This window comes from Lolium perenne, chromosome 7 (genome assembly GCF_019359855.2).
Source record: "Lolium perenne isolate Kyuss_39 chromosome 7, Kyuss_2.0, whole genome shotgun sequence".
Lineage (NCBI taxonomy): Eukaryota > Viridiplantae > Streptophyta > Magnoliopsida > Poales > Poaceae > Lolium > Lolium perenne.
The window spans coordinates 172,686,141-172,756,823 of NC_067250.2; the positions used below are offsets into that span (position 1 = coordinate 172,686,141).

At 43.5% G+C, this 70,683-nt stretch overlaps 5 protein-coding genes, 1 long non-coding RNA gene and 1 pseudogene across 6 annotated transcripts; 3 read left to right on the top strand and 4 right to left on the bottom strand.

Annotated features, from left to right (window-relative positions):
* Positions 1-9,967: 9,967 nt before the first annotated feature.
* On the top strand, positions 9,968-16,241 carry LOC127301076 (uncharacterized). Its single transcript, XM_051331290.2, has 12 exons — positions 9,968-10,355; positions 11,279-11,786; positions 12,510-12,660; positions 13,022-13,129; positions 13,229-13,605; positions 13,681-13,745; positions 14,420-14,486; positions 14,573-14,646; positions 14,758-14,827; positions 14,998-15,167; positions 15,235-15,307; positions 15,823-16,241. Exons 1-12 carry the CDS (start codon positions 10,182-10,184, stop codon positions 15,981-15,983), a joined length of 1,998 nt encoding a protein of 665 aa, XP_051187250.1. The 5' UTR covers positions 9,968-10,181; the 3' UTR covers positions 15,984-16,241.
* Positions 16,242-25,732: 9,491 nt separating this feature from the next.
* LOC127301078 (diacylglycerol kinase 4) lies at positions 25,733-34,864 on the top strand. The gene is made up of 12 exons (XM_051331292.2): positions 25,733-26,392; positions 29,512-29,634; positions 30,009-30,146; positions 30,228-30,313; positions 31,076-31,175; positions 31,270-31,345; positions 31,999-32,081; positions 32,666-32,736; positions 33,161-33,238; positions 33,441-33,528; positions 33,601-33,717; positions 34,175-34,864. The coding sequence occupies exons 1-12, from the start codon at positions 25,934-25,936 to the stop codon at positions 34,337-34,339; spliced, it is 1,584 nt and encodes a 527-aa protein (XP_051187252.1). The 5' UTR covers positions 25,733-25,933; the 3' UTR covers positions 34,340-34,864.
* Positions 26,455-28,343, top strand: LOC127301077 (pentatricopeptide repeat-containing protein At5g66520). The gene has a single exon (XM_051331291.2). It carries the CDS (start codon positions 26,498-26,500, stop codon positions 28,265-28,267), a length of 1,770 nt encoding a protein of 589 aa, XP_051187251.1. The 5' UTR covers positions 26,455-26,497; the 3' UTR covers positions 28,268-28,343.
* A 953-nt stretch (positions 34,865-35,817) lies between the features above and the next one.
* Positions 35,818-39,280, bottom strand: LOC127301079 (uncharacterized). The gene is made up of 8 exons (XM_051331293.2): positions 38,899-39,280; positions 38,750-38,825; positions 38,093-38,225; positions 37,901-38,009; positions 36,875-36,966; positions 36,667-36,736; positions 36,497-36,579; positions 35,818-36,327 (listed from the first exon to the last, which is right to left on the bottom strand). The coding sequence occupies exons 1-8, from the start codon at positions 39,211-39,213 to the stop codon at positions 36,243-36,245; spliced, it is 963 nt and encodes a 320-aa protein (XP_051187253.1). The 5' UTR covers positions 39,214-39,280; the 3' UTR covers positions 35,818-36,242.
* A 3,151-nt stretch (positions 39,281-42,431) lies between these two features.
* On the bottom strand, positions 42,432-49,613 carry LOC127301080 (uncharacterized). The gene is made up of 12 exons (XM_051331294.2): positions 49,406-49,613; positions 49,206-49,292; positions 48,978-49,111; positions 45,099-45,157; positions 44,971-45,025; positions 44,814-44,861; positions 44,134-44,170; positions 43,531-43,574; positions 43,359-43,454; positions 43,217-43,264; positions 43,006-43,125; positions 42,432-42,863 (listed from the first exon to the last, which is right to left on the bottom strand). Exons 1-12 carry the CDS (start codon positions 49,452-49,454, stop codon positions 42,783-42,785), a joined length of 858 nt encoding a protein of 285 aa, XP_051187254.1. The 5' UTR covers positions 49,455-49,613; the 3' UTR covers positions 42,432-42,782.
* Positions 47,267-47,925, bottom strand: LOC139833077 (protein MONOCULM 1-like; annotated as a pseudogene).
* A 17,369-nt stretch (positions 49,614-66,982) lies between the features above and the next one.
* On the bottom strand, positions 66,983-68,044 carry LOC127298077 (uncharacterized). The gene is made up of 4 exons (XR_007849593.1): positions 67,827-68,044; positions 67,675-67,736; positions 67,258-67,579; positions 66,983-67,155 (listed from the first exon to the last, which is right to left on the bottom strand). It is a non-coding gene; the product is annotated as an uncharacterized lncRNA (long non-coding RNA).
* Between the last annotated feature and the right edge of the window lie 2,639 nt (positions 68,045-70,683).

The window sequence follows — 70,683 nt, forward strand, 5'->3', positions numbered from 1 at the left end:
GGCTAGGCCTACAAGGATGGCTAGACGACATCGATCATGGTTGGGGGCAGGGTGATAATGCAGCACTGCCCACTGCATGACATCCCGTGGCGGGATTGAAGATGGGTTAGGGTCTCCCTAAGATGAGTTAGGGTCTGATGGAGACGGTGGAAGATGACGATATCACCAAAGGTGGAGAAGACACGACATGTGTGTAAGTGTGTGAACCGAGGAGGCGACTAGGACACTGGAAGGATGTTAGGGTCATGTTTGGTTGCCGACGAACCACCATACAAACCCCTAAAGAGCCAAAATTTGTGTGGCTGATGTCTACGCACGCTTCTATTCCTGTAGACAGTGTTGGGCCTCCAAGACCAGAGGTTTGTAGAACAGCAGCAAGTTTCCCTTAAGTGAATCACCCAAGGTTTATCGAACTCAGGGAGGTAGAGGTCAAAGATATCCCTCTCAAGCAACCCTGCAATTAAGATACAAGAAGTCTCTTGTGTCCCCAACACACCTAATACACTCAGATGTATAGGTGCGCTAGTTCGGCGAAGAGATAGTGAAATACAAGTAATATGGATGATTTTAAGTAGTAACTGCAATCTGAAATAAAGATGGCAGCAAGCAAATATGCAGTAGAACAGTAAATAAACGGAGATTCGATATTTGGAAACAAGGCCTAGGGATCATACTTTCACTAGTGGACACTCTCAACAATGATCACATAATTAAATAAAGCTCTTCACTTGTGCTACTTTCTCACACTCTCTTGTTGGATAACAAACACCATTCATTGTGTAGGGCTATAAAAGCACACCTCAAGCCGAAGTAAACAATCTCCATAACATCCGGAGTTCATATTAAAGTAACCTCTAGAGTGCATAATAGACCGTTGCAATTTAGACCGAGTACTAACATAGCATACACACTGTCAACAATAGCTATGAAAGGGGGAATAGATCGCATCAATACTATCATAGTAATAGTTAACTTCATAATCTACAAGAGATTACAATCATAACCTACGCCAAGTACTACATGATGCACACACTGTCAACATTACATCATGGAGGAGGAATAGACTACTTTAATAACATCACTAGAGTAGCACATAGATTAATAGTGATACAAAGCTCATGATCACATAAAGATCACATGGGAGAGAGAGATGAACCACATAGCTACCGATAGAGCCCTCAGCCTCGGGGGAGAACTACTCCCTCCTCATCATAGGAGTCAGCAGTGGCGATGAATATGGCGGTGGTGATGGCTTCCGGGGGCAATTCCCCGTCCCGGCGGCGTGCCGGAACAGAGACTTCTGTCCCCCGAACTTGACTTCGCGATGGCGGCGGCTCTGGAAGGTTTTCCGTATCGTGGCTTATCTTTTTAGGGTTTTCGCGACGGAGAGACTTTATATGCGGAAGGGCAGCCTCGGAGGGTTCCTGGGGGACCCACACCATAGGGGGCGCGCCCCCCCTTGGCCGCGCCGCCATGTGGGGTGGGGCCCCCTTGGCTCCCCTCTGGTCCCTCTTCGGTGCTCTGGAACCTTCCGTGGAAAATAGGACCCTGGGCGTTGATTTCGTCCGATTCCGAGAATATTTCCTTTGTAGGATTTCTGAAACCAAAAACAGCAAAAAACAGGAACTGACACTTCGGCATCTTGTTAATAGGTTAGTTCCGGAAAACGCATAAAAACATTATAAAGTGCGAGCAAAACATGTAGGTATTGTCATAAAACAAGCATGGAACATCAGAAATTATAGATACGTTGGAGACGTATCAGCATCCCCAAGCTTAGTTCCAACTCGCCCTCGAGTAGGTAAACGATAAAAAGAATAATTTCTGTAGTGACATGCTAGTTACATAATCTTGATCATACTATTGCAAAGCATATGAGATGAATGAAGTGACTCAAGGCAATGATCTATATTTGCTAACAAATAGATAACATATAGCAAAACTTTTCATGAATAGTACTTTCAAGACAAGCATAAAAATGTCTTGCATAAGAGTTAACTCATAAAGCAATAAATTCAAAGTAAAGGCATTGAAGCAACACAAAGGAAGATACAAGTTTCAGCAGTTGCTTTCAACTTTCAACATGTATATCTCATGGATAATTGTCAACACAAAGTAATATGATGAATGCAAATAAGAAAGTATGTAAGAATCAATGCACAGTTGACACAAGTGTTTGCTTCTAAGACAGAAAGAAGTAGGTAAACTGACTCAACATAAAAGTAAAAGAAAGGCCCTTCGCAGAGGGAAGCAGGGATAAAATCATGTGCTAGAGCTTTTCAAGTTTTGAAATCATATAGAGAGCATAAAAGTAAAGTTTTGAGAGGTGTTTGTTGTTGTCAACGAATGGGAGTGGGCACTCTAACCCCCTCATCAAACAGACTTTCAAAGAGCGGCTCCCATGAAGGAAGTTATCTCTACCAGCAAGGTAGATCATCCCTCTTCTCTTTTGTTTACACATGTACTTTAGTGTAGTTTTTATTTATTTATGGATGACACTCCTTCCAACCTTTTGCTTTCACAAGCCGTGGCTAACCGAATCCTCGGGTGCCTTCCAACATTCACATAACATGAAGGAGTGTCTATTTATTTTAGTTTTATTTAGAGATGACACTCCTCCCAACCTTTGCTTTCTCAAGCCATGGCTAACCGAATCCTCGGGTGCCTTCCAACATTTCGCATACCATGGAGGAGTGTCTATTTGCAAAATTAAGTTGCTTACTGATGAATCAGAGCAAAACATGTGAAGAGAATTATTAATGAAAGTTAATTAATTGGGGTTGGGAACCCCGTTGCCAGCTCTTTTTCCAAAATTATTGGATAAGCGGATGAAGCCACTAGTCCATTGGTGAAAATATGCCCAACAAGATTGAAAGATAAAACACCACATACTTCCTCATGAGCTATAAAACATTGACACAAATAAGAGATAATAATTTTTGAATTGTTTAAAGGTAACACATGAAGTATTTACTTGGAATGGTAGGAAATACCACATAGTAGGTAGATATGGTGGACACAAATGGCATAGGTTTTGGCTCAAGGTTTTGGATGCACGAGAAGCATTTCCTCTCAGTACAAGGCTTTTGCTAGCAAGGTTGTTTGAAGCAAACACAAGTATGAACCGGTACAGCAAAACTTACATAAGAACATATTGCAAGCATTATAAGACTCTACACTGTCTTCCTTGTTGCTCAAACACTTTTACCAGAAAATATCTAGACCTTAGAGAGACCAATCATGCAAACCAATTTCAACAAGCTCTACGGCAGTTCTGCACTAATAGGTTCAAACTACATGGTGCAAGAGTTTAATCATGATCTACTTGAGAGCTCAAAACAATTTCCAAGTATCAAATTATCCAAGACAATATGAAGCATTTTCTGTTTCCAACCAAATAATAATAAGTGCAATAGCTTCCAACTTTTGTCATTGAACATTAAAAGTAAAACGAAGAACACTAGTGTTCATATGAAAAAGCGGAGCGTGTCTCTCTCCCACACAAGGATTGCTAGGATCCGAATTTATTCAAACACAAACAAAAATAAAAGCACACAGACGCTCCAAGTAAAGCACATAAGATGTGACCAAATAAAAATATAGTTTCAATAGAAGTGACCTGATAAGTTGTTGATGAAGAAGGGGATGCCTTGGGCATCCCCAAGCTTAGATGCTTGAGTCTTCTCGAAATATGCAGGGATGAACCACGGGGGCATCCCCAAGCTTAGAATTTTCACTCTTCTTGATCCTATTGAATCATCCTCCTCTCTTGATCCTTGAAAACTTCCTCCACACCAAACTCAAAACAAGCTCATTAGAGGGTTAGTGCATAATCAAAAATTCACATGTTCAGAGGTGACATAATCATTCTTAACACTTCTGGACATTGCACAAAGCTACTGAAAGTTAATGGAACAAAGAAATCCATCAAACATAGCAAAACAGGCAATGCGAAATAAAAGGCAGAATCTGTCAAAACAGAACAGTCCGTAAAGACGAATTTTTCTGGGGCACTTAACTTGCTCAGATGAAAATGCTCAAATTGAATGAAAGTTGCTTACATATCTGAGGATCACGCACGTAAATTGGCAGAATTTTCTGAGTTACCTACAGAGAGTCCTACTCAAATTCGTGACAACAAGAAATCTGTTTCTGCGCAGTAATCCAAATCTAGTATCAACCTTACTATCAAAGACTTTACTTGGCACAACAATGCAATAAAATAAAGATAAGGAGAGGTTGCTACAGTAGTAAAAACTTCCAAGACACAAATATAAAACAAAAATTGCTGTAGTAAAATAAAAACATGGGTTATCTCCCAAGAAGTGCTTTCTTTATAGCCATTAAGATGGGCTCAGTAATTTCAATGATGTTCACATAAGTAACAAGACTTGAAGCAAAGAGAGCATCAAAAAGCAAGTATGAAACAAATTTAAGCCTAACCCAGTTCCTATGAAAAGGAATCTTGTAAATAAACAAATTCATGAAGAACAAAGTGGCAAGCATAGGAAGATAAAACATGAGTAACTTCAAGATTCTCAACATAAAGAGAGGTGTTTTAGTAACATGAAAATTTCTACAACCATATTTTCCTCTCTCATAATAACTTTCAGTAGCATCATGAACAAACTCAACAATATAACCATCACTTAAAACATTCTTATCATGGTTCATATGCATAAAAGTATCATTAATTTTGGCACAAGAAGAATTCTTCTCATTAGTAGTAATTGGAGCATGATCATTATCAAGAATTTGAACATGGTAAACAAGTTGCATACTAAGGGAATTGTTTTTGGCAATCCCATCATAACTATGACAAGTTTCATAAGGATAATTATAACCTATGTCATAGCATTCTTTATAATAATTGTCAAAGATTGGAGGCATAGTATCATCATAAGAAATAGAATAGTTATCTTTCACAGTATGTTCATCTGTAACCATACCATCATTGTTACTAGAAGGAGATGTATCAAACATATAATCATCAGTAGCAAAAGGATTTTCAAACACCTTATCCCCAAGCTTAGAGCTTTCTATATCATTATGGGAAGAAGCATGGATAGTACTAATACTATGACAATTATTAACATCATCATTTTCAGAATTAGTTTTCCAGAGATTTTCAATATCAAAAGTAGTGTGCTCTTTCAAATCATGATCACTAATGTAGGTAAAGGGCATAGGAAGATAATTGTACTCAGATTCATTATCATAATAATCATTAGGAGCAACATACTTACGGTTACCTATCGTTATCTCATACACGCGGGGATATGCTATTACCTCTTTCTTTTTATTTCCCCTCTTCTTCTTCTTCTTGGTTCCCTTTTTCTTCTTCTTCTCCTTCTCCTCGTTCCCTTCTTTAGGAGGAAGAGGCTTGAAGGGAGGCTTCTCCACATAACCTGATTTATTTCCAGAAACAATAGAAGAAACTTGGGAGGATTCCTCCTTTTCATTAATAAGTTTAAAACACACAGCTGTCCTATCATATTTTGGCAAAGTGTCATCTTCTAAAATATTTTGTATGTAAGTATTTGTATGGCAATTATCAATGTAATAAGAAAGACACCCATGCATGACACTATTAATATCAAGATCATTAATATCTAACAAAGAAATTTTTCTTGATAACTCTTCACACTTCAAAAATAAAGCAAGTTCATCATGCTGATTAGGAGTAATTTCATCATCACAATACAAATTTGCAGCACTCATGAGGTTCGAATTATCATTGGAGGAGCATTGAAAATTAAAGTGACCTACTCTATGGCAAAGTTCACAAATAAAAGGATAGAGGGCACAAACTTTTTCACCAAGATCATCTAGAGCCCTAGACCACTTTCTAGTTTTTTCATTCCTATGATGGATACAATATTCATCTTCGATTTGATTAATTCCACAAGGTCTATGCATTCCACAAAAATTAACATGCTTATAAGAAATAGCATTCTCAGGAGTTTGAGCATGTTCATTGCAATCATTAACAACAATTCCATTTTCCATGCAAGTGTCTTTAAAAGGTTCATGATACTTATCAAAATTCTTCCTAGGCAATTCAAAATGAGAGGCAAAAGCTTTATAAAGATTTGCAACAACTTGAGAGTCAAGACCATAAGTAGCACTCATATTTCGAAATTTATCATTATCCATAAAAGTTTCAATGCATTCATAATCATAATTTATACCTGATTCTTTACCTTTGTCGTTCTCCCAATCTTCAGTATTCTCCTGAATTCTTTCAAGAAGATCCCATCTAGCTTCAACCTCCTTGCTTGTGAAAGATCCCTCCAAACAGGCATCTAGATAGTCCTTGTGATGTCCTGAAAGCCTTGCATAAAAATTATTAATAATAACATTACGGGGGAGCTCATGAATGGGACATTTGAGCATTAGTGACTTCAATCTCCCCCATGCTTGGGAAATACTCTCTTCATCACGAGGATAAAAGTTATAAATGTAATTTCTATCAATATGCACTTCATGGGGAGGATAAAATTTAGAATAAAAGAGAGGCATAATATCCTCCCAATCAAGAGAATGCCTATTCTTCAGCAATTTATACCAATGCGCCGCTTTACCGGACAGCGACATAGAGAATAGTTTCTTCCTCACTTCATCCATAGAGATACCTGCACACTTGAATAACCCGCATAATTCATGCAAAAACAGTAAATGATCTACAGGATGGACAGTTTCATCCCCTTCATAGCGGTTATCCATAACACGTTCAATAATTTTCATGGGTATCTTGAAAGAAATACTTTCAGTAGGTGGATTTAAAATATCACAAGCATCATTAGAGTTATCGCATATGGGAGATAAAGTATTATCAGAGCAAATTTTCTCCCCTAAAGATGGGAAGGTAAAAAGATCATAAAAACTAGCTTCCCCAAGCTTAGACTTCTCCATAGCATTAGCAGTAATTGCGTTCATACTAATAACATTGCGACTAGCATGCAAATAAGGTTCCATAGGTTTTTTAATTTTCGCATCAAATAATTCATGTCTTAACTCAGGAAATAGATTAAAAAGCTCACTGTTGTTTTCCATTATGCCTAACTAGTGAAAAATAAAAACAAGAAACAAAAAGATGCAATTGCAGGATCTAAAGGAAATAGCTTCGAGCACTCACACACCGGCAACAGTGCTAGGAAGTAGCTTAGTAGTCGGAGGATGTGAATACCTTTTACCTTACCTCCCCGGCAACGATGCCAAAAAAATAGCTTGATGTCTACGCACGCTTCTATTCCTGTAGACAGTGTTGGGCCTCCAAGAGCAGAGGTTTGTAGAACAGCAGCAAGTTTCCCTTAAGTGAATCACCCAAGGTTTATCGAACTCAGGGAGGTAGAGGTCAAAGATATCCCTCTCAAGCAACCCTGCAATTAAGATACAAGAAGTCTCTTGTGTCCCCAACACACCTAATACACTTGTCAGATGTATAGGTGCGCTAGTTCGGCGAAGAGATAGTGAAATACAAGTAATATGGATGATTGTAAGTAGTAACTGCAATCTGAAATAAAGATGGCAGCAAGCAAACATGCAGTAGAACAGTAAATAAACGGAGATTCGATATTTGGAAACAAGGCCTAGGGATCATACTTTCACTAGTGGACACTCTCAACAATGATCACATAATTAAATAAAGCTCTTCACTTGTGCTACTTTCTCACACTCTCTTGTTGGATAACAAACACCATTCATTGTGTAGGGCTATAAAAGCACACCTCAAGCCGGAGTAAACAAGCTCCACAACATCCGGAGTTCATATTAAAGTAACCTCTAGAGTGCATAATAGACCGTTGCAATTTAGACCGAGTACTAACATAGCATACACACTGTCAACAATAGATATAAAAGGGGGAATAGATCGCATCAATACTATCATAGTAATAGTTAACTTCATAATCTACAAGAGATTACAATCATAACCTACGCCAAGTACTACATGATGCACACACTGTCAACATTACATCATGGAGGAGGAATAGACTACTTTAATAACATCACTAGAGTAGCACATAGATTAATAGTGATACAAAGCTCATGATCACATAAAGATCACATGGGAGAGAGAGATGAACCACATAGCTACCGGTAGAGCCCTCAGCCTCGGGGGAGAACTACTCCCTCCTCATCATAGGAGTCAGCAGCGGCGATGAAGATGGCGGTGGTGATGGCTTCCGGGGGCAATTCCCCATCCCGGCGGCGTGCCGGAACAGAGACTTCTGTCCCCCGAACTTGACTTCGCGATGGCGGCGGCTCTGGAAGGTTTTCCGTATCGTGGCTTATCTGTTTAGGGTTTTCGCGACGGAGAGACTTTATAGGCGGAAGGGCAGCCTCGGAGGGGTCCTGGGGGACCCACACCATAGGGGGGCGCGCCCCCCTTGGTCGCGCCGCCATGTGGGGTGGGGCCCCCTTGGCTCCCCTCTGGTCCATCTTCGGTGCTCTGGAACCTTCCGTGGAAAATAGGACCCAGGGCGTTGATTTCGTCCGATTCCGAGAATATTTCATTTGTAGGATTTCTGAAACCGAAAACAACAGAAAACAGGAACTGACACTTCGGCATCTTGTTAATAGGTTAGTTCCGGAAAACGCATAAGAACATTATAAAGTGCGAGCAAAACATGTAGGTATTGTCATAAAACAAGCATGGACCATCAGAAATTATAGATACGTTGGAGACGTATCAGTGGCTGATTAGATGCGCATTTGGCTAGGCCTGTAACACAAAAACCAAAGCAGCCCAAGGCCTTGCCCGGGAGGGGGCCGCATTGACCATTTTGGAGCCAAGTCTGGTGGAGCGCAAAGAGGCACGCATGTGCAAGCACATGGTAGAGCGAAAGATGACCCGGTGTTTCGGGAATGCACGCCATAAATCCCCTCACCACTCACTCTCTTCTCTCACTCTCCTCCTATCGGTGGTGGTTTCACTCTCACCGGCACATCCGGAGCACTACATCAAGAGGTGTTTTGTGGTACCTCCAGAGGAACCACATCCATTCGTTTTGATCAATCAGATGGTTATTAGCATTTTCTAATGCTGATTAAAGGAAGATAAGTAGAATTTCTAATTCTCACATCTGGGAGGTAAATCCTTAACATGCCGAAGAGATGACCGGCCCAATAGATCTCATTGTACAATTTTTTTTTTCTAGATCGAACCCTGCCATTTCCCCAGACCCCCACCTCCCGCAGACGGCCGCCTCTACACGTAACACGTCCTCCTGAGTCGTGTGCCTCAGCGTGGCCGACGTCGTCTCCATCGCGAAGAAGCGCTCTCCGCCTTTCTCCGTCATCGGAGACGACCGCCGACTATCGTTCCCGACTGTCTCGGTGGACTTTATGAGAAAAACAGGTGATGTAAAAACAGAAAAAGAAGCAAAAACAAGTAATGTAAAATATATCACACTCAATATAAAATACATCATCTCTGCGGTGCTCGAAAGCAATTTGTTGAAAACGGAGCAAAGCGGAGAACGGTCCTGTCTTAGTGTCTTGTCCCGTCCTATTCAACACTGGCCACAGCGATGGACGGCAGCGAAACGCGCCAATTCGTTGGCCACGCACGAGAACTACCGTCGTCGCGCGGGAACCGGTAATCACCGACGGCAGGCCTCGATGGGATGCTAAACCGTCATTATCGACCTTAACGGTGTCAGAGCTAAAAAAAATACGTCCGCACCGCTAGGATACCCCCAATACAAACGGTCATCCCAAGCCATATAGCCTCCGCAGGTCGATGCAAAAAGACGTAGATGGTCAATTTAGACGTTCGAAATGCGTCGGCCAGGAGATGCATAAGAGACCCGAGCTGAAGAAAGCAATTTGTTGGAAACAGAGCAAAGCGGAGAGCTGTCCTCTCATGTCCCATCCTCTTCGACACCTTGCCCACTGGCCACAGCGATGGACGGCAGCGATCCGTTGCAAGTGCTGTAAACGTACCACTTATCGGTCCTATCACGCCCTTTCCACTTTCGCTCACACCACTGCGGGTCTGCGGCGTGTTTCTTCCACTTCTAGCTCTCTCCGCCTCCACTCCCCACTCTACTGAAACGGAAAAACCCCAACCCACCGCAGGGTCAGCCAGCCACCGCCGCCGCGCCGCTGTACAGAATCCCAATCCCTAGAGATCGAGCTGCGCTGACTCGTCTGTGCCGTGAATTTACCAGAGCGATATGTCTGGAGGTGGAGGGGGAGGAAATGAGGCGGTGGTCGAGGAGGAGGTGGTTCACATGGAGGACGCGGTGAAGCTGCTGGTGGAGCACCTGGTGAGGCCGGTCCTGCCACGCCGCGCCGGCAAGGACGCGCACCTCTTGACGCTGGAGAAGCAGCGCGCCGTTGCCCAGCAGGTCAGCATTGCTATCTTTCTTGTGTAGCCTGTAATCTGTTGCTAGGACGGGGTTTTCTTTTGGTTGGGGTGGCTGGTCTGGTCCATCCATGGAGGTGAAATTGGTAGAATTCCTCACGGTTTTGGGAGGGGAGGGATGCGCAGAAATGCTCTCCGGTAGTTTGATTTTTGCGGTGATCTTGCTCGTCTTGTCGCTGTTGGCGGCGGTCGTGCGTGACGTACCCACCAACGTTGCTAGATATTAGGGGCGTCTCGGTCTACCACCGCGCGGCGGCAGTGGAATGGAGGGTCGCTTCCTTCCCGGAGGGCACCGGCAGGCTGCAGTCAGGCAGCGGTACGAAGCGGGGATGGGTCATGGGAAACGTCGTCAGGAGGAGGAAGAAGGCAAGCCACTAGCGCCTCTTTAGTTTCTGCTTTGCTCTTTTACTGAAAAATCTGAGAAATCGGGCTCTGTCAAAATTACTTTTCAGATGCGAGTATTCGTACAGTAACCGTACAAATGTAAAACTGAAGCAGAAATGTTCGGCGTGCTTTTAGTTCCGATGAAATTATTTGCCACCTTGGGATGCCTCCCAAATTTATCTACGAATTTTGATTGAATTGGATTGCATATGATAGTGAAATCAAATTTGTGTTTGATTTGTCTATGTAATGACCTGGTTTAATTATTGGATTGCAGTACTTGCCAGGTCATGTTCATTTTCCCTGTCGATTTACCATTGTAGTTGTATTACTAGTTTATTTTCCTTTGGCATTCATGACAATATCCCTCATCATAGCCATGAAATGCTCGTCTTGTTTTGTTTGTGTGCAGCGTTGTGTTCTTTTATTCTATTCCTGACAGTGTTTCTCTGTGCATACAAGGATTGTGATAAATACCCGGTTAGCTGCTAACTCATCACACCGGTGTGTGTGGTTTTGCAGGTTCACACGGCTATCATTCTGTACAATTACTACCACAGGAAGAGGTGTCCGGTGCTTGCTTTCGCTGATGCCAAGCGGTTTTTTATGTGCGCTTCTCTTTCTGTTGGAGAAGATCTGCTACCATACTCTAGTATAGTCCATGAGCGTGAGAACAATTCTGGAAAGCATGGGAGCTTATCTGTTACTGATAGAGAAGCAATACAGGCTTGTGAGATCGCTGTAGAACTCGGTGCGAGTGAAGGTTATCCAGACGTGCGAATGTGGCCAGTAGCAAAAGTTGCTGTGCTTCTTCTGGACCCGACAAAGACAAAATGCTTGATCGAGTATGGTACTCACACCAAGGGTGTCTGGTCAATCGTAGAAAAGGAATATGATGCGGCAGCTGGTATTTCACACAGTACCAACCAGCCAGCAGGCCAGGAATCGACAAATAAAACAACCTTTGGTGCTTTGGATGGTCCACTTATGCTTCAACAACTAGCAATATCAGAAGTGCAGCGTAGAACAGGTCGTTTTTTTTAAATCACTACAGCCTTTAATTTATATATATCAATATCTGCAGTTTTCTTTTTCGAGTTGGTGAGGTTTCCTCACTTTGATGTTATTAGTAGTATTGCCTTTTCATGTCATCAAACATACTTGATACTTGCCAGAACAAGAAGAAGGGCGTGGATCAGAGTTTACATGAGTTTCTGTTAATTTTGTAAATAAAGGTTTACATGAGTTACTGTTCCGAATTGTAGTAAACTGGAATTGCAAATGAACCCAAACATGAGTTTGAGTTGTACACTTGCTTTACAGAAAACAAGAACAAGTGCATGGTCCCAGAATGTACCCCAAAAATGCACCTCTCACTTGATTTTGATTTATGTAAAACCATTTTGTCTCAGGCAAAACAATAACATTAGCAAAGAAAATTTGTTAATTATTTCTTGTGTCACTGTTCCTCATTTGTTTTGGTTGTGTACAACCTGCTAATAATGAAATTTATTTAATTTTATCAACTAGTAGACTGAAAATAACTTGGGCTGCTATAATGGTTAATCCCTTTGTGCACGAAGTCATGAACAAATAGCAGCTCATTGTTTGCTAAAGAACGCTATCTGTTTCTATAACTATGATCATGTAAAAGTGTGATATATGAACTTGATTTTATCAATAATTTATGCATTTTATGTTTGGTCAACCTATGCATCCTTTGTGCTCATTATGGTAAAATTATTGTCTCTAGGCATGGAGGGCTCAGACTTGCTTGTTCTGGACGAAGATTTTGCATACTCATTGAGTAAAGAAAGGACGACTACCAAATTGTTCATTGTGGAATATAAGAAAATGACGAAGGGTAAACTTGTGGAAATGCCTCTAGAAGAGTTGATTCACAGGTTTGCTTTTACCTACTAGATAGTTCTATGATTGAGGTTAGATCCCTTTTTATAAACCACTCATTAGTTTATTAAATAGTATTGTGTGGCTTGCTTAATAACACACTTATTCTCTCTCTAAAAAAACACATTTATTGCATATGTCAGCACAAGTTGCTTTGCTATAGTTCTTCCCTTTTTTTCCTCTGGCGGTAACGCATTCCATGTATACGTGATGTTGTTCTGCTCGTGCTTATTGTGTAAATCATGTATTTTTTTTTCATTTTCCTCTAAAATGAGGATGGTTTGCTCAATGATGTATGATTGCTAGCTTTTGCTATTTCTCCACGATATTGACATTTTTCACTTTTTCCTCTGACAGTATGACTGGTCCAGTATTTGTAAATGATCCGTTCCCGAAAACAACATCTGTAGTTGAGTACTTTCACATTCTTCCATATAAGGAGATTTTACAAGGACTTCTCCACAGGTAACATAATATTTGTTCTCAGCTATTTATACGTGAAACCAGGACTCCTTCAGTGCTCCACAGGTAACACAATTGGTCGTACCACTTGACATGTTTCAGGAAATGGCCTGCTGTCCCCCGACATGGATTGCACTCTGTGATAGATGAAAAATTGGAAGAGCAAGACGAGAATAGCACGCCGAAGATGCGAAAGCAAATTGCAAAAGTGTCAACTCCAAAGCAAAACAATCGAGCAATTAAAGCAACCGGTGCCAATAGCAACCAGACCTCCGGCATCAGCAAGCAGAAGAAAAGTTGCAAAAGAAACGTTGAAGCCTCCAGGGCTACAGAAGCAAAAGGTCTAGATGGTGAGAGCCCCATAATAGAAAATGAATCACTTATTGTTCCTGATGTTGAAACTTCAAGACTCGTGACTAAGTCAATAAATACAAAAGGAACAACAACATTAAGTGGAGAACGCATACTCCGACAATCCGGTGAGTCATTCTAACTGTATTTAGGTATTACTGATACATCGTTCGTTATTAGTGTTCTGATACAATCAACTTTAGGTGATCAAGTGGACAAGAATGGAAAACAGAATGGTAATATGCCCCGAGATATCTTTCCTCCTATGGTAAGCAAAATTACAGCTTGTAAGTATTGACAGATTATAATAGTAGCGCCCATTACGAACAACTCTGAAATGGTTATAGAAGTAAACTTTCAAATATGTTGACCTGGTAATAATTGTAAATTTTATGGTTCCGTCTTTATCCATACAAATATTATTGTGATGTTTGTTGTGCTTTATTCTATTTGTTTGTGTTTTCCTACACACTATTTTTATAAGTAACATGGAGTTTGGGCATCTATCATGTTGCCAGGTGAATATTTTTGAAAGTGTGATAGAACACACCATTTGTTAGGGATTAGGGTGAGGAGAGGAAGCTGACCCAATACTACCAAATAAGGAACAATATCACATTACTTAAGAGCATCTTACTAGTTAAGAATATTCTTAATGTTAGGAACAGATCAATGGGTTAAGATTAATCCTACTGTTAGGGGCTAATCATTTCAATAAAAAAGAGGAGCCGCACTGTCCATGTTTAATCAAGTATTTATACTTTCATAGGTCAGTTTTTGTCTCGAGTTTTGTCTCATCTACGCTATGATCTAGCGACCAAATAGCCGCCATAAGTTTGGCAAGTCTTGGCTAACAGTTGTGTTTGATGAGGTAGTGATGAGTAGGCCAAGTTTTTGTCTGATTTATCTAGTCTCCAATTAAATAACCAAATGTTGTATCAGGTACCATATGCTGATCCTATAATCGAGAAAAGTGCTTTGGAACCCCAAAATATGGAAATGAATTCAGGTTGTGATAAACCACCCAAGACAGCTTGTTTCTATTATTATTGGTTATCTAAGTTCTTAACCTATGTGTTCATAATTTCATTGAAGGTGGAGTCACTGAGAACAATAGTGATCAGATGTATGATTTACTAAGATCAATTCAGAAAATACGGGATGAAACTGTATGTTATATGTCTCCTCTTTTATTTTAGGCAAAATGATGCATATTTCCTATATTTTTTTGTCTGGTTGAGAAGCTGATGTGAATTCATCCTGTTCTCTGTTTGTTTCAGCTTCACAAGGAACGCATACTTCAAGAACGAAGTATTCAATGTGATATGGATTTTCAGACAATCTTGAATGGTAATGTTTGGCTAGGAGCCATACATTTCCAAACTTTTTGTGGTAACTTGTGGTGTGGCACACTTTTCATTGTGGACGCAAAAAAAAAAAAAAAAAAAAATTGTAGGCAAGAAGGTGTTTCTATATCGGTTCCACATTCCTATTACTCATCATGTTTAAACCTTATGCAGAAGGGGAGATGACACCCAAAGTGCTGTCAATAGGAGAGAAATATAAGGGAACTTGCTCAAATATGATGCAAGTTGCCAACTCATCTTGTTCTGGAGATGGCGGTCAAACCATGAGCTTAAAGAGGAAGAGAGTGAAGGAGGCACTCCTCGTGAGCAATAACAAATGCCAGGTAAGAAACCTCAAGTAGAGCCGATTTATTAGAAACATTAAATGCCACCTGACATTTGTCAATACAGGAGCTTGACAAGATCTGCAATGAGGGCAAGTGGATACTCCCAAGATACACAATAGTACCTTCAGTAGCAGATGGTATATATAAATATATACTTTTACCTCTTAATATTTATGCATGGACAAGCATTGGGTCCTTGGACCATATAAGCATAAGAAATAAAAATATCATACAAGTAGGTCTTGCGCCACTGACTTTCTGATTATCGTTTACTGTTTTCAGTCCCGACAGTACCCCGTAAGTTTTGTGCATTGAAATGATAACATACATAGTGACACTACTGCACTAACCATGCTTGGGCCAAAAGAGTTTTCAAGGTATCAGGTCAATAGACCACTTGCTGTTTACCACATTATGTAAATATCAAACGTTGGGGTTCTGTCGATGGTTACTAAAGACATGTGTGCGCCTTTTAGGCTTTATTAGAGATCACCTCTAGCCATAGCATTGCAATCACTTGTGAGAAACTGATTAGGTCTCCCGCTAGCAGTAACCAGTAACTTATGTTTGATTGACTGTCATCGTCTCTGTTTCAGAGCTCACACATTGTTTCCGAGCAAGTTTTCACTAGTCATTTTCCTATTCTTTTCAGGAATGTTCCACGCCAGTGTACATCTTACATGCCCTGATTTTGACATGAGCATCGCTGGCGATCCTAGTCCGACCCCACGCGAGGCGAGGTGCTCTGCAGCTGCCAATATGATGCTGGAGCTTGAGAAGAAGGCCAAGGAAGAAGAACAGCAGGATACCTGATGCAAAGCTGCCAGTTGGGAGAGCAGGAACCCGTAGTAGTCATTACAACTTTGAACCAAATTCCATGAGAATACCTTGTCTAGCTACTTTACCTTCCAGAGGCTGAATCCTCGTGGTGTTGTTGTTTGTGCGACTTTTTTACTAAGGTTGTGGTAAACTGTAGAATGTTGTTTTAAAAGTTCGTGACGCTGCATCTGTGGTGTCAATTTTATGATGGGGATGATCGCAGATTATCAACAAGTAGATACATTATTTCTAGTTGCTTATAATGTTTCTGTAGTATTCAGCTGTTGTTGTTGTTAGATGTGTATATTGTATATTGTAGTTTTCCCATATGTATATTGTATATTGTAGTTTTCCCATATGTTAGGGGACTTCCTGCATATTTGCACTATCGAGGGATTCTGGTTGGCTCTTCAAAGTCTACCATCCAATTTTTGGCAGAGATGTGCATCTTCACGTGGCCAGCGACTTTGCCAACTAGACTTTTTTTTTTGCTTCTTTGAAAAAAAAAACATAGATTTCCCATTTTATTTGTGCACAAGGAAAGCAAAATAAATTTATAAAGTGGCAACCTATAATAAATTGCACATCGGCCCTAACAAGTCTATTACCCTAACATGAGCAAAATTAGCTCCTCTCCTCGCAGCCGCCGCCTGCCCCGGCCCTCTGCTGCCGCCGCCGCCTCTCCCTCGTCGCCCCTGCCGCCGCCGTGTCTCCGCCGACCGCCCCACCACCGCGCGCCGCCTCCCTCGGGCCGCCGCCGCCTCCCCCGGCCGTCGTGCCGCCACCTCCGCCCGGCCGCCCGAGTCCGGTCGCCCGCTCCAACTCCCGCCGCCCGGCCGCCGACACCCCGGCCGCTCCGCCCCCACTCCCGCCGCCGCCCGCCCCGCTAGGCCCCGGCCTCTCCCGCCGCGTCTGCCTCTGTTTCGATCTGATCTCGTCTCTGAAAAAAACCATGTCTTCCTCGTCGGGCTATCTTGCGATTCCTCGCTGCCCGGTGATTTTTGATGGCGCGAATTATCCTGATTTCGCTGCCTTCATGCGGGTCCACATGCGCGGTGTTCATCTTTGGGGTGTGCATTCTAGCGAGGTCCTCTGTCTGCCGTGCCCCACTGCTCCTACAGCGCCTATTCCACCGACGCCGGTTGCCCTTTCCCCCGATGCTACTCAGGAGGTCAAGGATGCAGCCAAGAGTGCTGATGACACTGCTCTGGCTGAGTATGGCCGGAAGGTCCAGGAGTATTCTACTGCTGTTGCAACGTACCGGCTTGATCTGACTGAGTACACTCAGTGGATAGATGAGGATGTTTGTGCTGCTGTTGTTCTCACTTCCAGTGTTCTGCCTCAGTATGCTGCTGAGTTCATGGGTCTTCCCACTGTTGCTGCTCAGTGGGCTTTTCTTCGTCAGCGCTATCAGCCGTCTGGGGATGCTCTTTACCTGTCTGTGGTTCGCCAGGAGCATGCTCTTCAGCAGGGTGATTCCACTATTGACGAGTTCTATACTCAGAGTGCTGCTATATGGCGTCAGCTTGATTCTCTTCGTACAGCTGTGTGTGCCACCTATCCCTGATGTCTGACTGTGCGCGCGGATCTGGAGTTTCAGCGCGTCTTTGAGTTCTTGTCGAGGCTCCGCAAGGAGTTTGAGCCTCGCCGTGCCCAGCTGCTTGCTCGTGGTCGTGTTCCGCTCTCTGAGGTCCTGTCTGAGCTTCGTGCTGAGGAGACTCGTCTTCGTGGTGCTGGTCTTCTTGAGGTTCCCTCTGTACTTGCAGCTCGTGGTCCTCATGTGTCGACTGCTCGTGGTCCTCCTGTGCCGTCGGCTTCGCTGCGGTCTCCAGTACCGCCGATACTCTCTACTCCTCCGGTCCAGGGCCAGAGTCAGCCTCAGCAGCCTCGTGGTATGACAACACCTTCTCGTCCTCCTTGCTCCTCCTGTGGCAAGCCTGGCCACGATGTCTCTAGCTGTTGGAGGAGGGACCCTAGTTTACGACAGCAGTATCATGCTCGTAAGCAGGCTGGCTCTTCAGGATCTTCTGCAGTTGCACTGTCTGATCAGGACATTATCCGTGGTCTTCGTGGTCTGCTCGCTGCTACAGGCTCCTCCTCGACGGGTACTGCTGGTTCTGTGCCTGGCTCTTCTGGCACCGCGCGACCACCATCTTCTACAGTCAGGTACGTCATCCCCGTGGTATCTGGATTTTGGAGCTTCTTTTCATATGACTTTTGCGTCTTCTATTATGTCTGCTCTTCGCTCTCTTATTTCTCATGTCCGTGTTATCACGGCTGATGGTACCTCTCTTTCTGTTTCGAGTCGAGGCACCCTCTCTACTTCCTCTTTCTCAGTTCCTGACGTTTCTTATGTTCCTAGTCTTAAGATGAACCTTTTTTCTGCTAGTCAGCTTACTGATTCTGGTTGTTGCGTCATTCTTGACGCTGATTCTTCTGTTGTTTAAGACCGCCGTACACAGGCCCTGGTTGGAGCTGGCCCTCGCAGCCTTGAGTCTCTGGGCTATGGGAGTTAGACTGGCTTCGAGTTCCATCCGCTGACACTTCTTCTGCCAGTTCTCCCGCGGTTGCTGCTTCCGTCATTGGCTCTTTTCAGCAGTGCCATCATCGGCTGGGTCACCATTGTAGCTCCCGTTTATCGTCATTAGTCCATCGTGGTCTTCTGGGATCTGTCTCAGGAGATGTGTCTTTAAATTGTTAGGGTTGTAGGTTAGGCAAACAGATTCAGCTTCCCTATCCTACTAGTGTGTCTGTATCTCAGCGACCTTTTGATTTAGTTCATTCAGATGTTTGGGGTCCGGCTCCCTTTGCTTCAAAAGGGGGCCATCGATACTATATTTTGTTCATTGATGATTTTTCACGGTACACCTGGTTGTTTTTTATACGCTCTCGCAGTGAGGTGCTCTCTATTTATCAGCGCTTTGCGGCCATGGTTTGTACTCAGTATTCCACGCCTATTCGTGTGTTTCGTGCTGATTCTGCAGGTGAGTATATCTCCCAGCACCTGCGTGGTGTCCTTGCTAAGCATGGCACCCTCGCTCAGTTCTCGTGTCCCGACATAGCCTTTGCATGCTTCTCCTCCAGTTCCCTCTTGGCCTTGGTTTCTTTCTTGGCACCCTCGCTCAGTTCTCGGTGGAGATGGAGTCGATGGAGGGGCGCTTGGCAAGTTTTTCTGTAAGGCGGAAAGCAAGATCAAAATATAAAAACAAAAACATGTTCAAATAACAAAGAGTGCGTTGAGGAATTTTAAGCAAGTCTAAGTTCATACCCTCGTTGTTTTTCAAATGAGTTCCAAGGATCACGATTGCCTTCTGGTCCTCCGCCTCCTTCTTGTACAGCCTCTCGATCTCCGTCTTCTGCTCCAGCACCAGCGTACGCATATCTTCATGCAATTTACGGGTGTTCTGTGAAGCAACTAGGAATGGTTAGCCGGAAATTTAAAATCTGGGGGACTAGAGGCAAAGTTAAAAGTTCTTGTGATGGGAAATTTCAAGTTTCCGCTAAGATCCTATTGAGATGATACAGTTGAAGCATCGGTTCACAAATGTTACTCGGAAAATTCTAAACCAATGCTTGCGGGCTGGTATTACCTAGCGCACGGCCTTGTGCTTAGCAAAGAAGACCCGGAGATTATCTTTGAGCATCGACAGGTCTTGTTGCTCCATCTCCGGATTCGCCCACACTTCATTCATTAAATTGGTCATCTCTGCATGACGTTGTGATAGGGGAATCTTTTGAAGTACCGGAACAGATGCGGGTGCGTTTGGGGCGTACCGGTCGCACCGCTCAGCAACAATTTCTTTTTGGCATCATTAGCCTTAGCTTCAGCCGAGGTGGTTTCAGGCTCTTCAGGTGGATGCTGGGATGAGGAGGCGCCTTTGCCGGAATCTGCAGCTGGTTATTCCGGAATATCATCGATGTGGATGACATTCTTTGGATTCGGAGCTACAGAGGAGGTGTCTTTAGGCGGAACCTCTACTTCTGGTGTAATAGGCATTGAGGTAGGCGATGGATTGGACTTCTTCTTGGGGGGCTTGCTTCCGGAACTTTTGCTGCATGACAAGAGAGAGCATAACACTTAGCAGTTTTTGAGTTAAGTTGAAAAAATAAGGTAAGCCGGAAGCAAAGCATTTACCCAGATGTAAGGAAGAACTACTCGATGTTGGGTGCGAGCTTTTGCTAGTATCAATTTGTTTGAGGCGCTTCTTCTTCTTCTCGGCCTTCCGGGTGGCCGCGGCGCTGGGAGCCTCGCGCGCACGTTTCGTGGCCGGGCCGGAGGCTGCGCCTCTCTTCCGCTTGGCGGGAGCAGGAGCCTCCGCGTCATACGCGGCCTCCGGGTTTGTGTTGCCGGAGTGCGGAACTCGGGTCAAGGTTCCGAGATATTTCTCCTTGAGGGCTTCAAGCTGAACACACAAAGATAAAGTCCTTAGACAAATTCGTAGGAACAAAAAGGGAAGTGATGATTAGTCGGAAGAGTTACCGCGGTGCCGGCGCCACCCGTGTATATGTCAAGATTGCACACGTGAGAGCGAACGTCACGTGGAATCTTGATCATTACTCGGATCCGCTTGTCCAGGACGCCGGAGGAGAGGTTGTCCTTGGAGGCGCGCATGGTGTCGTCGCGGCCGCTGTATTAATACATGAGGCGATCCCGATGTTGAAGAGGCTGGATCCGCTTGGTGAACCATGACAGCGTCAGGTCCTTCCCCGACAAGCCCGACTCCGTCAGCTTGCAGATCCGCCTTACCGCCCTAGTCAGTTGAGGTGACTCGGAGAGGTGAGGGCAGTTTGTCCAGGCAGGGGTCTCGCTGGCGGGCCCATTTTTAAAATATGGCAGCGTCTTCGGGCTGGCTGGATCTGAGACATCCTTCACATAGAAGAATCCCCCCTGACTAGTACCTGACGGCCTCATGACGATCCGTGTGGGGGTAGATGCGGTCGGGGCGGATTTTGAAGGTGATGCTCCCGCAGGTGACAAGCGAAGAAATCTGCAAGACCGTCTCCTTCTTGACGGAAAAGTAATATTGAAATAAGGGCAACTCAGGTGTTACCCGAAGATGACCCTCGCATAGGATGACGTGGTTGGCGATGACGAGGATGCTGTTAGGCGATATGTTGTGGGGTTGCAGGTTGTACGCCTTGAGGATTTCCATCAAGAAGTCGCTCGGCGGCAACGACAACCCACATTCGACCAGCGCCTTGATCAACACCCATTCTCCGGCTTCGGGCGCCGAGATCGGGGCACCCCGAACCGTTCGCCAGGATCCGGGTTGTACAAATCCCTCCGCCTCGAGGTTGCGGAGCTCACCTTCTGTGGTGGTGAAGGGCCACCATTGCCCCTTGACCTCGCCTTCGCGAGACCGGGCCTTCGATTTTTTGGCGCCAACCTCCTCCAGTTTCTTTTCCATCTGCTTCAATCCGGCTAAGTCTTCCGGATTGGCAGACGTCCCCTCGATGTTCTTGCCGGATCCCTTACTAGGATCCAGCTGGACATGGCTGAATGGGGGAGGGGCGGAGGAGATAGGCATCCCCAATGGGAATGCCGAAGATGGTACCCGGGGTTTACTGAAGGCCCACAACCCAAAGTTTATGAAGCTCGGAAGCCCAATTAAGAGATAGTTTGGAAAGATAGAGTTGTACTAGGAATAATGACTTGTAACTATTACGGGACGAACTCAAAGAGTCTCCCGGACTTTGTAAACTTGTACATCATGAAACCCTCGGCTCCGCCTCCTATATAAGGGGGAGTCAAGGGAGAAAGAAAGGATCGATCTCATTGTCAACACAACCCTAGTTTTCTAGCAGTTGAGTACTTTTCCGGCTGAACCCTCGAGATCTACTTGCCCTCTACTTCCTACAAAAACCCTAGTCTACAATCTGTAAGCATTGAAAAGTCGATACCTTGTCAATTGGTGCCGTCTGTGGGAATTAGAGGCGACAAGGAGCTGATCTCGATGGCACGCTCAACATCGTCGACATCTTTGGTAAGCAACACGATGGACAGAGGTAAACAGATCGAAACTGGTCTAGTCGATTTTTTTCCTCACCAGCCCTCCCGTTTGGATGCATATGCGTATCTGGAGGAGCCTATGGAGATGACGCTTGGAAGGTTCCACTTCCGCGTCGGGAAAGAGGGATCACATCGTCTCGAGGTTCCGGTTTCGTCGGGATCATCGGCGGTCGGTTCCGATCTTTCGGAATCATCGTCATCGTTCGAGACGGGCGACGAGGAGATTTCGCCGCCACACTTCGTCAAGATTGTGACAAGCGAAAAACTCGCCAAGATCTTTGGCGGCATGTCCTTCGAGTCGTCTGCGGACTCCAATATAAGCAGCGACTCAGACATCGTCGACAGCTTCGACTTCATCGACAAATCTACTTCTGTTAGGGAGGTCTTCGCCGATCTATACCACGGTGTCACCAATCCCGACGAAGGTCAGACTTCAAAATACCATCAAATCTATGTAATTGGAGAAGCAAGTCGCCCACAGGAGGAGACAACAGAGGCTTTCGATGATGCGGGAAATCCGTATATCGATCCCGCTGATCTTATGCGAGGTCTGGGCACCAAGTATGTCGGACCTGCAACGCGACAGATGGTGCAACTTCCGCAAGCGGTTTGGGACAGAGTTGCAAAAGCCTTCGCGAGATCGGGCCTTTGATTTTTTGGCGCCAACCTCCTCCAGTTTCTTTTCCATCTGCTTCAATCCGGCTAAGTCTTCCGGATTGGCAGACGTCCCCTCGATGTTCTTGCCGGATCCCTTAGTAGGATCCAGCTGGACATGGCTGAATGGGGGAGGGGCGGAGGAGATAGGATTTGCTGCGATGGGCTTCGTCTGCGATGGAGGTGGAGTAAAGGAAGACATCTACAAATTGCAGATGAACTAACTTAGTCGGAACTACTGCTACACACTAGTCGTCTCTACCAACGCCGTTGAAAAAGCTTGAGTTGAAGGCTTACCGGAGATGGATTCCGCGGTGGTCAGAGTTGCCGGCGGTGAGGAATTCGCTGTGGTGGCTCGCCGAAGTTAAGAACAGGACGAACACGGCGCGGCGGCGCTGACTCCGGCGAAGTTTTGGCAGACACCGACACGGCGGAAGCTGGAGCTCAGTGGCTGCGCTTGAGCGAAAGGTGAAATGGGGGGAATGAAGTGATTAGGTGTGTGCGGTGGGGATATTTATAGGCGCGGGATGAGATTCGTGCTCTACATCATGTGGTCGGAACGCAAGCATCGCACCGTTGGATGATGGACACGTGTCGAAAACCCTAGCGGTAAAAATGGCTAAGGATAAGTTACCATTCAAATTACCCGAAAATGGCGCCAACATTGGCAGAACCGTTTGAACCTTTCAAGGTTCCGGGTAAAAATTTAAAACGACGAGCTGTTATCTCTGCAGGGGAGTAACCCGGAGACTCGTTGTAAAAATGATGTCGATGGATGAAGTCCCGCGAGATGAGGGATCTTTCCGGCATGCGAGCTGGAAAAGATCATGAAGTTGGAGTTCTTCAAGTTTCCTCATGTTACCGAGAGGATTGTCTGAACCAAAATGATTTGAGCAAGGCGGAAACAAGAGGTGAATCTCCGAGAACTCTGGGGGCTACTGTTGTGGGTATACTTCATGGGTGTACCATCGACAGTGCCTAGATCCGGCAAGCCCGGATGGCCCATAGACGGTGATGGTGGCGTATGGCCCATCGGGCGGCCCAGTTGCTGTAGATCAAGATGGATGAAGTCCAGCCTAGGAACAAGGAGCCGGATCCACCGGCCGACCCTGAAAGTCGGATCCGTCCTGGCCCGTTAGGGGTAGCCGGATCTGGTACGACGTATAAGGAAAGGCGGATCCTTGACATGCACGACAATGTAATATTCCATAGTTAGGTGACTTGTATTCCGGCTAGGACTCACCGTGTAAACCCTAGATCCTGGCGCCTTTATAAGCCGGATCCCGGGAGCCCTAGAGGCACAACCACAACTCATTGTAACAACTCGAAAGCGCCTAGATAATTCCAGACAAGCAGCAGTAGGCTCTATCATCGTGCAGGTGTTCCGAAGCTGGGTAAATCGCGTACCACCGTCCCGAGGACTCTCCGCCCGATGGCCCCTACTTCTTCTCCCCCTCGTGAGGATCTCTCCTCTGAGGTACCGTCGAATAGGCAACGACATGCATGGTGGTCTTTCCGCGCACCGGCGTGGTGCCAGGCTTCGTGACAGCGGCGTCAAGCTTTGTGATAGGTGAGCAGGTGAGAGGTAAGGTCACCATGTGGATTATTGGTGAGGCTAAAGCTAGGCTCATATGAAACCAAACAGACTGAGCCCTTCGTTTCCGCTGGGCCAAAAAATTATGCACAGGCTGCCAAACAAGTGGCGTTTTCTAGCCCATGGCCCGTTCTCAACACGCAGGGGCTCCCATCTCGTTGGCGCAGTGATGCAAAAAATGGGCCCAGCCTACCAAACATGCCCTTAGTGTTAGAAAGGCTAGCAAAGGGGAGAATGTGACCACTAGTAGCATGCAACCTTGCTCATTTAGATAGTCTATTTTATAAAGTGAAAAGTAAATCATGTGAGTTACAACTTAATCTCAATGAGAAGTGGTAGGATATTAAATTGTCTCATCACTCCCATGATTGGCAAAGGCATTGTCCTCGACACTTCTTGGCTAGGTGGTGCCTTGACAACATTTACTTCTTTAATCCTTGGCGGCGGTGGGGTGATGCAGGAGTTGACGGGTTCGAGCTAGAACAGTCGCCTTCATTGGCGTTGGGGATAACACCTTTATGTCTTGATCGAGTTAGTGCATTCATGATTTTGTCGAGGGAAACCTCGACTCATTTAGAACTATCTCAGGGCACCATGCAACTTTATTGGATCTCAACGAGGGGATGGATTTCCCAAGGTCGGTGCAATTTGTTATTGTTGAAAGGGCATCTCCCTCCCATTTGGAGATCATTGAATATGCGATTCGGTTGTGGAACTATATATTCATGTTGTTCATACTAAATGTGTTCAAAATTGCTAGCATGGCCATTCATAGCAAGGGTTGAAGCATGCAAAACTATTTGGAGATCTATACTTGTGCACCTTAAAATAATTTTTGAAAGAAAAAAAAAGAGAGCAAACTATGAAGCACATATAGTTCAGATTTGACCCACTATGCCATCGTTATACCAAATATGAGCATATTATCACGAAGTATGCCATGACAATAGGAACTCCTTTTGACAATAAGTATTGTTTATCATGCCAGGATACAACCTTTGTACCTAATATGCAATATTGTAATTAAAAAAATACAAAAAAGAGCATGCCGAGGCTCGGCAAACCCAGAAAGCGGTTGGCAACATTGTGGTTTCCATGTCGTAATATGCAATATTGTATTATTTAAAATTTAAAAATACAAAAAAAAAAAAATTCATGCCGAGTGTCATGCTCATATTCCATGTGGTTTCCATGTCGTGCGTGGTCGAGCCCTCCACATACGGTACTATCTGGCCACGTCTGCACGTCTGCTAGTACAAAGCATATATTAACTGTTCTAGTCTAAAACTGACGTATTGCTTCATTCAAGGGTGGATCGAGAGGCACATATGCACGACGCAAAGTGAAACTCCCGTGGGCGAAATGCAGCAAATTCGCTCTCGTTTTCCCCCTGGCCTGGCGATCTCCATAGCTCCATTCCAACAGCTCAAGTTTTAGCTATTTCCTACGTACGTTTTCCTTGGCCGGTGAGGTGAGGAGCGGTGCAGCCAGCTCCGCCTCCCTCCCTCCCTCCCTCCTTCCCACCGCGCGCGGGAAGGGAAAAACCGACCGTACAAATTAAGCTCCGCCACCTCCTCCGTTCCAACCGCCGCCTCGATTCTTCGATTCTCTCCCCACCTTCAGGCCTCCTCTGCAAAACGCATTTCAGCTCCGGCCCGGATCCTACCCCCCGGCCGATCGCGCGCGATGCGGTCGCGGTCGCGCTCCTTCTCGGAGATGTCCATATCGCTCTCGGCGGCGCCGTCGCCCGCCGAGCGGGAGGCGCTGCGCACGCCGCGCTCGCCGCCGGCCTACGCGTCCCCGCCGCTGGTGGGGGCGCTCATCGAGTCGCTCTCCTTCCGGAGCTGCGGCTTCGGCCGCGCCGCCTCCTCCGCCTTCGAGAAGGAGGACCTCCGCCTCCGCGCCACGCTCCCGCAGCGCCTCCGCGACGCCGTGCACGCCGCGCTCAAGGCGCGCGACCCGTCCGCCGGCGCCTTCGCGCTCGCCGAAGCACCCGGGGTCGGCGGCGCCGCCAACCCGTGGTTCGCCCTCGCGCCCGAGGACGCACCCGAGAACCCCCTCGTCGCCTTCGTCAACCCGCGCAGTGGCGGCCGCCTCGGCCCCGTCCTCAAGACCCGCCTCCAGGAGCTCATTGGCGAAGACCAGGTCAAACCACAACCCACCTCTCTCTCTCCCTTTGCATGTTAGTATCGTATCGGTTCCACCTCGAGCGCGTGGCGTTACCTGTGAGTGAGGGAAACCGGAAACATAATGCTCCGTCATGAGATGGCCGCCGTCGGGCGCTACGCGGAGCTCCTCGCGCGGTGCCGCGGCGGGGACGCGCGGCCGATCGCGCGGATCCAGGCGGCGCTCATCACGTCGGGCCTGCTCCGGCGCAGCGTGGAGCTCCACGACGCGCTCATCCGGGCGCTCGCCAGCTCCGGCCGGCCGCACGCCGCGCTGCCGCTCTACGCGCACCTCCTCCGCGCGGGGCTCCGCCCCACCCCGCACACGCTCCCCTCCCTCCTCAAGTCGCTCGCGCTCTCCCCCGCCGTCCCCGGCGCGCGCCGCCTCGCGCTCGCCGTCCACGCGCACGCCCTCAGGCTCGGCCTCACGGGCTTCCTCCTCGTCAACAACGCGCTCATCCGCGTCCACGCGGGCCTCCTCGACCGCCTACCCGACGCGCACCTTCTCCTGCGCACCTCCGCCTCCGTCGACGCCTCCACCTTCAACACGCTCATCACGGCGCACGCCAGGGCCGGGCGGGTCGCCGACGCGCGCTCGCTGTTCGACGAAATGCCCACCAGGAACGTCGTGTCGTGGAGCGCCATGGTGAACGCCTACGTGCAGGCGGGTGATGGGAGGGAGGCGCTCCTTGTCTTCTCTCGGATGCAGGACCAAGGTGTCTCCCCGGACGACACGGTTCTCGTTGGGGTGCTCGCTGCCTGTGCGCAGCTGGGGGCTCTGGAGCAGGGCAAGTGGGTGCATGGTTACCTCAAAGCTACCTCTACTAGGATCACCGTGTTTCTGGGCACTGCACTGGTTGATATGTACGCCAAATGCGGTGAGGTGCAGCTCGGAATGGAGGTGTTTGAGGGAATGAAGGACAAGAACGTGCTCACCTGGACTACTATGATAAAGGGCCTGGCGATGCACGGCCGAGGCTCGGATTCACTGAGGCTCTTCTCCCGGATGGAGAGCTTAGGTGTTAAGCCGGATGACATCGCCTTCATTGGTGCGTTGTGCGCGTGCACGCACACCGGATTGGTTGACAAGGGCAGGGAGCTTTTCGATTCCATGTTGAACAGGTACGGCATTAAACCCAAGATTGAGCATTATGGATGCATGGTAGACCTCCTGGCACGGAATGGATTGCTCAGCGAGGCCAGAGACATGGTTCACAAAATGCCCATGAAACCTGATGCCTTAATCTGGGGAGCTCTAATGGCTGGCTGCAGGTTTCACAAGAATGTAGAGCTGGCCGAGTATGTTATAAAGCATTGGATTGAATTGGAGCCCCACAAAAGTGGTGCTTATGTGCTTTTAGCTAACATATACTCTGCCTCTGGTAGGCATGCTTCTGCCAAGGAAATCAGGTACGTAATGCGTGACAAGGGGGTTGAGAAGATACCTGGATGTAGCAATGTGGAGATTAAGGGAGTTGTCCATCAATTCATTGCTGGAGATCTGTCTCATCCCTGCATCAAAGATATTTTGACCAAGTGGTATGAGATTGATACTAGGATAAGGTTGGAGGAAGGTTATATCCCTGACAGGAAAGAAGTTTTGCTTGACATTGAAGAAGAAGAGAAGGAAGGTGCTCTCAGCCGCCACAGTGAGAAGCTGGCCATCGCATTTGCTTTGATTAGTACAAGTGATAATACGCCCATTCGGATTGTCAAGAACCTCAGAGTCTGCCAAGATTGCCATCATGTCACAAAACTTATATCCAAAGTATACGGGAGAGAAATTATTGTCAGAGATCGAGCTCGTTTCCATTTGTTCAAAGATGGCACCTGTTCATGCAAGGACTATTGGTAGTAACTAGCAAACTGTGTACTAACAGCTGTACCTGTCTCATTATCGAGCATGGACTATTCAGCCCAGAAAAATATGTTATTCATGATACATCAGTGATGCATGAGTTGAGGTATAAAGTTAGTGGAGTACAAAAAATCCCTCCTAATTATAATGTACATAAATAAATGCAGTAAATCGTCAATAGACATTCATGTTCATCTCTGAACAAATATATAGCATTATTAATCTGCATTCAGTCTCGCGTTACATTTAGTTCTGAACCAAGGATACTGTCTTTTTTAAGCTCTACTGTTTTCTCTTGAAAAGAATCAAAAGCAATGTACTATATATATGAACCTTGTTGACAGATTTAGCTGGAAAAGATCCTCCTCCATTGTTACACTAGTACCATGCTTACACAGTATGGCAATGCTAGCAAGAGACGAACTGCGGAAGGTCGGTAGAGATTGAACCCAAGAGAGATGCTGGCTTAAAAAGATGGTGAATAACTCTGTAAAATAAACAACTGCATAACTGGAACATGATTAAAAGTAGAAAAGATTATATGCTTGATAAGAAAATAGATATATAGATATGTGCGTGGGGTACAAATATGTCCAAGGTTTTTCTCTGCTATGGAAAACCAGAATAGTTAGTTCTCAGAGCTGACACAAATATATGAATGATTGCCACAGCCTTTCGCGTTACAATCTGAATCGCATTGAAGTTGTTTTATTTCATATGGATCTGAATTAGCTCTGTTGTGTAAAGTGTTTTACTTGCTACCTGTCGCTTATCATCCATCGTGTAATAACGTATTTTCCTTTACGGGGAGAGTAAACATTCTCAGAGTATAAATTGGCAGGATATCACTCAAATTAGAAAACTCTTTCTTTTGTACTTCCTATTTAACTGCAAACTGTAGGTGAGGCTACTACAGTTTTTTTTTTATTGATGAGAGAATAACACATACAAGAAAGAGATGGGAGGGGGACCAGAGGGGAGGAGAGATACAAAGGGTGCAGCCCAAGTTGTTAGGACAAGGAACTCAAACTAAGATTTACATTGTCAAAGACTTAAGCATTCCTAGTCTTCCAGGTGTCCCAAGTAGTTTCCTTCTCAGCACTCTTTGTACTTAAATTCAGATGAAGTGTGGGAATGTTAATCAGCGTGCCATATAAACTTTTTGACTGGTCTGTTTTTAAAAGATAGAAAGGGATTTTCTAGTAAATGCTTGTTACTGACACCACCTTTTTTTACTCCAGGTTTTTGATATTACGATCGTCAAACCTTCTGAATTTGTGGAGTATGCTCTGGGTTGTTTGGAGCAACTTGCCGATTCTGGGGATCATAGTGCAAGATCAGTTCGCGATAACCTGAGAGTCATGGTATGTATGTACTAACTTTGCTAGATGCAATAACTGTAAACAACTAAAGACCACTACATAATATATGCATTTCTCTTTGTTTTAGTTTATGCATTTGAAAGTGCTACTGAGTAGTGACATCACACCTTATAGATATTATTATACTAGTTGATGCTAAGTATTTTACAAATAAGTATTCTGACATCACACATTACAGATAATATTATACTAGTTGATGCTAAGTATTTTGAATTTACAAATAAGTATTCTTACCTATTTTGTGGACAAGAAGTATATTGTTTCACTGTTTCATCCAATGGCACACACAGTAGTCAGCAACACCCTTTCATATTCTCCGAAAGCTTCTAAATATTTGCTGTGCTTTACCTACCTAGGTAGCAGGAGGTGATGGTACAGTAGGCTGGGTGTTGGGATGCTTAGGAGAACTATATGTTCAGAACCGGGAACCTGTTCCGCCAGTTGCTGTCATACCACTTGGAACAGGAAATGATCTTTCCAGGAGCTTTGGTTGGGTAAAAGGATCTCTTTCTTTGGTTCTTATAGTTACCCAATGATACTTACTGCAAGTTTTCATCCTTAACAGTTATTTTCAGGGTGCTTCATTTCCTTTCTCATGGAAAGCTGCTGCTAAACGATCTCTCTACAAGGCTATTTTGGGCCCAGTTTCTTCTTTGGACAGGTTATTCTTGTTTATCTAATAATAAAGTTGTTAAGATCTTTCTTTGCATTCTGATTTTTAATTTAGTAGATGTGATGCATATGTATCAAGTATAAACTAATTTACACCGAAAGCAATCCTAACCTGATTCAAAGGATAGCTGCCCCTGGTTGCCTATGCACGGACCCATACCTTAGCTAGCCATGCCCATAACAAACAAGGACTAACATTGTCCTTGATGTGCTCATGTTAGTAGGAATATTATCCTGGTGATCTGTCAGGTCCGTATTAGAAGGTCCTGTTTTATGGTAGGCACTGCAGCTGTTGATAATACACATCGGCTTTAGGGGTGTTTTTGTTGTTTAACAGAGCATGCAGTGACTGAAACGCCAGACTATCGTAGCTATCCTGAAAGATTCCATGTCCATATTAATGCCATTAAGGTTTCCTTTGTACGGGAGATACTCATGCTTGAAGTGACCTATTCCATCAGTATAGCTCGTCACTGAACTTGCTACATCATGTTTATTTTGTGTGTTCATCCACTGTTCTTGCATGACATGTTATTTTATGTGTGTCAACTATAGCACTATAGCTGCAGAACTGTATAATCAAGTTTCTTCTCTAGTACTCCTTTTGTGCCATGATATAAGATGTTATTACAACCAATATGAGTATAACTGTTGTAATAACTTCTTATATCATGGGACAGAGGGAATAGGTATGTTTTATACTTCCAGAATTGATCACTTCCAGTTGTTGAATATCAGTCACCTTGTGCAGCTGGCACGTCGTTGTTTCTATGCCAGAAGAAAAAGAGGAAGAACAAGAACTGAATCTTCCCCACTCCCTTAGGCACCTCGGGGAGTGTACATTTTATGATGTACTTCTTATGGACTCTCTTGTAGCAATGTTTCATCAGCAAAGTGCAGTTTATTTTCCCACACTCCACATGATTGTAATAATATGTCCTGCAGGACGGCACTGCTGAGGGAGAGTTGCCTGAGACAATTTTATGCTTTGATGGCGTCTTCTATAATTACTTCAGCATAGGTACTTTCTTTCTTGACATGGCAACTTCTAGTTGCATTGCTTGTATTTGTCTTCATTATTTAAGAACGTACTCCCTTCGTCCCATAATATAAGATGTATGATAACCAATATACTTTGGTTCTAATAACATCTTACATTATGTGGCGGAGGGAGTATTTGCTAGCATCTCCTAATAAAGAAATTTAGATGAGGCTCTTGTTTGGAATAATCTTGGTTATATATTTACAGTGTCTTCTTCTAGGCAAAAGAGTAGCAGAGAAATTTGTTTCAATTTATCCATTCTTCTAGACGAATATGCTACAGATTGTTCTAAGCTTGAGCAAACTCCTTTGCTCATTGTCTTCTAAAAAATCGAGCATATTTCCTCATATTGTTCCTGGGTGATAAGTTTGTTCATTTTTATGCTATTTAATAGTAAAGTAACACATTTGTTAGTTCTTCCTTGGAAATAATAAGATGAATCATCTCTCTAGAGTTATTTCTGTCACCCTTGACATTCATATCAGCGCCGGACAAAATGATGCATATAACCTAATGTACATATGTCGAGCTTGTTTTGTTGTTACCATATGTTGTTATTTCTAATTTTCACTCGTGTATGTATCATTCCAAAAACAAAAGGGCCTTCACCGTGCATTTGGTCTGAAATGCAGGGATGGATGCTCAAGTGGCATACGGATTTCATCAGCTACGTGACGAGAAGCCATTCCTTGCAAGTGGTCCTTTATCTAATAAGGTATGCAACTTACTTACGCCATTTCCTTCAATAATGGGAATTCTACAACTCCCCAGCCTAAACTTTTTGATATAGCTTTGTCTGTTCAAGTTTTATGTCCTTTTTGGTTCTATAGTCGTAATGGTTACTTGGAGTAGAACCATCGTTACTGTCTAGAGACTACAAGACATCTTCTGAAGCTGTTATTTATAGTTAAAGTTTCGACCATTGATGATGTAACTTCTTTACAAGAAAAAGGAAAAATAACTGAATAAGAGAGGTTGCATCTGTTTTTGCAAGCATCTGGTTAATTAGAGCAGTGGGAAATGACAGCTGATTAGCTGATTTACAAAACATCTGGTTAATTGTCTGTGAATTGCATCAAAACATAAAATGAGTGGCTTTATGGCTACAGAGATGATTCAGAATTTATTTTGCTTGCATAGGTTGATGAATACTTTATCTAGTAGGGGATAGTTATCTTTTGGTAGGGGATGAGGATAGTTTCAAGTTGTGAATTTTGTTATGGCATTCTATAGTTCTTCTAACAAGATTTTGAAGTGAACCCTGATAACTAAATTACTGATTAGCTGATTTTATGACAGTTAATTTACGCAGGATATACCTGCAAGCAAGGATGGTTCTTTACACAGTGTATTAGCGACCCTGAACTACGGTACAATATCCTTTTTTCTTAATATATGGTGCCTATTACTAATACCTGGAAATCTGGGAACACCATCAACCAAGTGATTATTTTCGTATTTCTGCTATCGGCTTTCATTTTTTAAATGGGCCAAGTGTGTTTTTTGTACAAAGAGAGCATGTTGAAATGCTTACATATGTGTGATTCAAGATCATAGCTGTCATTTCCACTGCTCTAATTTTGCGAAATTATCATCTTAGAATTTATTTTAGCTTTGTTCAGTTTCTTTGATTCCGTTATGATATGTCCAAGTGACCAAGTCAAACTCATTCATAACTGTGATTTTTTCTAAGCTAGAGTAGACCAGTAAAGACTTGGTTAACCCCCAGGGTTTCAGATAAGTATTTCAATTATCTGCAGTGATTAACGCTCCTGACATTCTTTATCATATTAGGGGATTGACGAACATTATCCGTTTATCAGTAAAGAAGATGGACAGTTCTGAGTGGGAGCACATCCCTGTACCATCAAGGCAAGTTGGCAGTTTCTTGCTATCAGTGAAACAATTTTGGTCTGCATATTTTAAATTGATCTCAGAACTATTTAGTTACTGGAAACATTGGGTCCACCGCTCTGTGGTATATCTGAGAGTATTATGGACACATATGTTTCCGAAATACTATAGCACAAATATATATAATGTAATTACAGTTCAGAAAATTGTTCTGATGCAGTGTAAGGGCTATTGTTGCGTTAAACCTTCACAACTATGCGAGTGGAAGGAACCCATGGGGAACTTTGAAACCTGAATACTTGGAAAAGGTGCGATGAATACATTAATGTGATTATTTATTGTTTTTCCTCTTTACTAATATTTTCCTCTCATGTGAATAGAAAGGATTTGTCGAAGCCCAATCAGATGATGGCCTTCTTGAAATATTTGGGTTGAAGCAAGGGTGGCATGCATCGCTCGTGATGGTTGAACTTATATCTGCCAAACACATTGCTCAGGTATTTGTGTACACAAAAACTATCGGGTACACATATGGAATGATAAATATCTATTGGCATAGCTTGTGATACATTTTCTTGATCGCTATAGAAGAATATGGTTTTTGTGGCATGTAGAGCAGCTGAGTAGAAAACAACTGGCGTATTATCACGTATTATCACGGTGACATGTTAATGCATGGATACATGACAGCAAAACTCGAGCTACACGAAGCTTTCATAATTGACTAAAAACCTAAAATTGTCAAAGCAGAGAATACTAATGCCAAATGATCAACTACGCAGTAGAGTTCAATTCCAAGTTCGTTAACACTGAAGAATATGGTAAGCAAATGATGCAAATAAAAACAAAGGTAGAAATGAAGAAGTCACAGAAAGCTGAAGCAAGAAACACACATCGGCATCACTATTGTAGTGTTGAATTCGTGGTATAACTGTTCAAAATGTGCTATTTCAGGCAGCAGCAATCCGGTTAGAGATCAAAGGTGGTCAATGGAGGGATGCATACATGCAAATGGATGGGGAGCCATGGAAGCAACCGCTGAACGCCGAGTATTCGACATTCGTTGATATCAAAAGGGTGCCTTACCGGTCATTGATCATCAATGGTGCAGATCGTTAGTGAGAGCTAAAGATTTAGAGTCCTGGCCTAGCTGGACCTGCCCAAAACAATTTTCAGCTTCCAACGAGGAAGCTTGATGGACATCGAGCTGAATCCTGATCATGCTTGCACAAAACCATAACTTTATATGGAGTTGAGGATACATAGAGTTCATAGAACAACAACAGAATGTAGCCATGCCCATGTGATTTGATCGGAGTTCTGAATTAACATCATGTGTACCGCATGAAGTTGATGTTGCATATGTTCAGTAATTTCAGGTCGGTACTGGTAGGGACGACCTTGTTGATTGAATGATTGTACCACACGACCAGATGTAAAAGAGAGGCGTCAGACAAAACTGCAGTTCTTTCCTCCCGAATGTACAGAGGAAATCTTATGGAAACTACTATTCCATGATTCATTTCGAGTTTAATCTCAACTCGATTTGAAGAAAGAAGATAGCACTCATCTCTCAAATCTTTTACTTCACAGATCTCCTCCCCACTGTAAGTTCTAACAATTATAAGTGATTTTGTTGGCTGACGTCCCCAGGATCTTCTTTTGTGTTGATATGATGACCATGTAGAAGGAAAAGGGTTCAGGCAGCATAATCAATTATTTTGGAAATATAAATAAATAGAGCTTTAAAATATATGGGAGCAATAATAATATTAAAAGAGATAAGGAGACGATCGAGAACTCCGTCTCGTTCCTAATCTCGTATAACAGTGAGGTGACCTCCTTACACCCATGGAAACTTATATTTTCAACAACAATTGCATCTTTAAATAATTTTGCATTTTTAATTCGAGAATGTATGTTTTTAAAATTAACCACGGGTCCTGTATAGAATGTATGGTGCTAATTTGCTATAATAGTATGAACGGACCATGCAACCATCACAAACTCAGGTGCTTATAAGAATAAGAATGAGAGTGAAGATTCTCATTTTTTATATAGAAAAAATATGGTCAAGAATCAAAGTCATTTCTAACATCGGCTGTGTAAGTGCTTGTTCTCCATGCTTGCATTTAAAAAAGGAGAACATCAAGTTACATGCTTGTCAACTTTTATATAGAGAACTTCAAAAATGACTCGATAGTGGAACTTCTGGGTAAATAATAGAATAAAGCTGGTATTAGCCCTCCATTACTTGCATAATCATCTCCTCATCACCGTCACCTCTGGACTAACTCTTCATATGCATCACCTCCGCAGACAAGGCTATCTCTCCACTGGCATCACGGGCTTCTCTTACCGAATCAACTGCGACATCTTAGGTGTTACCATCTAGTACTGAAGAAAAAAGGGTTGCAGAATTTTCAATTTTATGACCATTGTAGCTACTCAGCCGGGAGGGAAATAAATAGTACTTCCTGTATTCACTAATGTAAAACCTTTTAGACATTTCAAAGTGGAGTAGATATGGACCAAAGTAAGTATAATGCCATATCATGATGCCTATAAACTGAGCTCCTTCATGAACATGCATGCCATGATATGAAACATCCCTCAGAACTGAATTGCAAGCCAAGTCGGTTATACTATTACAGCATTGTAATGACATGAACACATGAAATGGTGTAACTGCAGTACTGAACGGTAGAAAACTACATAACACTACAAAATATTCATGACCGATGCCAGATGCACATCTAGGAAACAATTCAGAGTGACCTCAAACCACAATAGCTAATATAATGGAGTTGACACCACCAACGATGACAATGGTGACAATGCAATGTCTACCAGATGATGATGATCATGTCCCAGAAACTCCACCCAATGAAGATGATGATCATGCCCCAGAAACTCCAGGTAATGAAGATGCTGATGTCACACATGATGGCAACAGAACATTTAGCAGAAACATGCAGATGATAATTCAAGATGCCATGCTAAAGTTCAAGATACATCCCCATCAAGCAGGAGCTCCGTTCAGCGTGCCAACCATGCCACTGCCACTGACTAAATCCTTCCTTCGTCCAAAGGGATTTTTCGAAAACGTTAAAAACATTAAGGACTACAAGGTCATTGTAAACCATGTGCAAACAAGCAAATGAAGGCATAATGCAGAAAGCTAATGGGAAGCAACTATAAATCAATTAACTAATAAACTGAAATTAAGAGATCAGATTCAATTATGAAACCAAATTATAAACTAATAAAGGATATTGAATTCGCATTCCACCGCGGCCAGAACTAGGAATAACAGCACCCTGCAAAGTATGATGTACAGCAGAAGCAGAACCCACATCCTACAGATGGCAGAAGTTTGAGACATGATTAGGAAACAGAAGTAGTGGTATGCTCATAAAATAATTATTGCCATCGCAACTACTTACTTCAAATTCAATAAAGCAGACAGTGTTTCTGTCTTGACGCAACACTTTCATTTGTTTGAAACCAGGTTGCCTGTAATTTTTTTGAAGGAAAATCAGATACAGTTGCTGCAACAACTGGAACCAAAGTGGGCAGCTCAATTGCACCAAATAAGCAAATAAGCAAAACAATATCCACTTGAATTGTTCTATTGATAGTGTTGATTCTTACAAGCAGAACAGGCCCCTCAATTCCTCTTCAACAACAGTTTCACCAAGATTTCCAATGAAAAGGGTATTGCAGGGAGGGTTATCTTTGGTGTTCTGCAAGAGAAATTAGATGTTCGATCAACAACTGTATCTTCCAAAATCTTGAACTATAAGACTGAAAAACGAAAATATACCCAAACAAATGTTCTATTGAACTGCAGCACATTTCTCACAAACCCATGTCAGATCTGGAGTATTCATCAGGTATCTAACAATCCTGATATTAATTTTCCTAAATGCACTAGATTGGCATTTTCACCAGGTACAATGCTCAAATCAAAATCGTATCATGTTTAATATAATTTCATTCAAACCTGACAAGTTGTTATCCATACTGTCATTCACCGTACCAAAATGATTTGTATGTGACAAAGAAGACCATAATATACACATATATCGCCACACATACCAAGATGTAAGAACATCAAGTAACAATAGTGTTTTCCACTAAATCAATGTTGATAGCATACTGGGATGTAAATGATGTGATGTGACTATCCGAAAAATGTCTTTCAAGATTACTTCAAAATGTAAATGTTCATTCAGTTCTTGGACATCTAAATTCCCCTACAAGTCTCGACCAATGCAAGGGGTCCAATACTAAAAAACAATTAGGTACAGGATATTCCAGGAAACGTAAACTATAAAAGCCCATTAAAAAGCTTATGAAGGTATTCAGGTGGAGAACGCAAGAATAGATGGAGTGCAATAGAATGTTGTTTAGTAGTGCAGGGACATGAACGATGTTTTTGGACTACTATATAAAAGATATATTATCTCTTCTTATGCAAACACAAACTATTCATATTTCAGCAATAGACTGAAGAAAAAACAAGTGTAATCAATACATGAAGAAATATGGCTATGTCACTGTAAACTCTACAGCATATTACTAGGCTTTTAAAGACTCAGATAAAAACAAAGTCACAATCCATGATAAACTAAGTACAACAACACTTAATTTATGCAATAAATCGAAAATGATCACCTGCACGGGAGCATATGCTGTTGGTGGCACAGGAGAAGGTGAAGTCATTGGTACTGGTGGCACCGGATAGGCAGCATATGGATTATAAGGAGGCGGTGCTGCAATATAACTGAAGAACACCCAAAACGACGCATTAGAGAAGACCATAAATGTGCAATTAGTTGAAGGAAAGAGGAAAAAAAATTAAATTACCCTGCAGTCCCCCACATGGAAACAGCTGGTGGGGGTGGGTGAAATGGAGGAGGAGCATACGGAGAATGGGTGTAATCTCCACCAGTTCGCAAGCGTTTGCTTTGGTCCATAGGATTTGCATCAGCTCCCACACCTAATATAGGTATTAATTGTTTCAACAGATGATGCATATGCAAAATTCCATATAAACCAAGCCACGCAGTAGATGGTGTAAACAAATATTGAAGAGACAGAATGAAGTGAGATGACATCACATTTGTAGATACGATTTTGCAAATTAACCTATCAATTTGGTTCACATTACTGTTGGCATTATGGATAAGAAAAGATGCAGCAGAACATAACTTGTATAGAAAATATCTAGTTGCTGATGAGCGGCCACAATTTTGCATTAGTTCACGCTTTGTCTAGTTTCCACAGATGACAAACAGGGCCACTGTCCAACATACAGTAGTAACAAGCATTTCTTCTGTGCCATCTCAACATGCCAACTGGTTGATCCCACTCTACATTTAAACCACGGGAACAACATGCGCTGCCTCAAATTCACACTCTATAGGCAGTCTCCACAGGCCCACAAGCTTATTTTCCATGTATTGATCGACATTATGCAACAGCAAGAAGAAAGTGCAGAATGCATGGAAAAAAAAAGCGCACCTCTTTTGATGAACAGATTCTTCTTGGCCATCTCGATGTGCAGCTTCGAATTGGTCTCCGCATCAAAGACCAGATCCTGCAGAGCAGAACCTCAGTTCACAGGACAAATCCTTACCCCACGTCGAGATAAGCCGAACCGAAAAGCGGACCTGCAGCGCGGCCTTGGCGGCGATGGCGTGGTCTGCGTAGGAGAAGAGCGCGAACCCCATGGGCTGGTCTCCCTTGAAGTTGATCTGGGAGGCCTCGAAACCCGGGAGCCAGCGCAGCAGGTTCTGCAGCTCCCGCTCCTTAACGTCGACGGGGAGCCCCGTGATGAAGATGGTGCGGACCTCGTCAGAGCCGGGGCGGGCGGTGGCGTCTGGTGCACCGGGAACAGGGGGAGGCGGCGGGACGGCGGGAGGTGCTAGCACCGCCGCCGCGGGCGGCCACTGTTGGTGAAACGGGTGGATGCCGGCGCCAGCCATGGAGATGACGCGAACCCTAACCCGAGAGCGAGAGAGAGATTGGGTTCGGGGGAGAGGAGGCGAGAAAGGGTAGCGGTGGAAATAGATATATCGTTGTTGGGGTCGATGTCTACAACAAAACCTGTGTTTGGTTCTTCCCATATGGGCATGGCCATCTAGGAGTATTAACTTTTACACATTTCCTCGAAATATGTTTTCGCCCGCTATATTAATATAGCAACCACATGATACACCGAGTATGCTAGGATCGTAGCACAACCAATTCCAAAAGCAAAGAGAAAGAAAGAAAGAAAAGAGAAATAAATGCCAACACCGGCATATCGACGAAAAACGAAGACAAGCCGCCGCCGCTGCGCCTTCCGGAGAAGTCCCACCATGCTCCTAGCACACCGAATTGCTGCATACCAAGCATCACCTTCAACAAGTCCCACCACGGTCGTCGCGCGCTGCGTCGCGACTCCTCGCTCATGGGAAACGGCCGACCACCGTCGCGCCACGCAGGCAATCCCAGCAGCCTGCGTCGGCGGCAGCGGAGGGGAGGAGGGATCGGAGAGATGCGGCACTTAGGTTTTCGCCCCCCGTGCGGGGAGGAGGGATCGTTATTTTGATTTCATGCATTTATTTCGTTATTAATAATTTATATTTTTTTCGTTTTCTACATTCATTTTAGTTCTTTGGCCATGCAAGCTCCATTTCATATCCAAACTAAAATCCAAATGTTTCAAACTTGCTCAAATATTCGCACAAATAATACATGCATCTAGATAATCAAAAGATGGTGATCACAATGACGATTGCAATGCATAATGCCGCCAAAATTCCTTCTGCATTTTCTTATCGTCCTCATCTTCAATTTACATGCATCTGTCGTCATCTTGTGTTAATGAATGATATCCATCTACATATTTTATTCTTCAACATGCTTCTTCCTTTCTTTCACAGTCACCCTCACCCTCTTCATGTTTGCTCATGTGCTAGCTCTAGCTTCTCTTCTACCATCTATGTTTCTTCCTTGGCTTTGTTCTTCTTCTTGACTATGTAGTTTAGAACCGCATCTAACCTTCAACACACGACCTAAACTCAAAATGCATATCGCAGCCACATGAGGTTTTCTACAAAATTTGCAAAACAATCGAACTGGCAGTTACAAAATCCCCAATTGACCAGATTTTAAACCCTAAAAAATGCACCTCGTCCGATGACTCTACGTAGTGAACGCAAGTGTTGAGGAACTCGGTGTCCTTATTTTTAGTCCACAAGACCATGTCGCGACACCGCGTGGCAGTGGTTTTGATCGGGGCTCTATCCGAGGGGGGCGCGTGGGTGGCTTCGGACGATGCATTACTCAGGTGCGATGATGACAGGAGGCTCCTAAAGTTCTTCTCAATCCTCTGACTAGTATGAGGCGAGGGCGGCACCAAAATCGAAGGAGTGGCAACGATAGTCATGGTGGATCGGGGTGGGGCTTGGAAGGTCCCAAGAGGTCCGGACAACACCGGGAATGGGACTGCGAGGCCCTTAGTAGTCAATTGCCACCATCATGATGATGGTGTAGTCTTGGAGAGAGAAATATAATCATGGGAGATGAGTGTTCACAATCTCCTGTAAAAATACATGATTATGGAACTAGGTGAAGCACAAGCTCTCATCTTGTGGAGAAAGAAGAAAACATCATTGAGATGCAAGGGCATGCTCATGATTACGCCGATGACATTGGTAGTCTTACTCAAGCTATAGAGAAAGAGAAATATCTTAGTCTGACTCTTGAGGAGACCCATGACTTGGATCTTGCTAAACCAGGCCCGTACGGGGGGCATGTGTAGGATGTGCACCCGCACAGGGCCTCCCAAAAATTAGGGCATCCAGATTATTGCTAAGTTATGCTACCTAATAAATGCATTACTCTATAAATTAGGAAAGGAAAGTGTCTAATCGTTTTAGAAGTTTCCTAGCTGTCCATGCAATAGTAGTATTCCATCGTCTCTCCTTGCTAACTACTCGTCGGGAATCTGCCCATTGCCTAGCATTATTTTGAGTAATTCTAGACTTACTAATGATATTAAGATAATATTCTCTTACTAATTATCTCAAGATAAAAAAAATGATGAACTTGTTGATGGTCATTCTAGACTTCTTGTCACACACTAAGCATGGAAATTATATTAAATGATTTATCAATTTTCATTAGATCTTATCGAAAGAAGTAGAAGTTCTTCTTTTTTTCAAGGATTTCGAGAAAAAAAGTTCTCTTGTTATTTTTTACTCTATCACTAGACAGAATGCGAGAATCATGAGAAACTTAAGAAGGAATTCAAAGCATTGCAGAGTAAGCTCTTCAACCTCTTAAAGTCTTACCACCAACTACAAGTTCAACTAACAACAGAGGTTTCTAAGTTTCTTCATATTGCTATAATTGCTAATGCTTGCTCTATTGATCATGGTTGTGAGCATGCATCTCTTGTTGAGGGGAACACTATGTTGAAGGATCAACTTGAAAGGGTCTAGCCACTTGCATCCGAGGGAAGACATAAAGCTTAAATGATCTTTTGAGCAATCAAATGGGACAATATAGGTAAAAAAAAAGGGACTTAGATATGTCCCAAGTCGAAGAAGAATAAGAAGAATGGAAAGAAGAAGACCAAAACTACTCCGCCTTCCAAAGATATTGCTTTTGTGATGGAGGAGAAGGCAAAGAACACCATTGTGAGTGGTGATGCCACAAGGGACAAAGCCAGTCATAATGACTTCACGGGGAAATAATAATCTTATGTTCTTTGTCGCGCTTAGGATAGACATGTTGTACTAAATTTGGTGGCTCTCCTTACGAATATATTGCCTGCTCTATTTTTGGTTTCAAAGACCTCCTTATTACTAACATTAATGAGAATATACATGTGCATTATGTTTAGGTCTCCTTTTGTATATCCTCCAAATTAGTGAGAATACACATGTATTGTGTTTTAACATGGAAGGTTAGCAAAGAAATTTGAAATCCCGTTGCAATGTGGGCATTCAACTAGTTACATATAATATGCTCAAAAACAGATGTGGTATGATGCTTGGTCATGAACGTTGGAGCGGAGGGATGTCGCCATGTTCATCTTTCAAACTTGGTGGGCCAACTTGTCAGTTGTCACTATGGCTTGTTGTTCCCGAATCCCGAGTAATTCCCCTTAACTTACCACTTGATCGCATTTGTAGACAAATGACACACTATCTGTTCAAATGATGAATGTACTATGAGATCTACTGAAGCTCCCAAAGAGTTCAACTTCCTACATTACAAATCACGCTTTCACACAAAAAAAATCACGCTTTCACAAAGTACTACTACCTCCATTCCGAAATACTGTATAAGCCTTTTCAGAAAAAACTAATTCAGCTTTCTAAAAAAGCTTTATATTTGGGAGCGGATGTAATATAGAGTTATAGACTAAGTTGTCGCTGTATACTTTTCAGTTGTCCATTTATCACGTTTAGTAACTCTATATGGAGTTTTCAAGCTGTACCAACAGACACGCATATACATAGTGCGAACAGAGTGGACCTGTGATCATCTACATATGAGTTTAACTCGCACACATGGTTTCACCGCCTAGTTCTACCGTGTACTCCAGTCCGCAGCAGCATTTGATAGGATCAGAAACTCCCTGCAGAAAAAAAGATGACCAGCCTCTTAAAATTGCACATAACATCATTGAAATAACATACCTGTATATCACCATGAGAAGAAAAAAAACGAAATCATTAATCATGATGGAGCAACCAAACTGAACAGTATCAGCAAAATACCTTCATTCCGTTGATTCGTTCTTCAAGAGACTGCAAGTACTCAACTTCTCCAGCTTTATCACATTGTAGGGCTTTGTATTCCTCCTCCAAGGACTTCATATCCATCTGCTGTACTGCAGCCTGCAAGCACCAGGATGAAATAACGGCACATTTGCAAATTATACTTAATAACCAAATGTTTTCTACGGTGAAAGAAACACATTGAACTTACAGGAAAGCTACGGGTTATGTTCCTATCCTGCTCAAGGATCTGCTTATGCTGCAAAGTTAGTACATCATTTTTTTAGTTTCGTAAAACAGCAATAGCGACTGCTTGGCAGATATAGGGCTAGAAGTGTCCCAGATTAGAATACTTCGCTGATTTCTAAGAGGAGTCGTGATCTTTTTTCTTTGATATCATCTATCTTAAGTTGAGCCAACTCCAGCTGCTTGCTTCCAACATCAGATTCCTGTTTATTAGTTAGTGACAGACAAATCACAGTTTGAATGTTTATTTCCCAGAGGGGAGCGGGAAGCATGGTATACCTTGTCTATGCTCCCTGTTGAGTTAAGCATTCCATACCCGTTCCCTGCAATAACACAGAACAATAATGTTCAAGTGAGGTTATTAATTACGAAGTTTCACAATTTGACAAAAAAATCCATTTGTGTTATTCAATGTTGCATTTAGAAAAGCCATAAGGCAAGATGATATTGAAATTGGTGCGTGCATGATAAAAGCTAATAGTTTATCTCAGAATTTCAAGCAAAGTACATCACTCAAACAGAAACCGGATAATATAAACACAGGCTGGTCAGTGCACACATGTAGTCTGCCCACTGCGTCCATCAAAAGTTTCTGTTTTCCTTTTTTTTTTTTCAGAAAACCACCTGGTGAAGACTCTTCAGATACTCGATAACAAATATAAGACGTTTTGGCAAGCTTGTGAACAGAAGTATTTTCTATCCCGCAGTATGGATGGTACTTGTAGGTGGGGAAAACAAGTTTTTTGTCGACTAGTGAGGCTAGCGTAACCCCACAATAAGCTAATTGACATGCATACAACAAGCCTATGAAAGAACCCATGTCCAAATAGGAAAGAGAATAACTGAAAGACACTGCTTATTTTACTTTCTGTTTACCCATACCTTCAACAAAGTTTTGCGTGTTGGGAGGTGCTTCAACCTGCATGGGTACATACATTGCAACAATGACCATAAACATATATTTTACCTCACTTAACAAGATACTGAAGAGTCAGTCAACTACTATTACTTCTTATGGTCAAACTTGCATACTACATGTTGGATACTTGGATATCAAAGTAAATTATTTATTAAATTTCAAGTGGCTTGATAATTTGACAAATATTCCCGGACAACTTAAGAACTGAATTACCATGAACAAACACGTCAAATAAATTGGTTATAATGCTTAAATTACTTTTACTTTGGTTAGAGGTAAGAGGTTGCTAATGGCTATTAGGACAGAAAATATGTTCACTACACAGAGATACGTTTGATCTATGACAGTCAACAGTCATCACCATGAACTAGCCGGACACGACTCAAACTAGTACCACATAGGACGAAAAAATAAAAGGCGTACAAGAGCTGATTACACATGAGATTATACAAGATTTCATAGGAAGATCCGCCTTCTTTGCTTCCTTTTGGTCCTATATCTCTTATCCCTAAGGGTCTTCTTCCACTAGCAGATTAATTCTTGTTTGCACAAATTAAATAACAGGGACATGATATTCTTTACACGAAAATAGTCATCATGTTAAGAAAACAAAGTAGTTTTACTACGAGACTCAAAGACTTACAAATGGTTCTACTGCAACCATCTTATTCTTATTTGAACCAAGCCAATCCTGAAAAGTGAAAATGCAGTGGTTCAAGGAAATGGCATCCAGAGCTAGACCCATGAAAGAAATAATTTGGTCAAAACATATCAACATAAGAACAAACTAAAATATCAACCTGATGCTCTTGCAGTTTGACAGTCAAAGTTTCCGCTGTCTTTGTGTAAAACAATCTGCCATAAAAAGTAAACGATGTGTCCATGTTACAACTCACAGCATGATCCTTTTTAGGGGTCAGAGATGTACCTTTTCTCGCTAAGTTTTGTGGTTGTACTTGTGATTTCCTGATGGAGGAGCTCTAATGTCTGTAAATCATGAACGATGACAAAGAAGTCAGAATTACAAGCTTACAGACGTGATGTATGATGCTCTATTGTCTGAAATGTTATTCAAACATACATGCGAAAAAATATAAGGTGAACCATGGTGTTGCAACTTGCAAGATTATCTAAATTCTACAAACTTAACTAATCTCTGGATACCACGACCAAAGGGTGGAAATTGAGCATTTGTGGAAAAGATAGACAAAGCAGGAATATTAAGATTCCACCGAGTAAAAACATGGTCAGAAATTCTATAACAGGTCTCTTCAACGAACACCTTTATAACCTACCAAGTATACAATTTATTTTACTCCAGATAAAACAAATCATAAATTTAGCAAGAAAAAATCACTCAAAACCAGACGAACTATGGGATATAGGTTTTAATGAAAGCGAAGTGATGCGAACAGTTCCACTAGGTTGCGCTAATCTGCATATGTGTATAGCAATATGCCATGCCAATGCAATGTTGCCAGAACAGTTCAGCAAATAATGGCAGATAGCACCTGAAGAGCAGGGACCAGAAGGGAATGAGACTAGATTGATATTATTCTTGCTAGCTTTATTCAGTGATATGGCAAGGCATTATATAACCTGCGTTACAACCTAGCTTAGGAGATAAGTAAGGATAACTAACTTGGAAACAAATCGTATCTTTAATTAAAAGGAAACTAATTAATTAAGGATCTGAACCACTGCTGCAAGTTGCAGCCCCTTGCGGACTTAGTACTGCCATGGGGATTATCAGCTCACATGACATTTCCTATTCTTTTAGTGACCAACATGTCCTCATGCTGCTAGGCAGCACCCGCGGATGCAAGCCCAGGAGTCTCCATGCTGATGACGGACTGCAACACTCGTTTGAGGAACTGCATGTCCTCAGGCTGCTATGCGTGATCATGGTTATATCCCATCCAAGTGTTATGTGTTCCACGGCTGTTGAATACAGCTCCATTTTCCGAAAGATTAAGCTTGCACCTGATGGCATGCCTCTAATTAGCTCGATATGCTTATCCTCCTGGAGCCTTCTGTACATGAGCACGATGCGTTCCTTAAAGGCCCCACCACATCTCATTCTGCACCTAGTTCTTTGTCAACGATGACAATCCTCGTATTTTGATGCATTGCTGCCATTGCCATGTCGACGGTCACGACCACCTCCTGAAGTGTTGCCGCCTCTGCTGCTAAAGGTATAAGGGCTGCACGCTGCAGCCTTTTGGAGCACTACAACAATAGTAGATGCCCTCGCTGGTGCCAGTGCTTAAGAACTGTCACCTTTCAGGCTTCCAGCTAGGCTGAACCACCGCCGCCCTGCAGAGTGTATTAACCAGTCTAGATGCCATCTCCTCTGCTGCTGCTTGGATTGCCTCCACCGCTGCAGGGTCCACTGCCACCGGCATAACATGCACAGTTCCTCGTGGACTTGGTACTGCCATGGGAATTATCAGCCCACAAGACAAACATATCCCTCGAGATAAAATGGAGCATGGATCACGTCGAATGAAATGGTGTGAGTATTTTAAAAGGACAAGAACTTTCGAAAATACTGTTTTGATCCCGAGCACAGCTGAGCTCCTTTTCTGGACCACTCGTTTCCTCTGCTGTAGATGGTATGTCAATTTTAAAATCATACAGTTTGCAGCACACGGGCCCACATCTGTGCACATATTTAACGTTGCTTTAACGGACGGCTGTTGTCGGTACACAACCAGAAAACACTGACCGCGGGACTCCTCTGCGCCTGACCGTATTGCTCCGATCGACGGGTAGACTGGGTAGTGCAGCAGTGCAGTGCAGCCATACCTGGAGCGGAGCCACACCTGCACTGTGGAACGTGCTTGCCGGTCATCGCCCAGCGCCGCGCGGCGACGCACGCCTTGAAGCAGCGGGGACTCCTGCCACCGCCGTTGGGCCTTTCCAACCTTAGTCGCCATGCTCAGGACCTACTGCTCCATCGACAGCCGCTCCGCACTGCCCGGCCGCACTATGGTCTCTAGCGCATGGAGCATCACCGAGAAGTCCATAGCAGCGGCCACCCGCCACGCTGGTCTTCGTCGTCGTTTCCTCCGCCAGCTTCTGTCTCGGCGACCGTAGCTACCGCGGGGCTCCGGGCTCGTCTGATAGACCCACCTCAAGAACGCGGCGAGGTCACCTATCCCATGAAAGTCCGTGGGAGGAACATCACGCAGTTGACGGCCAGCGTCTCGTATAGGTGTAGCTCATGGACCGTGGTTGTGACTGGGTCAACTGCGAGCTAGGCCGTGCAGGGGAAGAGCAGCGGGTGGAAGCAGAATGCGAGGTCGAGGGACATTTCGAAGGCACGTAGGCGGTTTAGGCGCGGAGGAGCACGTAGCTGCCGTGGCCGGCGCCGGTGATCCTAACCTCAGGTGAGCGCGGAGGTTGCTGTCGGCATGGTCGCAGGTGGCCTGCAGAAACGGTGTCCACTGCACGTCGTGCGCGGCATGGACGTCAATCTCCGGTTGGTCGTGAGGTGTGCGAGTGCAATCGTGTTGTATGTCAGGTAAGCTGTGGACGACGCGGGCGCCACACCCACGAGGCCACGACCGCTGGTGCGCCGCTGCCGAAGATGTCCTCGTTGCCTCGTTGGCCCGTAGAGCGAGCGCTGGGCTGTCGGCCGCGTTGCCCTTAGGATCAGCACCAGAAAGCACGGCGCCGAAGACACGTGTCCCGGTCCCTCGCGCGATGCAGCAGGTCTGCGCAAGGACGAGCCCCCTCGGCGAGGCGACCAACGGTGCCCGTGGTGGCGGGGCACATTTTCATCGAGCTGGGACGGGTTGAGCATGTCGTGAGCGGTGAGCAGCAGTATAGACAGGGCGCATGCATGCTCATCTAACATCTGTACCATAGGTCCACCGCATCTACCGTCAAAAACGCCCACTGTTGTCAACATTGTCCCAGTGACATGCATTTATTATATTTTCTAGGCTCAGTATCACGATTAAAGAACTACACTCGCTCATGTCCGAAGACCAAATGAATGGTCCACAAAACGAGCTCATATGTGCTCGGGAGCAAAAACGCCCAGTCCATCTTGTCAACAAATACCAAAGGAAAGTAATATCTTCAAGTATACACTTGCTTGTATTGAGACAACATATTGTAAATAATCGGTCCAAGAAAAAATAATTCAGAAAAAAATGCATTTTATAATATTTATTTGCAGGGGAAAAAAAGCTGGACCTGGTCTCTTTTATCACTAAAACAGAAGTTGCTAACAAGCTGGCTACTACAATCATATCAACATGGATGGGCTTTCTAGGACTGGGTACCAACTTGGAAGTTTGGAACCCGAATCGAAACTGACATTAGCTGCCAGTTAGTTGTAAAGATAAATCCTGCAATAGTGAGCACAAGTGAACAAACATCAAGCCAGAAATTTGGTACCAAGATGCTGGTTGGAACAGTTCAGCCATGGAATCTTAAATCCGAGTATGTGTACCTCACTACGGTATTGCACTGAGAACTTTCATGTATACAATACTAAAACACAAATGCAACAACTATATAGCCATACAAGCTTCCACGCAATGATGGCATGGAGAGGTAAATGGAGAGACCCTGTGTCTATCCTGGCATGCTAGGACTCTGTCACTATCATTTATAACACAGAACTAAACTACAAGGATATCTAAATATCACACTCGTTGTCATTGGCAGCGTTGCGGTTCAACCAACAAGCCAGAACAAAGGAATGTCATCAAATTCCTTACGGTTTAGGTGCACATATTTGCAGGATAGCAAACCCTGCGAGAGCTAGAACAAACAAATTTCGGACACTGACCTGCTTCAGCGTGGCGCACTCCATCTCCAGTGCGGCGATCCTGCCCTGCTTCTCGGCCATCTCCACACAGACCTGCGCCCTCGCCTTGGCAAGGTGTTCGGCCTCGTCGCTCACCTGCTTCGCCTGCGCCCTCACTGCCCAAACACCAACACCGAGAGACATCATTAACCCAGGCAAGGCAAAATCAGCAGAGCGAATGGAGCGCGACGAAACAAGAGACATCCGAACCTAAGGCAGTGTCGCTGTCGTGGGCATCGATGGCCGTGCGCTGCCGCTGCTCGTCCGCCGACCGCTTCGCTGCCTCCTCTTCCAGATCTGCAGCCCGGCGGCACAACCATCGCCGCCGGCGGCGGCGGCGACGGAGAAATCAGATCGACTCGCTGTGGGGGGTGGGACGGGGGATCTGGTAGCGCAGGACGAGGACGAACCGTTCATGTAGCAGCGGAGGGTCTTCATGTTCGCCAGGTACTCCTCCATTGCTGCCGGCGGGAGTGGTGGCGGTGGATCGAAATGGAATGTAGACGGCGGCGACGGCGAGTGTTCGAGGAATTGGTGGAGTGGGAGAGACGAGCAGGGGCAGCCAGGAGGGTTTACGGCCGCAAGAGCAGAGATGGACGGGGCCACAGCGGAGAGTTTCAAACTTTCAGTATCGAAAAAGAGCACCCGGAACATTCTGGACATGTTTTCCTCGTTGCCCCATAAAATTTCAAACATAAATCTCTAGAATACAACTTGTTTGGTATTACAGGTGCATTGGGAATTAGTCTGATATATAGTACTCTAAAAGTATTGTAGTGAAACCTCAGCTGTCACCCAATTTCCACAATACTTTATCTCCAATCTACTAAGTAGGGTATTGGGGATTGCAAAAAAATACACTAAAATTTAGAAAAAAGTGGAATGAGCAAGGATTAAACTCGTTCATACTCTACACCAAATATACATTCAGAATCTCCACTAATCTCCGCTAAAACCCCCGTGCTAAGTATGACCTAATGTGTGTTAATTTCATGACTCATGAACTCCGTGCCCCACTATGGCCTGTACTACTCTGCTTTGTCTTAGGCTCGAACCACTTCTCAATTATGTTCCTCCGGCTTTAGCCCATTCTTGTAAATAATTAAAGGCATCTTCAACAGAACGACGCAAGTTGACGCTTAAAATGCTCACGCACGTCTGTTTGTGTCGGTTCGTGAACACAAAAATAGTTATTTTGATCGCGCGTCTGTTTGCGTCTATGGGTGCCCCCACCAGCCCAATGCACATATTTTTACCTATTTTTTATTTTCTCATTTAACCATAGATAGAAACATTATACAAACTACCACATAGTTTGAAACATGGTTCAAAAATTGCAAAATAAGAAAACCTAATAGTGTTGGCCTCGCGGATTTCATGCTTTCGCTGACAAGTAAGAATTATCTCGGACACCCAGTCACCCAAACTAGAAAATCCAAATGGGTTTTGTGTGCCTTATTGATCACTGTAGTACAATTCAATATGTATTTGAGTGTCGAACCCACGAGAAGATGAAGGTAAACTATCTATTCTCTAAAGTCATATAACCCCATTTTATGCGAAGTGATACGTCCAAAACGTATCTACTTTCCCGAACACTTTTGCTATTATTTTGCCCCTAATTTGTGTATTTTGGATACAACTAACACGGACTAACGCTGTTTTCAGCAGAATTGCTCTGGTGTCTTGTTTTTGTGCAGAAATTCAACTTTCGGGAAAATCCTCGGAATTTATACCAAAGGGCATATTTTACCAGAAGACTCACGGAGCCAGAAGGGCAAGCCAGGTCGAGGCCCGAGGGCCCCACACACCAGGCCGGCGCGGCCCAGGGGGGCGCGCCGCCCTAGTGTGTGGCCCCCTCGGCTGGCCTCCGACGCCCTCCTCTGGATTACTTAAAGGGTTCGATCTAAAAAACGTGAGGAGGAAGTCGAAGTCGCCAGAAACCCTCCAGAACGCCGCCACATCGCGAAACTCCGTCTCGGGGACCAGAAACTCCGTTCTGGCACTCCGCCGGGACGGGGAATTGGAGGAGATCATCGCCATCATCACCACCGACGCCTCTCCATCGACCAGCAATGCTTCCCCCATCCATGTGTGAGTAATTCCCCCGCTGTAGGCTGAAGGGGATGGTAGGGATTGGATGAGATTGGTCATGTAATAGCATAAGATTGTTAGGGCATAGTGCCTAGTGTCCGTAATTGGTACTTTGATGATATTGTTGCAACTTGTTATGCTTAATGCTTGTCACTAGGGCCCGAATGCCATGATCTCAGATCTGAACATGTTATTATTTCATCATAATATGCATTATTTTATGATCTTACCTGCAAGTTGTATACACATGTCGCTGTCCGGAACCAAAGGCCCCGAAGTGACAGAAATCGGGACAACCGGAGGGGATGGCGGTGATGTGAGGATCACATGTGTTCACGGAGTGTTAATGCTTTGCTCCGGTACTCTATTAAAAGGAGTACCAGCCATCCGTATTCAAAACATTAACACTCCGCGAGATAATTCCCCCTTCATCCATGATTGAGGTAAACTCCCTTCAACGCTTTACTAGGGAAGACATTCCGTATTCAAAACCTCCTGCTCAATGCTTAGATGAGTTTGATAATTATATTGTTAAGCAAGAAAATTTTAATATGAGAGTAGAGAATCATCTAATAAAAAATTCTCAAGCTATTAGTAATTTGCATGATATTGTGGAGAGAACCTCCAATGATGTTAAGATGCTTGTCAAACATTTTCAAATGGTTCAAACTCAAATTGATCAACTCACTAAAGTGTAAAATGACCTGTTAAAAAATAATTCTAAAGAGAAACATGCTTATGAAGTAACAACTAGAGGCGGTGTCTCTACCTAGGATCCTCTATATCCTGAAGGGCATCCCAAAAGAGTTGAACAAGATTCTCAACGAATTGAACCTAGTGCTCCTTCTAAGAAAAAGAAGAAGAAACATAAAAAGGTTGTAGAATCCTCTGAACCTATTAATGATCCTAATAGTATTTCTATTTCTGATGCGAAAACTGAAAGTGGTAATGAACATGAAAATGATAATGATAAGAATGATGTTTCTGATAAAGAAGAAGTTGAAGATGAACCTGAAAAGCATGCTAAAAATAAAAAGTATACTAAAGAAGATTTTATTGCTAAGAAACATGGTAATGAAAGGGAACCTTGGGTACAAAAGCAAATGCCTTTTCCTGCTAAGAAATTAAAATCAAAGGAAGAAGAACACTATAATAAATTTTGTGATTGGATGAAACCTTTATTCTTTAAAATCCCTTTGACTGATGCTATTAAATTGCCTCCTTATTCAAAGTATATGAAAGATATTGTCACTAACAAAAGGAAAATCCCTAATGAGGAGATTTCCACTATGCTTGCTAATTACTCTTTCAATGGCAAAGTTCCAAAGAAGTTGGGCGACCCAGGTATACCTACTATTCCTTGTTCTATTAAGAATAATTATGTTAGAACTGCTCTATGTGATTTGGGAGCGGGTGTTAGTGTTATGCCTTTTTCTCTTTATAAGAGACTTTATTTAGATAAGTTGATACCTACTGATATATCTTTGCAAATGGCTGATAAATCTACTGCTATTCCTATTGGTATATGTGAGGATGTTCCTGTTCAAGTTACTAATAACTGCTTGATATTAACTGATTTTGTTGTGTTGGAAATGCCTGAAGATGATAATATGTCTATTATTCTTGGGAGACCTTTTCTTAACACCGCAAGAGCTGATATTGATTGCAATAAAGGAAAAGTTACTTTCAATGTTGATGACAAGGAGCATACCGTCTATTTTCCCAAGAGGATTGATAAAGTATGTGGAGTGAATACTATTTCTAATGTGAGAACTATCAAAGTTGGAACTATTGATTGTCCTATATATGAGCCTCAAGAAGGATATCAAAATCTTATGATTGGATCCATATCAATACAATTCAAGAAAAGGAAGATGGATAATTTCAACTTTGGAGAAGTGTTTGAGAGAGAGACGACCAGCACGGGAAGGCTCTCTAGGACCGCCACTCGATTCAGGCGATCCTACAATGAGGATGTCATCGCGCCAAGCTTCGAGCCCGAAGAAGACAATGGAGTCCCTAACGCTTCATCTTTCCCATGTTATGACTTTTTGAGTAATGCAAGGTTGCTGGATGATTTCCTGACCCTCGTTGATAAGGCGGGCTTAACCGCTTATATGGGAGATGAAAGGGAGCAATACCTCATGCTCACCAAAATCTTTGTTGAGAGCTTCAAGTTCAACAACAAGCACTATCACCCGACAGTTGGATTCAAGATTTATGGTGATCCTATTACTATGAAATTGGAAGAATTTTGTGTTGCATTGGGTATTGCCCCTGTAGGTACAGCAAGGAGGATTGAGAACAACCCCAGGGCCTTGTTGGAGCTCTATCGAGGGATCACCAATGATGACTGTCGCACCATTCAGCGTGGCAAGATAAGAAACATTCAACTCCCCGCCATTAAGTATTTTGCCTATTACATTGCTACTAGCATTCTTGGTAGGGAGAACACTAGCAATATTTCTAGCTATCATCTTGCTTTCTTAATTGCTGCACTTACTGGAGAGACACCTTATCATCTTGGTTCTCTTATTGCTCGCCGCTTGTCTAGCAAGGGGCCTATGTTTGGAGGAATTATTGCATCACGCATTTTAGCACATCTAGAACTTCCTCTTGACTCTACTGATGTGCCATTAACCCCTACAAGGCTTGATATTGCTGCTATGAAGAGCTATCAATTTGTTACAGCTGATTCTAGCTCAGATAATTTGGTCTATAGAATGTTGTTTGCTGACGGGGATGAGAGGGAAATCCCTTTGCCCCAGCCAGATTTGTTCAGTATTGACAGGAAACCATGGTCGCGCTCTAAGGAGGAGGTGGATGAGAAAATGAAGATACAAGGCTTCCACCAGCAGCATGACTTCTAGGACGCCGAGCCCTCCTACGACTACACCGTCATGTATCCGGGTGCTTCTTCCAGCATATACCCGGAATATGATCCATCTTCGTCGTACTACGGAGGTGCTACTTCATGGGCACCATGGGAGTGAACTCCACTTAGGCCAAAAGCCTAAGCTTGGGGGGAGGTATACCGGCATTACTCATTCTTTGCATATTATGGTTGCTGGATACTTGTATACACTTGTTTAGTTTCTTTAAGTGGTTTTCTAATGAGAGGGAGATGATATTTGGGGAAGTGCTACCTGAAAACAGATTCTGGACTGTTACCAAAACAATTCTCAAAAATGGCCAGAACATTATTTTGCGAAGCCAATTTTTGTGCATGTTCCCCAGGTTGTTATCTAACTTTCATTAGTTGAACACTTTTCGATTTGAGCAGCGGAAGGATTTCTTAAAAATCGATTACTTTACTGCTGTCAAGTTTGACGAATTCCTGCTGCTTTGTGTTTATGTGACTCTTCTAGTTCCCATTTTCTTGTTTTTGCTTTGTTTCTTTCCTAAAACACAAAATGACCAAAAATATTTCTGTTGTTTCTCTTCATCATTTGTTTATTTTGGTTTCTTGCATTTATTTTGCTTATTTGCTATCGTTGGTTTGCTATAAGAAAATCCAAAAAGATTTTGCTTTGTTTGCTTGTTTCCTTTTGTTCCTGTTTCCAATTCAGAAACACCAAAAATATTTGCTGTTCTTCTTTGGTTTTGTAAAGTTCATTATGAGTTCAATGTCTTCGGTGGCTGGAGCGTGGTTTTCATTTCATATTATCCAAGATACACAAGTGAAAGGCAATAATGACGATCTACGACAATTCGACTGTGGTGAGAGGCTGGTATGAACTCTATTTGTTTTCATTTTTGTACATATACTCATCCATGTGAGCATGCTTAGTTGGTTCATGTGAGGTATATGTCATTTAAGAAAGTCTAGTAGTTCATGATCTCTCGTGTTTAGCTCCAATTTATTAATATGAGTAGCATGTCATGGATATTTGCTTGCATTGTTTTATTCATAAATAGGTATGACATTGTGGTATCCTCCTCTGAATAATTCATTTGAATCGACTTGGCACATGCTCACGCATGCATATGACTGAACAAAAGTCAATTAAGCCTCTATGATTTACATTGCTTCAGAGTTCTTGTATCACTTTTATGCCTCCGTTAATTTATTTTGCCGCAAGCATGATTATGACAGTGATTGCTCTCTTGATTTGTCGCACCCTAGTCTATTGCTAGCCTTCACTTGTACTGAGCGGGAATGCTGCTCGTGCTTCCAAACACCTGAAAACCAAGTTGTTCCAAAGTGTCCACTATAAATACCTATGCATGGCATTTCAAACCATTCCAAGTAAATTCTCATGCGCTACCTTTAAACCTTCAAAATGCTTCTCAATTTGTGTTAATGTTTTATAGCTCATGAGGAAGTATGTGGTGTTTATCTTTCAACCTTGTCATTTACTTTTGACGGACCTTCATAATAAGAGCTGGCAACGGGGTGCCCAGCCCCAATTAATAACTTCATTAATAATTCTCTTCACATGTTTTGCTCTGATTCATCAGTAAGCAACTTAATTTTGCAAATAGACACTCCTCCATGGTATGAGATTGATGGAAGGCACCCGAGGATTCGGTTAGCCATGGCTTGTGTAAGCAAAGGTTGGGGGGAGTGTCACTCATAATAAAAACTAAAGTACATGTGTAAACAAAAGAGAAGAGGGATGATCTACCTTGCTGGTAGAAATAACGTCCTTCATGGGAGCCGCTCTTGAAAGTCTGGTTGGCGAGGTAGTTGGTGTACCCATTACCATTCGTTGACAACAACAAACACCTCTCAAAATAATTTTACTCCTATTTAAAAAAATGAAAAGCTCTAGTGCATGTTAATCCCTGCTTCCCTCTGCGAAGGGTCAATCTTTTACTTTTATGTTGTGTCTCCATCCTTTCTTTGAGCACTTTCTTGAGAGCATAACTGTCATTCTTAGTATAATATGCTTGTCCCAAAATATGATTGACTGTGGTATAACTTTGATGCTTTTATCTTTGACAATCTCTATTTCTAGTCTTTCTATGAACCTCAGAGGTGCCTGAGCATTTATGTTTTGCCGTTCAAATTCGGGCAAGCGAGATACTACTTTATCATACCCTTTTATGAACATTGCAATCCTGCTTATAGACATGATTCATGATGCTTATTATTAATTGTTGGTACCTTTCCATGATTAACATAGCTATTAGATGATCTTATTTGCATGTACCTTATTATGAACTACCTAAGTGTTAGCCATATCATGAGAATATTTACATCATATGAGCAAATGTGTTCTTGAAAGTTCTTTTATCGCACTCAGTTGTTAACTGAATTGCTTGAGGACAAGCAATAAGCTAAGCTTGGGGGGAGTTGATACGTCCAAAACGTATCTACTTTCCCGAACACTTTTGCTATTATTTTGCCCCTAATTTGTGTATTTTGGATACAACTAACACGGACTAACGCTGTTTTCAGCAGAATTGCTCTGGTGTCTTGTTTTTGTGCATAAATTCAACTTTCGGGAAAATCCTCGGAATTTATACCAAATGGCCTATTTTACCAGAAGACTCACGGAGCCAGAAGGGCAAGCCAGGTGGAGGCCCGAGGGCCCCACACACCAGGCCGGCGCGGCCCAGGGGGGCGCGCCGCCCTAGTGTGTGGCCCCCTCGGCTGGCCTCCGACGCCCTCCTCTGGACTACTTAAAGGGTTCGATCTAAAAAACGCGAGGAGGAAGTCGAAGTCGCCAGAAACCCTCCAGAACGCCGCCACATCGCGAAACTCCGTCTCGGGGACCAGAAACTCCGTTCTGGCACTCCGCCGGGACGGGGAATTGGAGGAGATCATCGCCATCATCACCACCGACGCCTCTCCATCGACCAGCAATGCTTCCCCCATCCATGTGTGAGTAATTTCCCCGATGTAGGCTGAAGGGGATGGTAGGGATTGGATGAGATTGGTCATGTAATAGCATAAGATTGTTAGGGCATAGTGCCTAGTGTCCGTAATTGGTACTTTGATGATATTGTTGCAACTTGTTATGCTTAATGCTTGTCACTAGGGCCCGAGTGCCATGATCTCAGATCTGAACATGTTATTATTTCATCATAATATGCATTGTTTTATGATCTTACCTGCAAGTTGTATACACATGTCGCTGTCCGGAACCAAAGGCCCCGAAGTGACAGAAATCGGGACAACCGGAGGGGATGGCGGTGATGTGAGGATCACATGTGTTCACGGAGTGTTAATGCTTTGCTCCGATACTCTATTAAAAGGAGTACCTTAATATCCAGTAGATTCCCTAGAGGCCTGGCTGCCACCGGCTGGTAGGACAAAAGATGTTGTGCAAGTTTCTCATTGCGAGCAAGTACGACTATATAAGGAACACATGCCTATGGATTGCTTTGTACTTGGACACCGCTTTATTATTATCTGCAAATGCCCTGCTTTGATTGTTACATGAGTTTCTCTCATCCATGCAACGCCCGTCATCCATCCCTGTGCCTACAGTATTTTAATCCTGCTGTTTACTATAATCACTACTGCTGTCTTTGTTACTCTGCTGCTGCTATCTCACCACTGCTACTGCTATAAAACTGTTACTACTGACAAACTCTTGCGAGCAAGTCTGTTTCCAGGTGCAGCTGAATTGACAACTCCGATGTTAAGGCTTTCAAGTATTCTTTGTCTCCCCTTGTGTCGAATCAATAAATTGGGTTTTACTTCCCGCGAAGACTGTTGCGATCCCCTATACTTGTGGGTCATCACGAAGCTAGGAGATATGGTGTGTGTGTGTGTGAAGTGATTTTTACTATATACTATAAGTGCTGAAAATAAAATACACGAAGTAAAATTAATGCAAGATAAGTAAAGTGCAGTAAAGTAAAGTGAGATGAGGTGTGGATTAACTCAAGGGAGTAATTGTCTTGGCAAATTACTATTTCATTTGGTTGGTTGTCACAATTAGTGAAGCATAAAGATAATCTTTTTATTGTTTCTTCTAAGGGGGAGCCATGAATAGGTGCAACCATATACATGAGCATATACACCCCTAGTTATTGATCCCAAGGCCAATTAAGAGCAAACAAGGAAATTATTAAGACATAAAAATCCAACCACCGCATTTAGATCTAAGGTCCCCATGATAATACCCTTGTTGATTAACCATGAATTAATACAACATGTATCTCTAAGACTTGGGATTCGGTTTCTGTCAAACTCTGGCTATCCCTCATCCTATCAACATGCAACGGTGATAACCTTGTGCATCCCCCAACATATGTGTGCACTCATATGTTAGAACAACAAGATCATCATAAAAGATAACATATATTTGTATGCAACCAACAATGAACTATATCACAATTGCCAATAACAAGTCACAACTTAAACATCAACATAGAGATACAATATATTATGGAAAAACAATATATTGCATCATACTTCATGTTTACCAAGAGATTACAAAGGTTAGATGGAGATGGTGCAGAGGGTGTTGGTAAAGATGATGATGATGATGACCACACCGGAGGGGGTTGGAGTCCACCGGAGGCGATTCCAGCAACGTTTATCCCTCCAATCTCCAGCGGCGGTGGCCTGCTGACTCTCAATTTATGTGTTTTTGATCTCCGCCGCTCTAGCCTTGAGGAAACCCTGGGGGTCGTATATATAGGGTTTTTAGGTCAAACGAAGTCCGTGAGCGCGAGATTGAGGCGAATTGGACGGATGAGGGAGAAAGACACCTGGTGGCGCGCCCATAGGGGGAGGGCGCGCCACAAGACCTCTTTCCTAGCATGTTGACCTCCTGGTGTCCCACTTTAGCTCATTTTGTTTGCATCTAAATTTTTGAAGCGTGCCCCTGACCTTGCCCTTTTTCGAGTTCCATAGCCCTTGGAAAGTAAAAAGTACTTACATAAAGTTTTTTCTGCCAGACAAAGTTAGAACCAGAGGAGAGGGGATTGTTTAGAAATCCCCAAAAACAAAATAAAATATAAAAATAACATTTATAAGATGCAAATATGTGGTAATATGTGGCAATAAGTGCAAAGTTTTTGTATGCATTTTATATGCATCAACATCCCCAAGCTTAACGTATGCTTGTCCTCGCGCATAAAGGTGATAAAACTAACATGGACTTTGAAGTTTATTGCATTACTTTTAAATGACCTTGACAAGAACTTAGCTCTATGCATGCATAACAATTTAACATGGCAAAGTATTTGAAACATACCTTAATTAATGAATAGCAAAGTGATAATAAAGATCCACTATGTTGGTGTCCTGTTCTTTATACATGGTGCAAGGGAGATAATATATTGCAACACTGCTTGGGCATGATTAATTGATAGTAGCAACAAGCAGAGTTCTCACATTGCATTTGATTGAATAATGAGTAAGGTTTTTGAAACCTTTTATGATTCCTTCAATTCTTAACTAGTAATTCATCATGCTTGCATTACAAACCAAATAATGGGAGGATGTCGTATCCCTCCAGTCCTTTAACATTTAAATACTCATAGAAGACTCATACATGAGTAAGTAGCTAGTATCTTAGTTGATCAAAGGATATACTGGAAATGGGATAGTTGTTTGTTTCTTAGCTTTAACACCTTATATGAGTGGCTGGATACTTCCTCTTTGATTATCCTTGGAGCACCAACTCATTGGGTTTATTCGCTTTCTCTTTCTCTTTCTTTTATTTTATTTTTCTTTCTCCTTTTCCCATTTTTTCATTCACTTTTTCCTTTTCTTTTTCTAGGTAGTGGATCATTGGTTTAAAGGCTAGGAGAAGGTTGGTTGGTCAACTAAAGAGAGTATCAACCGACTTACATATGCTTCAATGAGGAGGTTCGCCATTTAAAACACTGGACTGTCACACAAACATCAACCTTCATATTTTAAAGACACATAGGAATATAATTATTCATCATCGAATATGTGCTAAGTCCGCAATAACAAGTATAATGGGATGCATAGACTTTTATTTAAAGCTACTATCTCTCAATCAAGTATAACGAATGTTCCTCAATAATATCTCATTTGCATCAAATATAGCGAGGGGAACACAAAGGTAGTAAACATCTAATATCACTTCCCAAGTATTGATGAAACTATGCACAAGTATTTGATATGGTTAAAGTGCACACATAAATACAGCAAAGGTGACATACCTTTTTTTAATCAATTCTCACATAAGCATGCAAATTATTTTCATTAAGATATTTAAGAATATGATAATTTACTTCAGTAGCTCTTTCATAAGCATGCAAGGTATTTTTCATGATGATCTTATTTATTTCAAAGCAAAACTAGATACAAAAGAAATAAAGGACGCTCTAAAATTTTGCGATCATGTTGCTCAAAATACAAGGTTTAGGGGTGGGCAAACCGAGAGTTTAAAGATGAGTCCAGTGGGGTTCTTTAGGCACCCCAATCTTATGGTATTCACCATTCTTGGATAGCTCTTGGTGTGGTGTTCCTCTATTTCCTGTAAAAAGAACTTCAACACAAAAATTTCTCCCATTCTTTTCTATGGGGTGACATTAGTGGTACAAGAATAATATGCTTGATTCCATTTTATTCAAAGATAAAATTATTTCTTCATGAACCAGAGAGCACATAATGTCCTACTCATTCTACTATATCAAAAGTTTTTTTTAAAAAATCATTTTGATACTTAAAAGAATGGTCCTAATTAACATTAAGAGGGAGAATCTGTCGAGAATTTTAGAAAAATAAAAACTGATTTTTTCGACCACTTATACATGTCAGAAATTTTAGCAAATATTTATGTATATATAGGATAAAAATTTCCAGCTATTGTGAATTAATCAAGATTTTAGGAGATACCAAAAAAGTTAGAAAAATCTTGCACTAAAAAGTGCAACACAGAAATCAGCAACTCCAATTTTGTTTCACAACTTTTAACATCCAAATGGGTAAAACCTGGTACTTTATTTTAGAAACCAGAGAGTAAACTAAAAATAAACTATATTTCTACAGAAAGTAGGCATAGGAAAAACTAAAAACAATCAAAGGTAAATGAAAACACGATTCCCGCAAACATTCAAAAGGGATCATGAAGATAAAACTAGAACATGAGTTTGAAATGATTTACTTGAGATATTTGAAAGAAGAGGGGGTTCATGGGCATCCCCAAGATTATGATCTTGCTACTTATGATCCTCTACTTCTTCCTCATCATATCATGTTACTCATCTAAAAAAAGAAGTATTTTCATCTCCATGATACTCCAATGCCTACAAAATGGTTAGTTCTCCAAACAAATGATATGATGATTTTTACCAAGATGAAAACTATAGTAATTATTGGAAAACCATTTTATTCAAGAAGATAACATATATAGAAAGGAAACACTCTTTTTTATATTTTTTAAATGTAGGAAGAGTTTTAATGATATAGACTTTGCAATGGTTCCATTGGCATGAACAACACATGCTTAAGGTCGACCCCAACTTCTCCATTTCTCATCCTTCTCATTTATTATCCACAGTTTATTTTTTATTTTTATTAAGACTTATAACTCATTACTATGTAATAATGGGTAAAGTTATTTTACAATTTAATAGGGACATAAAGGTGTGCTCAAATTAAATTTTACTTTAAAGCATATGGAGCACACCAAATATTTGAACCCATTAATTTTTAAGTCTAACTCTCTTCCTATACATTGGAATTTTATATATGAATAAATAACAGAAACTTAGTGGTAGCCAATGCATATAATAACCATTAGCTTGCATTTTCAATAACATGGAAACATAAAGAGGGCTCTTATCGCTTCCCCTTTCATAATATTTGCAAGCCACAAAAGTAGACTCAACAATATAGTTGTGAATAGAATCACCACATAAAGACAAATTATCTAATGAGCTTATGGTATCATATATTTCTTTTATATCATCATGATCCTCCCATAAATTGGACAACCTTATATCAGATAGAGGATCGTCATCAATATTGTAAGAAGGGATGTTCATAGGAATTTGTGTGTTACCATTGTTGGGAGTTGGAGATGGGTAGCTACTCCGTTCTTCCTCCACTTGTTCTTCTTTATCCTCGTATTGGGGTTGCATGGGCATCCCCAAGCTTATGGCTTTATCATCCTCCTTCTTTTGTTCTTCCTTGGCACTTTCAACATGGTTTTTTGCATTCAAAACATTAGTACACAAAGAAATATTTAAACTTTTAACATAGTTGTCTACCATATCTTTCATATATTTGCGAGATTCACGAGAAATCACCCTAACATCTTTCATTATCTAATATTTTTTATGGTTTTAATTTTATATGCAAGGTACTGAAAGTAAACTAGCAATGCAAACAAAAATAGAAGCTTAGCGCTACGCTCCCCGATAACAACGCTAGAAAAGTACCTTGATAATCTCCAAATGCAGGGGATCACCGTAGTACAGTTCGATAAGTATTTGAGTGTCGAACCCACGAGAAGCTGAAGGTAAACTATTTATTCTCTAAATCCCTATAACCCACTCATATGGCCTTCTATGCAAAGCTAGGAGATATGGTGTGTGTGTGCGTGTGTGCGTGTTCGTGTGTGCGTGTGTGTGTGCGTGTGTGTGTGTGGGGGGGGGTGTGTGTGTGTGTGTGTTGTGTGTGTGTGAAGTGATTTTTACTATAAACTATAAGTGCTGAAATAAAATGCACGAAGTAAAACTAATGCAAGATAAGTAAAGTGCAGTAAAGTAAAGTGAGATGGAGTGAAGTGAAGTGAAGTGGAGTAACTCAAGGGAGTAATTGTCTTGGAAAATTCTATTTCATTTGGTTGGTTGTCACAATTAGTGAAGCACAAAGATAGTATGTTTATTGTTTCTTCTAAGGAGGGGCCATGAATAGGTGAAGCCATATACATGAGCAAATACACCCATAGTGTTGATCTCAAGGCTAATTAAGAGTAAACAATGAAATTATTAATACATAAAGTACAACCACCACATTTAGATCTAAGGCCCCCATGATAATACCCCTGTTGATTAACCAGAATTAATACAACATGTATCTCTAAGAATTGGGATTCGATTTTTGTCAAACTCCGGCTATCCCTCATTCTACCAACATGCAACGGTAACAATTTTGTGACAATTTTGTGCATCCTCTAACATATGTGTGCACTCATATACTAGTACAACAAGATCATAATATAAGATAGCATATACTTCTATGCAACCAACAACAAACCATATCACAATTGCCAAGAACAAGTCACTACTTAAACATCAACATAGAGATAAAATAGATCATGTGAGACCAATATATTGCATCATACATCATGTTTTCCAAGAGATTACAAATGGTAGATGAAGATGGTGCAGAGTGTGTTGAAGAAGAAGATGATGATGACCACACCGAATGGGGGTGGATTCCACCGGAGGTGATTCCGGTAGCGTTTCCCCCCTCCGATCTCCGCCGGTGGTGGCATGTTGACTCTATGTTTATGTGTTTTTGATCACCGCCACCGTAGCCTCGACTAGATATGCAGCAAGGTCGTGAGCAAGGGGTGGATGAAGAGCGGATCTATGGCAAGTCCGTCAGCTGAAGTCGTGAGGTCGATGATGACCAAATCTGTGACCCGTCGCGCAGATCTTGCTCAAGCAACACGATGACAAAACCGACCAAAATAGAGAGGCGCTCAAGAACTCCTAGTACAACTAGGAGAATTTTTGTAACTAGGGTACACTTCATTAGGAAGTGTACCTCTAATTTTAGAGTGTGATTTACTATAATATTTATTTATTTATTTTTGATGCAATTTTTTAAGTTTCTTAGCAACTCCTTTTTATTGTTGTAGCTAATAGTTGATAGATTCTCCATTTGATGTAATGGAATGGAATTTTATATCTTAATGAAATGAATTTCGTATCCTAATGACATGAAAAGTGCAATCTGATTAGGAGAGAGAAATTATGCCAGCGTGAACGCGACGATTACGGACAAGCCTCGGCGTTTGAAGTTGATGCGGCCAGCATGTCGTGTTGTAGTGTTGGAGGTTTCAGCGATGAGAGGAGTTCAGGGAAGGTCTCCCACGCTTCCTGCCGCGTGCACAGAGAAGGCACGTTTCATCCACTAGAGCCATGCCGCGCGAAAACGATGGAATTGACCATGCCCGTTGGGTCAAGTTTTAAGCTGTTTTAAAACCTGTACGATGCAGCATAGGAGCAGCACAACCAAAATACGAAATGCACAATTTTTAGCCTAGTGGGTACGAGATTGGGAGCAACCAACCCGCCTAGTCCAAAGTAAACATCGACTAGGACAGCTGAGCTGCACCTACGGGCTTAATGTGTTAGAGATATATTAGGTAGTACTAGACCATAGTGGCGCGCGTTGCCGCGCCCGTCCTATTTGATATAAACAAATGAAATTTTCGCAAATATATGGGTAAAAGATATTATTGTTCCAAATTTCGAATAATATACTCATCAATGTTATGATTGTTTAAGTCCCATTGTACTACTTTCTATTAGATTTTTCGTTTGTCCCCTAATGTAAGATGCTATTACATCAAAAATTTATTTTTTCTCATAGGTGTAGATACACTCTCTGCATAAGAATGTCTAAATTTTAAAAAATAAAAATTTGTGTGTACTTCAAGACATACTATGTTCGCACACAAAGAAAAATTTCAGTGTTTCAAAATAGCTTTACAAAAAAAATATTTATTTTTACATGGTCCATTTAAATGTCTTTTTTTTCCCGCGCATTTTTGTGAGCAAAGATAGTGTCTGGATGTAGGCCCAGGTGATTTTTTTTTGGAATTTTTGACATTTTGAAATAGAATTAAAAATAATTCACATTATCTCTCGAAATAGGCTTTCGTCCCGCTATATTAATATAGCAACCAACCGATACAACATAGCAGACATTGCTGGGGCAAACAGCACACAAGCACGCCCAAGAGAAAATATAAAAGAAAGAAAAGAGAAAGAAATGCCGAAGAGGTCGGATCGATGAAAAACGAAGATGACTTGCAGCCGCTGCGCCGTCCGGAGATTTCCCACCGCGCTCCTAGCACTCTAGATTGCCTCGTACCAAGAAGCACCTCCAAGAAGGGATGCGACGACGACAACGCTGCTACCCGGACGAATCCTAGGGTTTCCCCCGGTACACACAGGGGCAAGAGAGGAAGACTTCACCCAACGCCCTTCAGGAAGGTAGGGTGGCGCCCACGGATGCCACCGCGCCAGCGTCGGCCAAACCGACAGAGATTTCTCCTGACCCTCGCAACCCTGCCCCAGACACTCCATCGTGCTCCACCATACTTGCTGCCCACCAGCTCGCGCCACCACAGCCTTGCAGACACCAACGCCGTCTCACCGTGGCAAACGAAACGAGGCCAAGTGGTCAAGAAGGGACAGCTATTATTACATCCAATATACGCATATATTGTTGAATGTAATAATATCTTATATTATAGTAGTAGGAGGGAGGAAGTACATGATAGTATCAAGAAAAAAGGCCTGTCAAGCTAGCATTTGATACAGCCGAGAACGGACGAATTCATCATTCAATACCAAGGGACTTTCTTTTCATCAAGAACACACGCATTTATCTTTAGATAAAGGGATCAACACGAATTATGATTATTCAAGAAAAGGAATAGCTAGAGAAGAAATAAGAAGAGAAATTGTCCCATGGAACACTTTTTTTTACAGAAGAACACATTTTTTCTAAAAGAAACAGAACGCATTCAAAGATGAGAAATAGTTTAGCTTCACTTAGGAACTTACCACTGCATTTAGCACCAAGCTGTGGACATAACTATCTGAGGAAGAGGGTGTGTTAATGAAACAGGACAGGATTTCTAAACTGAGAGTTCTCCGTTTTTTTTTTTAAATCAAAATTATGTACGTAGTTCCAACTCAATTTATCCCAGGATGAAAATGATAAAAAGAAAATCATAAGCCTCTTATTCTCAAAATAGCCAACACTTCCCTATAAGCAACAAGAGCTTCAGCCCTTAAATTTGTACATCAACTAAATACAGAACCGAGAATTAACTTGATGCCTTACTTTAAATCCACTCTGCATGCACACTACGAGTTCTATTACAGAGCTAAAAGGGTGCAGCCACCAAAATGTTAGTTAAATCCAGCCAACTGGAATTAGGTCGGCTAGAAAATAAGCATATTCAAAGTTATAATTGGCAAACTGAGCTTACACAGTGGATGTGATTGGGATAGGTGCTTCATGTGTGAGAGGCTGAGAGCACATAAGTAGAATAAGTGTTCTGACCTGCAAACTGTTTGACTTGAAGAATCATTAAACCGGCACCACAACTTGTGGGTATCTAGGGCAGACCATCATTTGCAATCCTACATCCATGTCTTTTTAGATGGAGAACATTGTCCTTTCACATGAAAGAAATTATCTGTACACATTGAATTTGGAGTTAGCATTTTCTGATGAACCTTCTAGTAACCAAGTGATACAAGTGGTTGTTGATAAAATCTTCGGGAAATCATTCTGCACCTGGCAATCATAAATAGTTCCAATTAATGATATAAGGAAAACAAAAACTCTTAGCCCCTGAAATGGAAAACAATATAGAAATGCAAGATCACATCAGAAAATTTTAGTACTAATATTAACACAACAGTGCCAATTGAAAAGAACCTTTTGTAGTGGACACAAAATAACTGTTCTTGGACTAATGTTCATCGAATATCTTAACCGTAGTGGTAGGTTAATAGCTCACAAGCATGAGAACAAGCACCTCTATATAAGAATTAGTAATATTTATTTTTTCAAAAAATGCATGTGGTAAGCAACATTCTGCACAGGTGTCACTGAAGAAGAAAACCATTCATCGATCATGATAGACATGCCAGGAGCCCAACAAGCTTATAAGATAGTCAGATCTTTGAAAGTAGCCATACGAAAGATGTCATAGAATTATCCAAGGAACTTTTGGAACCAGCAATAGATAGAGCAAAAATTTATTCGCATAAGATGAATAAGAATAAGCATGGTGCCTTCCTTGGAATATTCTTTAAACTGAAAGTTTGGGACATTCTTATAGTTGGCCTTCTGATAGGTGAGAAGGAAAAAAAGAAACAAATCAGCTCCACGGTAACTTGATGGTCTCAGTCTGTTATACTCCTGCGAAATAACAAACCATTACAATTTGCTAGCAGAAAAAACCATGCAGTAGGACAATTTTGTAACCATAAGAGAGGCAAATTATCGAGAGCACAAGGACACATGGATAAAGAAAGGTGGCATCGTGTTCATTTGCATCGGCAAGCTGCAGCTATAGCTTTTCCCCCATTCCTCCTTTGCGCCTGCCCGCTGCCGAAAAGAAGATCATGAGCCAGCAAGCTTCTGTACCAACGCCAGTGACTTCGGCACGGAGAGGGCCTCCCCAGGGTTAGCCTTGCCTCACCAGACTCATCGTTAACAGGTGATTCTTTCATTCTTATGAGTAGTCTCTGCAATCTCTGCTTACTAAATTATAGTAAACACAATGCTCTTGAAGGAAAATATGCTTTAAATAATTTTGCCCCTATTAGCTTGTCTCTTATATCTGTCAATAATACATGAGTATCATTAACATTTTGTCGAATACTTGAAACTTAAAACTCAAGATCAAATCATAGGGAGGGGGCAAGCCCAACGAACCTATCGGATCTGCACCAACTACCAAGGCATGAGGCCTGCTACCTGGGCAAAAAGCATGGTTGCTACAGAAAGGAGAAAATAAGGTGGGTGGGGATCGAAACTCAGAATCAAATCACTGGAAGATGCGCGTTACATAACTTCTTAGTCCTTACCGAGATAGAAGATCTCATGGCCGCACTCCAGCCTCACCGTGGTCCTCTCCGCCGCCGACATGCTCTAACGCACACATACATGACTGCCTGGAGGCCCCTCACACCCACCGTCCCAGCCGCCTGGCCATCGACCATGAGCCACAGCTAGGGTTTTGGGTGTACAATCGTCAGCTCCCCATGAAAGAGAGAGGTAGAGGGAAGAGAAACGATGATGGGGAGGAGAGGCCCTTCGTTTCTCTGGAGACATTAACGTACCGGTATTTATTGATTCAGCGAGTGGCACACATCACTGCTTCCTTCAATGGAGATTTCAATCGCCCGGAACACATAACTCTGCAATTGCAGCGAAGCTTCACCCCTCTGTAATTCCCTGTTTGCGCCAGGTGTGGATGCGACATGATTACATCGATCGGCAAGGCACAAAATGGATCGGATGGTGGGCCACTCGGCCTGTATGGAAGAATTTTCGGCCCGGTTAACCACAAAACTCCCAGGTTGGCTTCCAGAGTAGCGGCCCATATAACGTTGGGCTAGCCTTTCACGCGAATTAACGGGGGAATTGGTTGCAGTAACGATCCTGGGATGATTTGGTGCGTTGAATACGTGCATCCAATGGCCCAGAACGTCCGAGCGCTGTGGAGAGCTCTAGCTGGTTCTATTATACCGTTAACTAATTAGATATCACGGGATTTGTATAGGATTTGTCATTCATCTCCTGTCTTATCTCCAGGAGAGCTTCTTAGCCTCCAAGTCTTGTACCTTATATATACTCGCCCATGAGGCGCAATACAACATGCATCATATTCCGCATATCTCTCTCTCCCTCTCTATCCTTCTACATGGTATCAGAGCGGCGCCGATCCTAACCTAGCCGCCGCCCAAGCTTCCGCGCCGCGCCGCCCCCGGGGAGCTCGATCTCCATGATCTACTCCGGGGGCCGCGCAACTCGTATGAGGGTTCGTCCGCCGATCCGTTGATCCGCTGCCCTCGAGTCCTTTTTTTTCCAATCCGTAGATTGGTTTTCTTTTTGCGTCGCCGGTCGCTCGACCGGCGTTTTTCTTTTTGGTTTTACCGATCATAGATCGGATTGAGTCGCCCACCGCCACCGTCATCACGCGCCTCTACTCCAACCTCGGCGTCGACTTTGCACCGGCTCTCCTCCATCATCCGCCCTACGCCGGCCACCGCGGTCGACTCGCTGGCTGGCTGTAGCGCCTGCCTTGGTAGGCTGCCGCGGCCGGCTCGCCCGCGTCGTCTCCGCCTCGGCCGGTCCGGCCCAGCAGCCGGTTTAACCGGGACTGTGGTCGGCTGGTCCGGTCCAGCAGCCGGTCTGACCGGGACTGTGGCCGGCTGGTCCGGTCCAGCATCCGGTCCAACCGGGACCAGGGCCGACCGGGCCGGTCGTAGAGCCGGTTGACCGGGCCTGGCATCGCCTCCATCGACCGTGCGGCACGGCTGCACGCGATGCACATGGGACGCCGTTTGCGTCGCAGCCGGCCGCCTTCGCCTGCACGGTCTCCATCGCCGGTTCGTCTTCGCCGTCATCGCCCAGGACATCAACGACAACGTCGCCAACGACTCCGATATGCGGCGCGTAGTCTACGCCATGGCACGTGTAGCGCCGCCGTCGGTCTGATCAACCGACCCCGCACACGTCTCCGCCAAGCACGTCCCCGAGCACGCGCATACCACCGATTGAGCATCGGGTTGCCGCTGCGTCGCCCCTTCGGGTCGCAGCGCCGCCACCTTTGGTCCACGCTGCTAGCCAACGACGCGCCTTCTGAGGCACCTTCGCCGTCCCCCGCGCGTCGATGTCCGAGGCTACCACAGCGCCGCCCCTTCGGCGCGAGTCGCCTCCATCCGCGCATGGTCTTCGTCACGCCGCTGGGTCTTCCTCGCCTACTTCGTGTACCGCCGCCGCGCCCCCACCCCAGGTCGCCGCTGGGCTTGCCAACCACTTCAGGTCGCGCTGGGCTCGCCGACCACCGCAACGCCCGTCTAGGCGTCCAACATGACCACTCCTGGTCACCGCTGCATTAGCCGCCTTCTACGTCTCCAACCGTCTCGACTTCGTCGCCCGTGCCATCGCCTCGTCCCCGTCTACACCACCTGCTACTCTACTCTGAGAACCGCGGGTAGCGTCGGCATCTCTCCGTCGATCTGCGACCGTGTCGCTTCCGGAGGCCTCCTCTGCTAGTCCCTCTGACACGGCGATAAGTTCATGATGGTCTCTGCCCCTCGCATGCCCGGTACTGGCAACACCGGAAGTGCCTTCGTCCCCGACACGTTCCCGAGTCTGGCAAACTCGCGCCGAACGTCTCGTCTTCATCGGCATCGCCTCTACCACTGCCTCGACCGCGTCACCGACTTCTTCTATGTGTACTCGGTTCTGGCAAAACCGAAGTATGCCTTCGTCCCCGACGTGCGCCTGGTTCTGGCAAAACTAGGGCCGCACCTCGTCCTCGACGGCTCGGACTGCATCGACTTCGGCATCGACAAACTCCACGACTGCCTCGACGCGTCTCCGTCACTCTCCTCGCGCACTACGCGCTTGCGGCTACATCGACACCGGCACCCGCCCACGATATCGACCACGGCAATCCCTCGCGCGGTTCCCTCGACCAAGGTTGCAGCACCCACGCTCTCGGCTACCTCGACATCGGCACAAAGGGCTACCACCTCGCCTGCGCCTCACCAGCTTCTTCTCCAGTCTGACCGTCCGCGACGCTAATCTTGTTCACGTCGCTACCGCTACGACTGCGGGGGGGGGGGGGGGGGGGTGTTAGAGATATATTAGGTAGTATTAGATATCACGGGATTTGTATAGGATTTGTCATTCATCTCCTGTCTTATCTCT

Excerpts from the sequence above, each read along its gene's own strand:
- LOC127301076 (XM_051331290.2), top strand. The coding sequence starts at position 10,182 with ATGTCTGGAGGTGGAGGGGGAGGAAATGAGGCGGTGGTCGAGGAGGAG. Across the intron at positions 13,130-13,228 it reads TTACAAGGACTTCTCCACAG|GAAATGGCCTGCTGTCCCCC; the intron begins GTAACATAATAT and ends GACATGTTTCAG. Across the intron at positions 14,828-14,997 it reads TTTTCAGACAATCTTGAATG|AAGGGGAGATGACACCCAAA; the intron begins GTAATGTTTGGC and ends AACCTTATGCAG.
- LOC127301078 (XM_051331292.2), top strand. The coding sequence starts at position 25,934 with ATGCGGTCGCGGTCGCGCTCCTTCTCGGAGATGTCCATATCGCTCTCG. Across the intron at positions 26,393-29,511 it reads AGCTCATTGGCGAAGACCAG|GTTTTTGATATTACGATCGT; the intron begins GTCAAACCACAA and ends TTTTTACTCCAG. Across the intron at positions 30,147-30,227 it reads TTTCCAGGAGCTTTGGTTGG|GGTGCTTCATTTCCTTTCTC; the intron begins GTAAAAGGATCT and ends AGTTATTTTCAG.
- LOC127301077 (XM_051331291.2), top strand. The coding sequence starts at position 26,498 with ATGCTCCGTCATGAGATGGCCGCCGTCGGGCGCTACGCGGAGCTCCTC.
- LOC127301079 (XM_051331293.2), bottom strand. The coding sequence starts at position 39,213 with ATGGCTGGCGCCGGCATCCACCCGTTTCACCAACAGTGGCCGCCCGCG. Across the intron at positions 38,226-38,749 it reads GAATCTGTTCATCAAAAGAG|GTGTGGGAGCTGATGCAAAT; the intron begins GTGCGCTTTTTT and ends TACCTATATTAG. Across the intron at positions 36,967-37,900 it reads CAGCATATGCTCCCGTGCAG|AACACCAAAGATAACCCTCC; the intron begins GTGATCATTTTC and ends TTTCTCTTGCAG.
- LOC127301080 (XM_051331294.2), bottom strand. The coding sequence starts at position 49,454 with ATGGAGGAGTACCTGGCGAACATGAAGACCCTCCGCTGCTACATGAAC. Across the intron at positions 49,112-49,205 it reads CGACAGCGACACTGCCTTAG|TGAGGGCGCAGGCGAAGCAG; the intron begins GTTCGGATGTCT and ends GTGTTTGGGCAG. Across the intron at positions 45,026-45,098 it reads ACAAAACTTAGCGAGAAAAG|ATTGTTTTACACAAAGACAG; the intron begins GTACATCTCTGA and ends TTTTTATGGCAG.